The sequence below is a fragment of the Triticum urartu genome, chromosome 6A (assembly GCF_056163025.1).
Source record: "Triticum urartu cultivar PI428250 chromosome 6A, HENAU_Tu73, whole genome shotgun sequence".
NCBI classification, from domain to species: Eukaryota; Viridiplantae; Streptophyta; class Magnoliopsida; order Poales; family Poaceae; genus Triticum; species Triticum urartu.
The window spans coordinates 206,790,477-206,862,565 of NC_141878.1; positions in this window are offsets into that span (position 1 = coordinate 206,790,477).

The window sequence follows — 72,089 nt, forward strand, 5'->3', positions numbered from 1 at the left end:
TACGTTCCAAAACTCGATATGGTCCTACAAATCATGGTGCTAACTTCCCTTTAACTCCAAAACGCTTTGTTCCCCGAAGTGGAGATACTCGAAGGTAAGCTCTATCTCCAACTTCGTAAACTGTCTCCTTGCGTTTAGAATCCGCATAACTCTTCTGTCTGGACTGGGCTACCTTGAGCCTATCGCGAATCAACTTCACCTTATGTTCAGACTCTTTAATCAAGTCAGGACCAAACAACTGACGGTCTCCAACTTCGTCCCATGACAACGGTGTCCTGCACCTCCTTCCGTACAAGGCTTTGAAATGGGCCATCTTTAAACTGGTTTGGTAACTATTGTTGTAAGAGAACTCTGCATATGGCAAATTATCGTCCCAACTAGATCCATAATCTAGCGCACAAGCTCTCAGCATATCCTCCAGAATCTGGAATCTGGTTTACTCTCTCGGTCTGTCCATCTGTCTGTGGATGAAAAGCTGTACTGAACTCTAGCCTGGTACCCAAAGTTTCGTGCAACTGCTTCCAGAACTTTCAGGTAAACTGGGTTCCTCTATCTGATATGATACTCCTTGGAACTCCATGCAGACATATGATCCTCGTCATGTATATCTTTGCCAACTTAGCACTGGTGTAAGTGGTCTTTACTGGGATGAAATGAGCTACTTTCGTCAATCGATCGACTACAACCCAAATTGAGTCATAGCCTGAACGAGTCCTGGGCAATCCCATGATAAAGTCCATGCCTAGCTTATCCCACTTCCATTCGGGTATCGGTAATGGTTGTAACAATCCTGCTGGCTTCTGATGCTCTGCCTTTACTCTCTGGCATACATCACAAACTGCTACATACTCCGCAATATCCTTCTTCATTCCGGTCCACCAGAAAATATCCTTTAAATCCAAATACATCTTGGTGTTTCCTGGGTGAATCGAATATGGTGAGTCATGTGCCTCTTGCAGTATCAACTTCCTGATCTCTGGGTCACTGGGCACATAAACACGGTCTTCAAACCATAGGGTGTCATGTTCATCCTCACGAAATCCTTTAGCTTTTCCTTTGCTCAGTTTCTCCTTTATAGCGGCAATCTCTTTGTCAGCTTTCTGAGCTCCTCTCATTCTATCCATCAAAGTTGACTGAATCTCCAATGCTGCTACATAGCCTCTCGGAACTATTTCCAAACATAGTTCGCGAAGATTTTCTGCTAACTCCTTGGGTATTTCTCCCGTCATTAATGTATTGACATGGCTCTTGCGGCTTAATGTGTTAGCTACTAGATTAGCCTTTCCGGGGTGATAATGCAATTTCATGTCATAATCTTTGATAAGCTCCAACCATCTCCTTTGTCTGAGATTTAACTCCTTCTGTGTGAAAATGTACTTCAAACTCTTATGATCCGTGTACACCTCACAATGATTTCCTATGAGAAAATGTCTCCATGTGTTTCAATGCATGCACTACGGCTGCTAACTCCAAATCATGCGTAGCATAATTCAACTCATGAGGTTTCAGTTGTCTTGAGGCATATGAAACAACTCTCCCTTCCTGCATAAGCACTGCTCCAAGTCCTCGACGTGAAGCGTCGCAGTACACCTCATAATCTTTGGTCTGGTCTGGCAAAATCAACACTGGTGAGGTAACCAAACGTTTCTTAAACTCCTGGAAACTAGCCTCACACTCCTCTATCCATATGAACTTGGTATCCTTCTTCAACAACTCTGTCATAGGCTTCACAATCTTTGAGAAATTCTCAATAAATTCTCAATCTTCTCCAAGAAAACTCCGGATCTCTCCAACTGTTGTTGGGGCTTCCCACTTGGTCACGGTTTCAACTTTAGCGGGATCTATTACTATTCCTTCACCAGATATAACGTGTCCGAGGAATCCTACTTCCTTCAACCAAAACTCACATTTGCTAAACTTGGCATATAGTTGATGTTCTCTGAGTTTTCCAAGTACCAAACGCAAATGCTCCTTATGCTCCTCTTCAGTCTTCGAGTAAAGCAGGATATCATCAATGAACACTATGACGAACTTATCCAAAAACTCCATAAGCACTTTGTTCATCATGTTCATAAAATAGGCAGGTGCGTTAGTCAGTCCAAATGACATAACGGTGTACTCATACTGCCCATACCTGGTGGTAAAAGCTATCTTCGGAATATCCTATTCTCGAATCTTCAACTGGTGGTATCCTGATCGCAGATCGATCTTGGAAAATACCTTATCTCCCTGCAATCGATCAAACAGATCGTTGACCATTGGTAATGGGTACTTGTTCTTGATCGTTACTTCATTCAATCCTCGATAATCAACAACCATCCTTAACGACCCATCCTTCTTCTCCACTAGAAGTACTGGCGATCCCCAAGGTGAAGAACTTGGGCGAGTATATCCCTTATCCAGTAACTCCTTAATCTGCTTCTTAATTTCCACCAAATCATTTGCTGGCATCCTATATGGTCTCTTTGATATTGGCCCTGTGCCTGCCAATAGCTCAATCAAAAACTCAATATCTCTATCCGGTGGCATGCCTGGCAACTCTTCTGGGAATACATCAGGGAAATCCCTTACCACTGGTACTTCCTCCTGCACAACTCCTGTTAAGCAATTTACTTGAGTCCTCTTCGGCACATGTTGGGATACATACTTGATCCTTCTCCCTTCTGGGGTGGTAAGCAAAATTGACTTACTAGCGCATTCAATATTTCTTTCATACTTTGATAACCAATCCATGCCTAATATCACATCCAATCCTTGAGATTACAATACTATTAGGTCTGAGGGGAAAACGTAGTTACCAATCCTTAATGGTAACCGATCACACCATAAACTAGCCACATACTCTGCTCCGGGCGAGGTTACTAACATGGGTGACCTAAGGGCTTGGGTTGGTAGGTTATACTTATCCACAAATCCCCTTGAGATGTATGAATGCGATGCACCAGTATCAAAAAGAACTAGTGCAGTAAATGACTTAACCAAAAACTTACCTATTACTGCGTCGGGCTGAGCTTCAACCTCCTCCACGCTAACGTGGTTCACCTGTCCCCTGTTGAAAGGGTTCGGCTTCTTCCCAAAACTTCCATTGGTATTTCCATTTTGTCATTCAGGACATTCATTGGCATAATGTCCTGTCTTCGAACACTTAAAGCAAGTGACTTGGCTTAGGTCCTTCTTGGCTGGGGTTGAGGGGTTGGTGCGGTGTAACGCCCCAAGACCGGAGCTTCAGATGCCTTCCAGGGTTTCCGGGTTTCTTGGGGTGATTTGTTTGGTTTGTTGCGTTCATCACTGCATCATGTGCATTGCATCATGTCATCATGCCATTAATATTACAACCGTTTCAAAACTCTGTTAAATAAATCGTATGGATCTTCGATCCATTTAAATCGAGGGAAGGATGACTTCTCTTTATAACATATCCTCTCGATATTAGTGGAGCTATTATAAAATATTCCATTTATTTGGAATCACCCTTAAACACACTTGCATATTCCCCATGTATTTTCTAGTTCAAGTTTGACTTAAAAACCTTGCCAAAAATTCTCTTCCCACTTACCGAGGTTCCTCCAAAAATCCAAGAAAACTTGGGCACTTCTAATTCCTAGTCCTTGTTCAAACCTTTTGAATTAAATTCAAATGACTTTGAATGTAATTCTTGCAAACGTGTCCACTCCTATTATTCTTGGACCGAGCTCATTTTTGTGAGTCTGAGAAAATACCCTTTGCCCAAGTCCCTTCTCTAACCTTTTTCCTTTATTCCCTTTCTCTCTTTCCTTTTTTTTTTACTTTCTGTTACGAGAGAGAGATAGTAGAGGCCCCAGTCCAGACTAGCTGGGCCTCCCAACGCCCCACTCCCACCAAGCCCATCCATCTATGCGGCCCAAGGCCTCCCTAAGGCCCAGAAAGCTCCCCCCGTAACCCTAGCATCGACCGACCTCACCCTCTCTCTCCCCTGCTCGTTCCCACCGCCGCCAGAGGCACGCTTCGCACAAGGGCCTCGATCCCATCTCTCCCTCGCAGCCACTCCCTTCCCCCGATCCAATTCTCTCGCTCGCATGCACAGTCGCCCCGAGCCCGCACCCTCTCCCCTCGCACGCGAGCTCGACCTCGAGCAGCCGGCCACTCCGTTCCTTTGCTCCGCCTCCCCTGTGTTGTGCCAAGGACGTCGCTGGTAATGGCGTTGCTGCCGTCGTCGTCCCGCGCACAGTCCTCGAGCGCCGCGCCCTTCTTCCTTACCTCCCCGCGCCGGAGCAAGCCACCACCGCCTGCCTTCCCCATTCGCGCGCCCCTGCTCCCTTCTCCTCCTCGCTGTGGTTCCCCGATGCGTAGACACCACCGACTTCTCCTCTGCATGAGAAGCCCCAGCAGCCGCGCATGGCCGCGCCTCCCATGGAGCTCCTCCATGGGAACTCCTTCCTGCCTGATCGTTGCGTACCCTTGCACCTTGATCCCCTTCTGCCTGCCTCCTTGACCTCCAGGCCCCGTCGTGCCCTTCTCCTTGCGGAGACCACCACCGGCGCCCCAAGTGCCCAGCGCCTGCCTCTGCCAAGGCCTTCCTCCTCCCATGCCTGCAGCGACGCTGCCCTGCTGCAGCTGCTCTTCCTGCGCGCCGTCTTCCTCGCCGAGCCCCGTGTCGTGGCTCTTCTCCGGCATCTAGCGTCCCCAAACATGAGCACGACCACGGACGGCTACCTCCATATGGATTTCGTCAAGTTCAGCTTCCATAAGTGTACCCCTACGTGTTGGATTTGCCAAGTACATGGATTTGCCAAGTTCCCCTCCGAACATGTACGAATATGCCCGGTGATGCGACAAGTACCCCGACAACATGTACATCTACTCCGTCAAGACCGGACCGACAAGTACCCCAACGTCGTGTGTACCACTACCGTCGCCCCGTAGACATTGGAGTCATCAAGTACCTCACCGAACGAACGTGAATGACTACCGTCGCAAGAACGGGACCGGAAAGTCCGAAGACCCCAAGTACCCCAACACCGATGACATGAACATCTACGGAAACTTGTGCTTCAATAAACATGTACCACTACCATTGTCGAGATCGTGAGAACCTCTACCGTCGACCCTAGAGCATGCGAGATCGACTACTTCCACTACCGCCATCGCGAGAACGCCTACTTCCCTCCACGAACGAGAACCGTCCCCTTTGCACGCTCCGAAGGTATAACCCCAAGACGACGCCCGTGGATCGAATGCTTGTGTTGTATGAGATGCTAGTGCTTGCTCCGTGCTCGAATTGTCGGTGCACGTCGCCCCTCTTTTTGCCATGCCACCAACTCGTGGGACACCCGGAATCCGGGATCACTCCCCACCATCCTTGCATGTCATGTTCCACACACTTCGCCTTGGCATCGGTATCTCAATCGAGTTACCGGAACCGGAACGTTGCCGTGGCACCATTTTCGTTATCGTTGCCGTGGCACCCTTTTTTCCTTTCCACCACGGTGACAAATGCTTCATAATATGCTCTTGATAACCTTGCCATAAAACCTTGCCTAAATTTGTTCATGTCATCCGCATCATGATAACAACAATTAAAATGTTTAAAATTGTTGTTGCACCAGATTGATAAATGCATATGGGGATCTACCGGAATTCTTGTTTGTTGTTCCGGCCTCATTTAAACTTGCCTAATTAGGTAGTTTTATTATGCTTCTCCTCTTGCCATGTTTAACAACATTTAATATTGTTGAGTACCTAAACGAGAGAGAACTAAATAAGTCATGTGGTGTTTTCTTCAATATGCAACTCCGTTGCATATTGAGCTCCATTTAATTTGTAGGATTGCTTGTGCACTTTGCCATGCCATGCATATTAAACCGGACATGCATCATACTTGATTGTGTATCATACCATGTTCATGTGTTGGTTGTTTACTATGTTGTGTGCTTCTTTCCGATGTTTGCTTCTTCGGGTTGGTTCCGGTTACGTCGCGTTTGTGAGGACCCGTTCGTCTACGTCCGTTTGACTTCTTCATGGACTCGTTCTTCTTCCTTGCGGGATTTCAGGCAAGATGACCATACCCTCGAAATCACTTCTATCTTTGCTTTCTAGATGCTCGCTCTTTTGCTATGTCTATGCTGCGATACCTACCACTTACTTATCATGCCTCCTATATTGTTGGACCAAGCCTCTAACCCACCTTGTCCTAGCAAACCATTGATTGGCTATGTTACCGCTTTGCTCAGCCCCTCTTATAGCGTTGTTAGTTGAAGGTGAAGATTGAAGTTTGTTCCTTGTTGGAACATGGAGATGTTGTTCCTTGTTGGAACATGTTTACTTGTTGGGTTATCACAATATATCTTATTTAATTAATGCATCTATATACTTGGTAAAGGGTGGTAGGCTCGGCCTTATGCCTGGTGTTTTGTTCCACTCTTGCCGCCCTAGTTTCCGTCATATCGGTGTTATGTTCCCGGATTTTGCGTTCCTTACGCGGTTGGGCTATTTTGGGAACCCCTTGATAGTTCGCCTTAAGTAAAACTCTTCCAGCAATGCCCAACCTTGTTTTACCATTTGCCACCTAGCCTTTTCTTTTCCCTTGGGAGTCACGCTCCTGAGGGTCATCATTATTTTAACCCCCCCGGGCCAGTGCTCCTCTGAGTGTTGGTCCAAACCAGTGCCACCTCGGGGAAACTCGAGGGCTGGTTTTAGTTGTACAGACTGCTCATCTGAGTGTGCCCTGAGAACGAGATATGTGCAGCTCCTATCGGGATTTGTCGGCACATTCGGGCGGTGTTGCTGGACTTGTTTTACCATTGTCGAGGATGTCTTATAGAACCGGGATACCGAGTCTGATCGGAATGTCTCAGGAGGAGGTATATTCCTTCATTGACCGTGAGAGCTTGTCATGGGCTAAGTTGGGACACCCCTGCAGGGATTTGAACTTTCGAAGGCCATGCCCGCAGTTATGGGAAGATGGGAATTTGTTAATGTCCAGTTGTAGAAAACCCGAAGTTGACCTTAATTAAAAAAATACATCAACTGCGTGTGTAACCGTGATGGTCTCTTTCCGGCGGAGTCCGGGAAGTGAACACGGTGTTGGAGTTATGCTTGACTTAGGTTGTTCTAGGATCACTTCTTGATCATAGTTTCTCGACCGCGCTTTGCCTTCTCTTCTCGCTCTCTTTTGCGAATATGTTAGCCACCATATATGCTAGTCGCTTGCTGCAGCTCCACCTCATACCTTTACCTTACCCATAAGCTTAAATAGTCTTGATCGCGAGGGTGCGAGATTGCTGAGTCCCCGTGGCTCGCAGATACTTCCAAAATAAGCTTGCAGGAGCCGATGAGTCCGTGTAGATGACGCAACCAAGCTCAAGGAGGAGCTCGATGAAGATCTTGTCCTTTGTGTTGTTTCGTTCTAGTTGATTAGTAGTGGAGCCCAGTTGGGGTCGATCGGGGACCGTGTCGCATTTGGGGTTCTTCTTTTATTTTGGTTCCGTAGTCGGACCTTGATTGTATTTGGATGATGTGTTGCTTTATTCATGTAATTGTGTGAAGTGGCGATTGTAAGCCAACTATGTAACTCTTTCCTTATGTATTACATGGGTTGTGTGAAGATTACCTCACTTGCGACATTTCTTTCAATGCGGTTATGCCTCTAAGTCGTGCTTCGACACGTGGGAGATATAGCCGCATCGAGGGCGTTACATGCGGTTCTAGCCGTTGCTTCCTCCATTGCCATTACCATTCTTGGTGCCATTGTGATTGTGCGAGCTACCTCCTCCATGGGTATGCTGAAAATGTCCTCCTAGTCTAGGGGTAAAACGTGGCTTCTACTGAGCTCCTGAATTGTATTTTCCTTGTCCATACTTCCTCTTGCGATTCTCAATTTGCTGCTGCTTCCCTTCAATCATAAGAGCACGATCTACCAACTCCTGGTAGTTGTTGAAGGTGGCTACAATCAACTGCATGCTCAACTCATCATTCAGTCCTTCCAGAAACTTCTCCTACTTAGCTGCATCCGTAGCGACGTCATCTGGGGCATAACATGCTAACTTACTAAATTCCTCCACATACTAGCCAACTGTCCTTCCTCCTTGGTGTAAGTTGTGAAACTCATGCTTCTTCATGGCCATAGCTCCTGCTGAAACATGTGCAGTACGGAAAGCCTGCTGAAACTGGTCCCATGTGACAGTGTCAACTGGGAAAGTGGCTGTGAAATTCTCCCACCATGATGCCGCGGGTCCTTCTAACTTATGTGTGGCAAACTTCACCTTCTCCGCATCTGTGCATCCTGCTATGGTTAACTCCCTAGCTGTCTTGCGGAGCCAATCATCTGCTACTATCGGCTCGGTGCTACTAGAAAACACCAGCGGATTCAGCCTAAGAAAACGGGCTAAGTGGTCAACATGTGGTGGTGGTGGTGGTGGGTTGTTGTTGTTATTCCCTTGATTCTGATTCTGGACTAGCAACTGCATCAATGTGTTCTGCTGCTGGATCAACTGCATGAGCTCCGGTGGAAAGGCAAATCCGGGGTCACGTCTCGGAGGCATCTGAGGGTTTAGAAAAGATGAGATATAAGAGTAGAGGAGGTCTAAAGAGAAAACACTACCCATGTGCACATGAGGCAAAAGCAAACAATTCACTTCAATCAATCAAACAAGGGCATACAATCGATCTAACTATCGCAAAAGTGCTTGGACTACTATATTTACATGGTGGACTACTACTACTAATGAGGTGGTCTACTAGAAATATTCTACGTTTGTTGACTCCATGATATCTGCTCCAGCTTCATCAACATAGTCATCATCGCTACTATCCGCTTCCGAGTCGGTGCCGTCGATGATGATGTAGTCTTCCGGGCTAATATCCTTGGGTTCTTCGTCTTCATCTACTGGCGTAGGGTCTCCCATAAATATTCCAATCTTCTTGATCAGGTCGTCATTCTTCTCCACCAATACTTCAATTTCTTCTTCATAATCTTCATGTGTAGCCTTGAGTTCTTCTTCCAGTTCCTTGATTCTAGTCTTAGCCTTCTTCAGATCTATCATGTCGGCGCACATCTGGTTCTCCTATCGTCGATTGTGTTGGTTTAGCTCCTGGATAAAAGCTGCAATTGATCTATCCTTCCTAGTGCTAATCATCTCCCAGTGTTCATCTCGGCGCCCACAAATCTGGTAGATAGTATCCTTGAGATCCTTGCGGTAGACTTCTCCAATGCGTCCCATGGCGATGTGAGCTGCCATGCTCTTTCCTAGACTCCAAGTTGGTGCGTCAAAAGAAAACTCTATGGGCTCAGTGACTGGCATGAACGTCCTTCCTGGAACTTGAACTTCAATCATCCAGCGCTCTTCTTCAGGTAAAGTGGCATTGTAGGTTCCCGTGAAGCTTGGTACTCCTATGTTCAGGTATCTAGTGACTTCCTTCAAGTGACGCCCAACGGGTGTATCTTCATCCGGTTGTGTGAACTTGTTCCTTGCATCCGCCATCCTAAAGAGTAGAAAAAGATGAGAAGTCAGAAAAGAAGAGAGAGTGAATAGTGATCTAGGTCTCTAGCTTAGGGGTCGTGTCCTACAGTCAGCGTGTGCTCTGATACCATCTCTATAGCGACCAGACCTCAAACAGTCTGATCTCTGTGCTCAGGTGTCATCCCTGGATCAGTAATGCTGACACCACACAGTACTCGGAGGATTTATAGCAGAGTAGCAATCACACACTTATTACATCGAGTGTCTCAAAAGAGAACTTATTACAATAAATAAGGCTTAAGGCCATCTAATAACGATAACAATGGAAGGCTTGGAAGATAAGTGAGTCCATCAACTCCAATGGCATCACTGAGTATAGGACCACGACCTAAAAACTCCTTAATCGCCGTCTGAAAAGTCTGCAACATTAACGTTGCAGCCCGGGAACGGGTCAGCACATGGAATATGCTGGCAAGGTAACACATATAGAGTAATGGAATGAAACAGCTATACTATATGCATATTTGGCTGGTGGAAAGCTCTATGGTTACAGTTTTGTGTAAAGCCAATTTTTCCCTACTTCAAAGGAATAAATTTATTTAACTAACATGGTAGTTGTTAAACATTGAGAATGGTTGACAGCATTCTCAATCCCAATTAAGCATCATCATTAAACAAAACCCAACAAAATTAATTTAGAGTAACATGTTGAGATTCACATGAAAATCCAAGCACTAGATACTCAAGATGTCCATAACCGGGGACACGGCTAATCATGATTAGTTTGTTACACTCTGCAGAGGTTTGCGCACTTTTCCCCACAAGACTCGATCGCCTCCGTTTGGTTTCTCGCACTACATGGTGTTTGAGAAGACGGATGACCGAGACATAGTCTTTCAGAAGCGCTAGCACCTTACGATCGGGTAGACCGTACCACCTACATCCCCTACATCTGCTAGTCTACCACTTTAAGATTTCGCACAACTTAGTCAACTATGCTAGAGCCCATAATAGCTTGCGGCTGCACACGGAAGTTTCTAGTATGAATAGTCTCATGATCCCTTTGAGCCTGGGTGGCGGTCCAAAAGAAAACAGGCTAGTCCTGGAATACCCAGGTGCCTCAATCCACCCATATGTGTGTTTAAGTTGCCACCTTAGATAAACCATTAATTAACCAAACTCACATCTGTCATGGATATCACTCACCCAATCCACGTCTACTAGCATAGCATGGCATAATAAGCAAACGTAGAAGTAACTCCCAAAGATTTGATAATAAACAGGTATTAGGTACTACCTCATCTACTTCCCATCCCACAATTTAATTAGATTCTAATCATGCAATGTGTGAGGATTGATCTAATGCAATAAAACTGGGATCCGGGAAAGGTATGATCAAAGTGTTACTTGCCTTGCTGATGATCCGGGAAACCTAGCGATTCGAAGTAACAGGCGGCGCACTCCGGATACTCTATCGCAAACAAACAAACGAGCATACAATAAGTACTCATCTAATGCACAGGTAAAACTCAAATAAGAGATCTAAGCAGAAGGTTCAACTTAAGAACTCCGATTGGCGGAAAGAATCAAATCGAACGAAGCAACGAAAAACAAACGGCAAAAGAAAACAACTTCGTTCAAGCAGTCAGGATCTAGGGCAAATTTTATAGTAGCAAAATCTTGTTCAAGTGGGTTAAACAGATAGAGGGTTTAGAGACGAAACTCTAGGCGCTTGAATCGCCTGATTCCGATAAACGAGGGAAAAGTTAAACTAAAACGAAAATCGGATCAGGAATCGCGATCAGAAGAATCGCGGATTTAATCTGAGAAAAGAAACTGACGAACATTTTATCGAACATACGTTCGTTAACAGAAACTAGCTGGTGAACACGTTCGCTAAAACGAACGGATCAGTGAACGTTCACTAAATAAATAAACCAGAAAAAAATAAACCGAACAGCGAACGGCGGCGGGTATACCTCCGGCGAGGTACTCCGGCGGGCGGGGCGGGGCTCCGGCGGCGGTGGTGGCTATGGGGGCGGTGGGGCGACGCAGCAGCGGCAGCAGCGGCGGCATGCGGCGGCGGCGGGGCGGCTGCGGCTCGGCGGGCGGCTGGCTTCGGGCGGCGGGGTGAGGTGAGGGCGGCGGGGGGGGGGGGGGGGGGGTCCGGTATTTAAGAGAGGGGGGGCTGACTTGCGGAGGAGGTCGGGCGGCGGCGAGGCGGCTCCGGCGCGGACTCCTCCCGAGTCCGGCGGCTGCTCGAGCGGGAGGCGGCGGCAGCTGGGCCGGCCTGGCTCGGCTGGGCCCTTGGCGCAGTCGGGCGCGGGTTTTTTAAAAAAAATAATTCCGCTCGGAAGAAAAAGAAAAAGAAAAACTAAACGGACTCCAAAAAATTCCGAAGTAAATTTTCACGGGCTTCTAAAATCAAGCCTCACAAGGTGAACATCTATTTCGGACCTAAATGCAATTTTTGAAAAACGCATTTTTCCTAAATTCAAATAAAACACCGAAAACTCCGAAATAAAAACTTATTTGATTTTATTATTAAATCCTCAATATTTCTTTATTTTGGGAAGTCATTTTATTACCTCTCTCATATTTATGTATTAGAAATAATTGATGATAAAATAAATAAAATCAAATGATCCTATTCTCAAAATTTGAGGGAACTCAAATATGAAAATATCGAAATCCCCAACTCTCTCCGTGGGTCATTGAGTTGCGTAGAATTTCTAGGATCAACCAAAATGCAAAAGAAATATGATATGCATTGATGATCTAATGTATAACATTCCAAATTGAAAATTTGGGATGTAACAATAGCAACGAGAGGGGAGAGTGTTGTCTATGTACCCTCGTAGACCGGCAACGGAAGCGTTGACAGAACGTAGAGGAAGTAGTCGTACGTCTTCCCGATCTGATCGATCCAAGTACCGAACGTATGGCACCTCCGAGTTCTGCACACGTTCAACTCGGTGACGTCCCTCGAGCTCCGATCCAGCCGAGTGTTGAGGGAGAGTTTCGTCAGCACGAAGGCGTGATGATGGTGATGATGCTCTACCGACGCAGGGCTTCGCCTAAGCACCGCTACGATATGACCGAGGTGGAATATGGTGGAAGGGGCACCGCACACGGCTAAGGAACGATCACGAAGATCAACTTGTGTGTCATGGGGTGCCCCTCTACCCCCGTATATAAAGGAGGGAGGGGGAGGTGCGACCGGCCCCTAGGGGTGCGCCTGGAGGAGTCCTACTCCCACCGGGAGTAGGACTCCCCCCTCTTGCCTTGTTGAAGAAGGAAAGGGGAAGGGGGAAAGAGGAAAGGGGGGCGCCGCCCCCCCTTCCTTGTCCTATTCGGACTAGGGGGAGGGGGCACGTGGCCTGCCCTGGCCGGCCCTCGTCTTCTCCCTTAGGGCCCATGTAGGCCCATTAACCCCTGGGGGGGGGGTCCGGTAACCCCCGGTACTCTGGTAAAATCCTGGTTTCACCCGGAACATTTCCGATATCCAAATATAGGCTTCCAATATATCAATCTTTATGTCTCAACCATTTCGATACTCCTCTTCATGTCCATGATCACATCCGGGACTCCAAACAACCTTCGGTACATCAAAACACAAAAACCCTAATTACGATCGTCACCGAACTTTAAGCGTGCGGACCCTACGGGTTCGAGAACTATGTAGACATGACCGAGACATGTCTCCGGTGAATAACCAATAGAGGAACCTGGGTGCTCATGTTGGCTCCTACATATTCTACAAAGATCTTTATTGGTCAGACCGCATAACAACATACGTTGTTCCCTTTGTCATCGGTATGTTACTTGCGCGATATTCGATCGTCGGTATTCCACTACCTAGTTCAATCTCGTTACCGGCAAGTCTCTTTACTCGTTCCGTAATACATCATCCCGCAACTAACTTATTAGTTGCAATGCTTGCAAGGCTTGAGTGATGTGCATTACCGAGAGGGCCCAAAGATACCTCTCCGACAATCGGAGTGACAAATCCTAATCTTGAAATACGCCAACCCAACAAGTACCTTCGGAGACACCTGTAGAGCACCTTTATAATCACCCAATTACATTGTGACGTTTGGTAGCACATAAAGTGTTCCTCCGGTAAACGGGAGTTGCATAAACTCATAGTCATAGGAACATGTATAAGTTATGATGAAAGCAATAGCAAGAAACTAAACGATCAAGTGCTAATGCTAACGGAATGGGTCAAGTCAATCGCATCATTCTCCTAATGATGTGATCCCGTTAATAAAATGACAACTCATGTCTATGGCTAGGAAACATAACCATCTTTGATCAACGAGCTAGTCAAGTAGAGGCATACTAGTGACACTCTGTTTGTCTATGTATTCACACATGTATTATGTTTCCGGTTAATAGAATTCTAGCATGAATAATAAACATTTATCATCATATAAGGAAATAAATAATAACTTTATTATTGCCTCTAGGGCATATTTCCTTTCAGTCTCCCACGTGCATTAGAGTCAATAATCTAGATTTCACAGTAATGATTCTAACACCCATGGAGCCTTGGTGCTGATCATGTTTTGCTCGTGGAAGAAGTTTAGTCAGCGGGTCTGCAACATTCAGATCCATATGTATCTTGCAAATTTCTATGTCTCCCAATTGGAATAAATCCCGAATGGAATTGAAGCGTCTTTTGATGTGCTTGGTTCTCTTGTGAAATCTGGATTCCTTGGCCAAGGCAATTGCACCAGTATTGTCACAAAAGATTTTCATTGGACCCGATGCACTAGGTATGATACCTAGATCGGATATGAACTCCTTCATCCAGACTCCTTCATTTGCTGCTTCCGAAGCAGCTATGTACTCCGCTTGACATGTAGATCCTGCCACGACGCTTTGTTTAGAACTACACCAACTGACAGCTCCACCGTTCAATATAAATACGTATCCGGTTTGCAATTTAGAATCGTCCGGATCAGTGTCAAAGCTTGCATCTAAGTAACCATTTACGATAAGCTCTTTGTCACCTCCATATACGAGAAACATATCCTTAGTCCTTTTCAGGTACTTCAGGATGTTCTTGACCGCTGTCCAGTGATCCACTCCTGGATTACTTTGGTACCTCCCTGCTAGACTTATAGCAAGGCACACATCAGTTCTGGTACACAACATTGCATACATGATAGAGCCTATGGCTGAAGCATAGGGAACATATTTCATTTTCTCTCTATCTTCTGCGGTGGTCAGACATTGATTCTTACTCAACTTCACACCTTGTAACACAGGCAAGAACCCTTTCTTTGCTTGATCGATTTTGAACTTCTTCAAAACTTTGTCAAGGTATGTGCTTTGTGAAAGTCCAATTAAGTGTCTTGATCTATCTCTATAGATCTTAATGCCCAATATGTAAGCAGCTTCACCGAGGTATTTCATTGAAAAACTCTTATTCAAGTATCCCTTTATGCTATCCAGAAATTCTATATCATTTCCAATCAGTAATATGTCATCTACATATAATATTAGAAATGCTACAGAGCTCCCACTCACTTTCTTGTAAATACAAGCTTCTCCAAAAGTCTGTACAAAACCAAATGCTTTGATCACACTATCAAAGCGTTTATTCCAACTTCGAGAGGCTTGCACCAGTCCATAAATGGATCGCTGGAGCTTGCACACTTTGTTAGCTCCCTTTGGATCAACAAAACCTTCCGGTTGCATCATATACAACTCTTCTTCTAGAAATCCATTCAGGAATGCAGTTTTTACATCCATCTGCCAAATTTCATAATAATAAAATGCGGCAATTGCTAACATGATTCGGACAGACTTAAGCATCACTATGGGTGAGAAGGTCTCATCGTAGTCAATCCCTTGAACTTGTCGAAAATCTTCCGCAAAAGTCGAGCTTTGTAGATAGTAACATTACTATCAGCGTCAATCTCCTTCTCGAAGATCCATTTATTCTCAATTGCTTGCCGATCAATGGGCAAGTCAACCAAAGTCCACACTTTGTTCTCATGCATGGATCCCATCTCAGATTTCATGGCTTCTAGCCATTTTGCGGAATCTGGGCTCACCATCGCTTCTTCATAGTTCGTAGGTTCATCATGATCCAGTAGCATGACTTCTTGAGCAGGATTACCATACCACTCTGGTGCGGATCTTACTCTGGTTGATCTACGAGGTTCGGTAGTAACTTGATCTGAAGTTTCATGATCATTATCATTAGCTTCCTCACTAATTGGTATAGGTGTCACAGAAACCGGTTTCTGTGATGTACTACTTTCAAATAAGGGAGAAGGTATAGTTACGTCATCAAGTTCTACTTTACTCCCACTCACTTCTTTCGAGAGAAACTCCTTCTCTAGAAAGGATCCATTCTTAGCAACGAATGTCTTGCCTTCGGATCTGTGATAGAAGGTGTACCCAACACTCTCCTTTGGGTATCCTAAGAAGACACATTTCTTCGATTTGGGTTCGAGCTTATCAGGTTGAAGCTTTTTCACATAAGCATCGCAGCCCCAAACTTTTAGAAATGACAACTTTGGTTTCTTGCCAAACCATAGTTCATAAGGCGTCGTTTCAACGGATTTCGGTGGTGCCCTATTTAACGTGAATGTAGCCGTCTCTAAAGCATAACCCCAAAACGATAGCGGTAAATCAGTAAGAGACATCATAGATCGCACCATATCTAATAAAGTACGATTACGACATTTGGACACACAATTACGTTGTGGTGTTCCGGGTGGCGTGAGTTGCGAAACTATTCCGCATTGTTTCAAACATAGACCAAACTCGTAACTCAAATATTCTCCTCCACGATCAGATCGTAGAAACTTATTTTCTTGTTACGATGATTTTCAACTTCACTCTGAAATTCTTTGAACTTTTCAAATGTTTCAGACTTATGCTTCATTAAGTAGATATACCCATATCTGCTTAAATCATCTGTGAAAGTGAGAAAATAACGATATCCGCCACGAGCCTCAACATTCATCGGACCACATACATATGTATGTATGATTTCCAACAAATCTGTTGCTCTCTCCATAGTACCGGAGAGCGGAGTTTTAGTCATCTTGCCCATGAGGCACGGTTCGCAAGTACCAAGTGATTCATAATCAAGTGATTCCAAAAGTCCATCAGTATGGAGTTTCTTCATGCGCTTTACACCGATATGACCTAAATGGCAGTGCCACAAATAAGTTGCACTATCATTATCAACTCTGCATCTTTTGGCTTTAACATTATGAATATGTGTATCACTACTATCGAGATTCATCAAAAATAGACCACTCTTCAAGGGTGCATGACCATAAAAGATATTACTCATATAAATAGAACAACCATTATTCTCTGATTTAAATGAATAACCGTCTCGCATCAAGCAAGATCCAGATATAATGTTCATGCTCAACGCTGGCACCAAATAACAATTATTTAGGTCTAATACTAATCCCGAAGGTAGATGTAGAGGTAGCGTGCCGACTGCGATCACATCGACTTTGGAACCATTTCCCACACGCATCGTTACCTCGTCCTTTGCAAGTGTTCGCTTAATCCGTAGTCCCTGTTTTGAGTTGCAAATATTAGCAACAAAACCAGTATGAAATACCCAGGTGCTACTACGAGCTCTAGTAAGGTACACATCAATAACATGTATATCACATATACCTTTGTTCACCTTGTCATCCTTCTTATCCTCGAAATACTTGGGGCAGTTCCGCTTCGAGTGTCCAGTCTGCTTGCAGTAGAAGCACTCAGTTTCAGGCTTAGGTCCAGATTTGGGTTTCTTCTCCTGAGCAGCAACTTGCTTGCTGTTCTTCTTGAAGTTCCCATTCTTCTTCCCTTTGCCCTTTTTCTTGAAACTGGCGGTCTTGTTGACCATCAACACTTGCTGATCCTTTTTGATTTCTACCTCCGCAGCCTTTAGCATTGCGAAGAGCTCAAGAATCGTCTTATCCATCCCTTGCATGTTATAGTTCATCACGAAGCTCTTGTAGCTTGGTGGCATTGATTGAAGAACTCTGTCAGTGACACTATCAACAAGAAGATTAACTCCCAATTGAGTCAAGTGATTATGATACCCAGACATTTTGAGTATATGTTCACTGACAGAACTATTCTCCTCCATCTTGTAGCTATAGAACTTATTGGAGACTTCATATCTCTCAATCCGGGCATTTGCTTGAAATATTAACTTCAACTCCTGGAACATCTCATATGCTCCATGACGTTCAAAACGTCGTTGAAGTCCCGATTCTAAGCCGTAAAGCATGACACACTGAACTATCGAGTAGTCATCAGCTTTGCTCTGCCAGACGTTCATAACATCTGGTGTTGCTCTAGCAGCAGGCCTGGCACCCAGCATTGCTTCCAGGACGTAATTCTTCTGTGCAGCAATGAGGATAATCCTCAAGTTACGGACCCAGTCCGTGTAATTGCTACCATCATCTTTCAACTTTTTTTCTCAAGGAACGCATTAAAATTCAACGGAAAAACAGCACGGGCCATCTATCTACAATCAAACATAGACAAGCAAGATACTATCAGGTACTAAGTTCATGATAAATTTAAGTTCAATTAATCATATTACTTAAGAACTCCCACTTAGAAAGACATCCCTCTAATCTTCTAAGTGATCACGTGATCCAAATCAACTAAACCATAACCGATCATCACGTGAAATGGAGTAGCTTTCAATGGTGAACATCAATATGTTGATCATATCTACTATATGATTCACGCTCGACCTTTCGGTCTCAGTGTTTCGAGGCCATATCTGCATATGCTAGGCTCGTCAAGTTTAACCTGAGTATTCTGCATGTGCAAAACTGGCTTGCACCCGTTGTAGATGGACGTAGAGCTTATCACACCCGATCATCACGTGGTGTCTGGGCATGACGAACTTTGGCAACGGTGCATACTCAGGGAGAACACTTTTATCTTGAAATTTAGTGAGAGATCATCTTGTCGTTGTCGTCTCACCAATCTTATGCTCCCACGACTATCGCTACCCACTTAGTGATAAAGTAAAGCATTACAGCGCGATTGCATTGCATACAATAAAGCGACAACCATATGGCTCCTGCCAGTTGCTGATAACTCGGTTACAAAACATCATCATCTCATAGAATAAAATTTAGAATCATGTCTTGACCATATCACATCACAACATGCCCTGCAAAAATAAGTTAGACGTCCTCTACTTTGTTGTTGCAAGTTCTACGTGGTTGCTACGGGCTTAGCAAGAACCGTCCTTACCTACGCATCAAAACCACAATGATAGTTTGTCAAGTTGGTGCCGTTTTAAACTTCGCAAGGACCGGGCGTAGCCACACTTGATTCAACTAAAGTTGGAGAAACTGACACCCGCCAACCACCTGTGTGAAAAGCACGTCGGTAGAACCAGTCTCGCGTAAGCGTACGCGTAATGTCGGTCCGGGCTGCTTCATCCAACAATACCGCCGAACCAAAGTATGACATGCTGGTAAGCAGTATGACTTATGTCGCCCACAACTCAGTTGTGTTCTACTCATGCATAACATCAACGCATAAAACCTGGCTCGGATGCCACTCTTGGGTAACGTAGTAATTTCAAAAAAAATTCCTAGGCACACGCAAGATCATGGTGATGCATAGCAACAAGAGGGAAGAGTGCTGTCTACGTAGCCTTGTAGACCGGCAATGGAAGCGTTGACAGAACATAGAGGAAGTAGTCGTACGTCTTCTCGATCCGACCGATCCAAGTACCGAACGTATGGCACCTCCGAGTTCTGCACACGTTCAACTCGGTGACGTCCCTCGAGCTCCGATCCCGTCGAGTGTTGACAGAGAGTTTCGTCAGCACGATGGCGTGATGACGGTGATGATGTTCTACCGACGCAGGGCTTCGCCTAAGCACCGCTACGATATGACCGAGGTGGAATATGGTGGAAGGGGGCACCGCACACAGCTAAGGAACGATCACGAAGATCAACTTGTGTGTCATGGGGTGCCCCCTGCCCCCGTATATAAAGGAGGGAGGGGGGAGGTGCGGCCGGCCCCTAGGGGTGCGCCTGGAGGAGTCCTACTCCCACCGGGAGTAGGACTTCCCCTCTTGCCTTGTTGGAGAAGGAAATGGGAAGGGGAAAGAGGAAAGGGGGGCGCCGCCCCCCTTCCTTGTCCTATTCAGACTAGGGGGAGGGGGCGCGCGGCCTGCCCCGGCCGGCCCTCCTCTTCTCCCTTGGGGCCCATGTAGGCCCATTAACCCCCGGGGGGGTTCCGGTAACCCCCGGTACTCCGGTAAAATCCCGATTTCACCCGGAACGTTTCCGATATCCAAATATAGGCTTCCAATATATCAATATTTATGTCTCAACCATTTCGAGACTCCTCGTCATGTCCATGATCACATCCAGGATTCCGAACAACCTTCAGTACATGAAAACACAAAAACCCTAATTATGATCGTCACCGAACTTTAAGCGCGCGGACCCTACGGGTTCGAGAACTATGTAGACATGACTGAGACACGTCTCCGGTCAATAACCAATAGCGGAACCTAGATGCTCATATTGGCTCCTACATATTCTACGAAGATCTTTATCGGTCAACATACGTTGTTCCCTTTGTCATCGGTATGTTACTTGCCCGAGATTCGATCGTCGGTATTCCAATACCTAGTTCAATCTCGTTACTGGCAAGTCTCTTTACTTTTTCAATAATACATCATCCCGCAACTAACTTATTAGTTGTAATGCTTGGAAGGCTTGAGTGATGTGCATTAGCGAGAGGGCCCAGAGATACCACTCCGACAATCGGAGTGACAAATCCTAATCTCGAAATACGCCAACCCAACAAATACCTTCGGAGACACCTGTAGAGCACCTTTATAATCACCCAGTTACGTTGTGACGTTTGGTAGCACACAAAGTGTTCCTCCGGTAAACGGGAGTTGCATAATCTCATAGTCATAGGAACATGTATAAGTTATGAAGAAATCAATAGCAAGAAACTAAACGATCAAGTGCTAATGCTAAGGGAATGGGTCAAGTCAATCACATCATTCTCCTAATGATGTGATCCCGTTAATCAAAAGACAACTCATGTCTATGGCTAGGAAACATAACCATCTTTGATCAACGAGCTAGTCAAGTAGAGGCATACTAGTGACACTCTGTTTGTCTATGTATTCACACATGTATTATGTTTCCGGTTAATACAATTCTAGCATTAATAATAAACATTTATCATGATATAAGTAAATAAATAATAACTTTATTATTGCCTCTAGGGCATATTTCCTTTCAGATACAAGATTGAAGACTTCGTCCCGTGTCCGGATGGGACTTTCCTTGGCGTGGAAGGCAAGCTTGGCAATACGGATATGTAGATCTCCTCCCTTGTAATCGACTCTGTGTAACCCTAGCCCCCTCCGGTGTCTATATAAACCAGAGGGTTTAGTCCGTAGGACAACAACAATCATACCATAGGCTAGCTTCTAGGGTTTAGCCTCTACGATCTCATGGTAGATCAACTCTTGTAATACTCATATCATCAAGATCAATCAAGCAGGATGTAGGGTATTATCTCCATCGAGAGGGCCCGAACCTGGGTAAACATTGTGTCCCCTGCCTCCTGTTACCATCCGCCTTAGACGCACAGTTCGGGATCCCCTACCCAAGATCCGCTTGTTTTGACACCGACATTGGTGCTTTCATTGAGAGTTCCACTGTGCCGTCACCGTAAGGCTTGATGTCTCCTTCGATCATCGGTAACGATGCGGTCTAGGGTGAGGTTTTCCTCCCCGGACAGATCCTCATATTCGGCGGCTTCGCACTGCGGGCCTACTCGCTTGGCCATCTGGAGCAGATCGAGAGCTACGCCCCTGGCCATCAGGTCAGGTTCGGAAACCTAAACTACACCGCCGACATCCACGGAGACTTGATCTTCGATGGATTCGAGCCCATGTCAGGTGCGCCGCATGATCATGACGAGCATGATTTAGCTCTACCGTCGGATAGTGTTCGGGAGATCACACCCACAGCTACCCCGGCCTTCAATCTGGAGCAAATTGCGCCATCCGAGGATGGAGGGATAGACCCCGCCATCGAGGCCGCACTCTCAGTGGTGATGGAGCCAGATACTGACTTCACGCCTTACGAGAGCCGTGTTGCCGAACCACTAGATTCGTCTCCGGCCATGGACTCCGAGCCTCCTGCATCCGTGCCTATCGAATCCGATTGGGCGCCGATCATGGAGTTCACCTCTGCGGATATCTTTCAGCACCCCCCTTTCGGCGATGTGCTAAATTCATTAAGTTCTCTCTCCTTGTCAGGAGAACCTTGGCCGAACTATGTCCAGCTAGAATGGGATGCGGACGATGAAGAAATTCGCTGCCCACCCACCACCCACTTAGTAGCCACTGTCGACGATTTAACCGACATTCTCGACTTCGACTCCGAAGATATCGACGGTATGGACGATGATGCAGGAAACGAACAGGAACCAACGCCCACAGGGCGCTGGACCGCCACCTCGTCATATGATATTTACATGGTGGGCACCCCCAAAGAAGGCAATGGCGATGAGACAGCGGAGGATGACCCCTCCAAGAAGCAACCCAAGCGCCGACATCAGCGGCGCCGCTCTAAGTCCCGCCATAGCAAAAGTAGTGATACCGGCACAAGAAACAATAACACCCCGGATAGTGCCGAAGACAACAACAATCCCCTCCAGCACGATTTAGAGCGGGAGGGTGAACAAGCTAGCCCTCCAGAGCAGGCAGCAGATGGAGAATCGGAGGAGGACAATTACATGCCTCTCTCCGAAGATGAGGTGAGCCTCGGCGACGAAGAATTTATCGTTCCTGAGGATCCCGTTAAGCAGGAGCGCTTCAAGCGCCGACTTATGGCCACACCAAATAGCTTGAAGAAAAAGCAACAATAGCTTCAAGCTAATCAAGACTTGGTAGCAGACAGATGGACCGAAGTCCTTGCGGCCGAGGAATACGAACTCGAGCGCCCCTCCAAGAATTACCAAAAGCGCAGGTTGCTACCTCACCTCGAGGAGGAAGCATTGAAACCTACATCACCAGTGTACGATGCGGCTGACCGGCCACCTCGTGGCCGAGCCAGAGAGGCGTTTCAGCCTGAAGTTCAGCCTGCACCCCGCCGCCACTCAAACAAAAATACCAAGGCTCGGGGCAACACACAGGACCTGCGAGACGTATTGGAAAACAAGGCAGAACATGCAAGATCGATATACGGATCACGGGGGCGTGCACCACCACGCGACGATGATCGTCATGCCGGATACACACAAAGCAAATCCGGCCGAGCCGAACACAGCAGACAAGACTTGTATAAACCGCGTCGTGGTATAGACCGGCACAGAGGTGCCGCACACCCCTTATGCTTCACTGATGAAGTAATGGATCACGAATTCCCTGAAGGGTTTAAACCCGTAAACATTGAATAATAAAATGGTACCACAGACACCGCGGTATGGATAGAAGACTTCTTCCTCCACATTCACATGGCCCGCGGGGATGACCTACATGCCATCAAATATCTCCCACTAAAACTCAAAGGGCCGGGTCGGCATTGGCTCAATAGCTTGCCGGTAAACTCCATCGGAAGTTGGGAGAACCTGGCAGAGGCATTCCTGGACAATTTCCAGGGCACTTATGTGCGACTGCCGGACACTGACGATTTAAGTCATATAAGTCAGCAGCCAGGGGAATCGGCCAGAAAATTTTGGACCAGGTTCCTAACCAAGAAGAACCAAATTGTCGACTGTCCGGATGCAGATGCCTTAGTGGCATTTAAGCATAATATCCGTGACGAATGGCTGGCCCGGCACCTCGGCCAAGAGAAGCCAAAATCTGTGGCAGCCCTCACGACACTTATGACCCGCTTTTGTGCAGGCGAAGACAGCTGGTTGGCTCGTAGTACCAATACAGCAAGCAAACCTGGCATATCAGAAGCTAGGGATAGCAACGGCAAACCACGACGCAACAAACACAAGCGCCGCAAATATGGTGAAAACGCTGAAAATACGGCAGTTAATGCCGGGTTCAGGGGCTCAACGTCCAGTCAGCGGAAAGGGCCACCCAAAAATAAAAATACGGGTCCATCTAGTCTGGACCGCATACTCGATCGCCAATGCCAAATTCATGGCACCCTAGAAATGCCAGCCACCCATACTAACAGAGAATGTTGGGTTTTCAAACAAGCCGGCAAGGCAGGCGCCAAAGAAGAAGAGGGGTCTCAAAGAGACGATAGCGACGAAGAGCCCAGATCACCGAACACAGGAGGACAAAAGTCCCCCCCCCCATATTCAATCGGTGAATGTGGTAAATACCACCCAAATTGCCAACTCGTACTAGATATACACCCTTAGGGATGGTGACTCAACGGAACCAGCCGTCCCACAATACAAACTAGGACCGGTCACCTTCAACCGCACGGATCATCCGGTTAATGTCAATCAGGGCAATCCGGCCGCAGTAATCCTCGACCCAATAGTAGACGGGTTCCACCTCACTCGATTCCTTATGGACGGAGGTAGCAGTTTAAATCTGCTTTACCAGGACACAGTGCGCAAGATGGGCATCGATCATTCAGCGACCAAACCCACTAAAGCCACTTTTGGAGGCATCATACCACGTATGGAGGTTAGCTGTACAGGCTCCATTGCCCTTAAGGTAATCCTCGGATCACCAGACAATTACCGTATCGAAGAGTTAATCTTCAAAATCGCCCCTTTCTGCAGTGACAATCAAGCACTGCTCGGGCAAACCGCGTTTTCTCGATTCACGACGGTGCCACATTATGCCTACCGTAAGCCCAAGATGCCCGGTCTGCATGGCGTCATCACGGTTCAGGGCAAGGCCGAACCTTCCTTCGGCACCAATAAATACACCACTGCCTTAGCAGCAGAAACAACGAGCAGCACCTTGCAGCCAAACCTCGAGTCAACGTCCAGGCTCCCAGACACTGTCAAGCGGCTCCCAACTACTTCACGGAAGGATACTCCGGCTCGCCCAGAGTTCAACTAAACACTCCGGCGAAGGCCATGACAGGTGGAGCTCAGCGGTTCAACCGCCCTCCGGCATGTAAACATTTCTTATATTTCCTTCGCAGGTTCACCTTTGCACTGACCAGGACGGACTACACGGAGGCAACTTGCACGCATTAACAAATCCTTAGACATTCCTCGCAGTGACCGTCCGGCTCTATTACGGATCCGCACTCAACCTCTTCCCCCTGGTCACAACAGGTTCTTCTATCACAACCTTTTTTTTCGTTCACATTACTTGTACCCATACACATAGACGTATAATTCAAATACAACATGTGGATTTATATGACTTTTACCTGCTGATTATTTCTTATCGAAATCATTTTTTCAAGTGGCATCCGTACACAGCGATATGCCTTAAATGTGCCAGGGGCTTCGTTTCGCCCTAACATGGCAATAAAAGTCCGAACACCTTCATGCAATTTCGGCACCCCGAACCTATAGCATTATATGCATCAGCTCCGAATCATGTCTTGGGTCAATAGTTGGGTTTGCCCAGCTCCCATGTTTTGGTACCTTACGTTCCGCTATATCGGCTAAGGTAGCACTGGGAGAACTACTGTTATTGTGTCCCAGTTCTTCCGGATGAGCACCTCAGTAGAGAAAGCCAAAAAATGACTGTCATGATACGGCAAGAGCTGGTCAGCTGTTCGAGCGGTTACCAAATCTTTAAGGATTTCTCCCGCATAATGCCATAACCAGTGCAGCGTGCGATGGATCGGTTTTCTCCGATCAGGCGCTTATAGAGCCCCTAGTACGGTCTTCCGAACACAAGGGGTTGCGCCGACCATACTAAAGCTCCTATGGCTAAGTGAGAGTGATAAAGTCCTATAGTCTAATTGCCTGGTTCGTTGTGCTGAGCACCTCCTTTGAAGGACCCAAAACTGGGATAAAGAGTGCCCATGTTTATCCCAAACACCCCCTACTTCTTACGTGGGGGCAGAAGCCGACGACTGGCCAACTCTCAGGTTTAACATAAAAACGGCTGCACAGGAGGGTAAACTTTTATATAACAGGAGACATATAAACGACCTTGTTCAAACATTACAAAGGTCAACATGATTGGCATTCATGGAAACATAACGTCCTTGGTGCATAGCTCCGCTGCAAGGTAGGATCCTTTCAGGACACTCTTATAATATAATTTGGGCCTGCGGTGCTCCTTCCCCTCTGGCGGTCCTCCGGTCACCAGCTTTTCAGCATCAATCTTCCCCCAGTGCACCTTTGTGTGGGCGAAGGCCATTCGCGCTCCTTCTATACAGACCGAACGCTTGATGATGTAAAGTCGAGGGCAAGTGCTTACAAGCCGCCTCACGAGCCCGAAGTAGCTGCTTGGAATCGGCTCGGCAGGCCACAACCGGATAACCATATCTTTCATGGCTAGTTCCACCGCCTTATGCAGTTCGATCAGCTGCTTCAGTTGATCGGCAAAAGGCACCGGATAATTCAGCGCCAAATACTGTGACCAGAATATCTTATCCGTGGTGTTCCTTTCTTCGGCTCGGTAGAATTGGGCGACATCTGATATGCTGCAAGGTAGCTCGGCAAATACACCTGAGAAATCCGGATTCAAAATCAGAAACATAGTTTTCCCTTCAAATACTTGTATTACATGGGAAAATCCTTACCCGCCGCGATCTTTCTCGCCTCTTGGATCCCCTACAGGGCGCTTTGGGTTTCCCCCCGGGCATCGCTCGCGGCTTGACGTGCCTTGGTGAGTTCAGACTCTTTCTCCGTTAAACTCTGCTCCAAGGTCACGCATTTACTTACGGCCTCTTGCAGCTCCTGCTCAGCTTTAATAACTCTGGCCTCGTGTTTCTCACGAAGAGTCCACTCTGTGGCCGCCTTTTTCTCGGCCTCGGCAACGGCCCTTTTGAGGGCCTCGACTTCGGTCATAACCCCTAGCACAAATTATGTGGCTTATTTAATACTGAACATTTATTTCACAATAAATGCACGCAAACGCTTGTGCATACCTTGTTTATCCCTCAACTGCATTTTCAATTGGCCAAGTTCTTCTATGGCCTGCTCCACACTTTGATTTAGCCAGAGATCTCCGCAGTACGAGAGGCAGCAGCCGCTACAGGTACCTGCTTGAAACAGAAGAGAAATCAATGTCATTCAATGAGTCTTCTTGCGATCATCAATTCGATCCCCTGTCCGGTTCTTTCTTTCACCGAACAATGTATCAGGGGCTACTATATATACTATGACACTCTTCGACAACTCATAAAACATACCTCAAAGCCTCTTATAAGGCTGATACAGGCTTCGTTCAGTCCACTCTTAGTTGACTGAATCTTCTCAATCACTGCACCCATAAGGGCACGGTGTTCATCAATGATGGAGGCGTCTCGCAACGCCACCAACAAAGCATCCGACACTTCTAGATGGACAGAGGTCGCCGGCGGAACAAGCACACCCCCTCTAGTCTAAGGAGGATGCCTTCTTGATTCTGGAGCCGTGTAGGCCTTTGGAGTCACATCTGGAGGGGAGCCGAACTCAATATCGCCCCCTCCGTCAGATCCCATAGGAATCTTTTCCCCCACGTGTCCGGCCCCGGCAGTTTGAGCTCCAGGTGCCGCCTTCACAGTTTCTTACTTTCCTACTTGGCTGGGGTCCGTCTGGGACGAAGCCTCGGTGTTATCCACCTGTTCGGAGGAAGGGGCCTTTGAGGGCGTCCCGCTCTCCATAGCATTTGAGCTCAGCAGGTCCTCTGATGAGGATTGTTTGGTACGGGACCTCACCAGACTACAAAAAAATATGGCTTAGATTAAAATACTAAGCCACGATGAGTACGGACGCTTAAACGTACTCGGATTTTATACACTTATGAGTTCACCAGGGGCTACGCCCTAGGATCCCTTGCCGGGCCGCTATCGGCGGCGGCAGCGGACTCCTCTGGAAGAGGAGCCTTTCCCCTTTTGGGCAGTTCGTCCTCCAAGGGTGTGGAGGCCATCCTTTTTCTTCTTCCCCTCGCAGGGGATTCATCTTCCTCCTCTTCGTCCTCTTCGGAGGCGGGATGGGCATTAGAGCCTTCGGGTATTGTGTCCGAAGTGCCGCGGCGACGAAGGCCGCTCCGGGTATTTTTTTGCCTCCTCCACGGCCGTCTTCTCTGGCACCTTGTAAGGCGCCGGAACCAGCATCTTCATTAGAAGTGGGATGACCGGGTCTTCGGGCAGCGGGGACGGACAAAGGATCTGCTCCACCTTCTTCGTCCAGCCCTCGGAGAGTTGAATGACATGCGTTAAGCGCTTCCTTTGGGTCATGTGGATAGAAAAGTTTGATGAACTCACCGAACTTGCATGGCGGGACAGTTGGTACCCGCGGTCCTCGGCAGAGTCCGGCCATGATTTGCTGGACTTGAAAAGCACCTTCCAAATGTCCTTGTGCGAGGAGCCGAAGAACCCTCGCAAGGTTTGGTGCCTGGCCGGATCGAATTCTCATACATTGCAAGTCCGGTATTGACAAGGCAGTATCCGGCGGACTAACATCACCTAGACTACGTTGACAAGTTCAATGTTCTTATCTCCCATACCTTTAACGCACGCCTGGAGCACCGAAAGTTCATCGGACGAGGACCAGACCAGGCCATTCTTAACCCAGGATGTAAGCCGCAGAGGGGCACCGGATCGAAACTCGGGAGAGGCGGCCCATTCCTTGCTGCACGGCTCAGTGATGTAAAACCACTACTGTTGCCACTCCTTGATAGAATCGTTAAAGGTTCCCGTCGGCCATATGACGTTGGGCATCTTGCTCACCCTAGCGGCCCCGCACTCGGCGTGCTCACCGCCCACCACCTTGGGCTTCACATTGAAAATCTTCAGCCATAAACCAAAGTGCGGTGAAATACGGAGAAAAGCCTCGCACACAACAATGAACGTCGAGATGTTGAGGAAGGAATTGGGGGACAGATCATGAAGGTTGATCCCATAATAATACATGAGGCCACGGACGAATGGGTGGAGAGGAAACCCTTGCCCGCGGACAAAGTGAGGGAGGAATACAACCCTCTCATGGGGTTCCAGAGTGGGGACTATCTATCCCGCCGACAGGAGACGGTGGCTGATTTTCTTGGCCAGATACCCGGCCTCCCGAAGCTTTTTGATATCCTTCTCTCGGACGGTAGAGGCCATCCATTTGCCTCCTGCTCCAGATCCGGACATCTTTGGAAGACCCTTTGAGGGCAGAGAAGGTGAACGCTTGGGCGCTGGAGCCTGAGCAGAAGGGAATGAATTGGGAAGAAGGCGTGGGTGAAAAGAGTGAATCCTTGTCCCTTTATAAGGGCGGAAGAGGCGATGCGCCTCCCCACTCACCTGGTAAAACCTCTTATTCCCCAAGCGTCATAATTGATGGCATGGTTGGGTTACCCACATCCATATTGATAAGAATCCCGTGATAGGGGGACACGATCTCTGCTTCGAAAAGACGTGTCAAGAAAACCGCCTCACGATATGTGCAGGGCTGGTTGAGAAAAACAGTTCGAATAATGACTGGGCCATGACGTGGTGTCATGTTGCTAAACATGTCAGCAGATTAGATTTGTGGAAATATTATTCTCTCTGCGGTGGTATGTGGGACTTGTTTTGCAGAGCCGGACACTATCCTTGTGCTCAAAATCTTCTATGAAGTATTCGGAGGAAGAACCTGCCTTGCAATGCCGAAGACAAATCTGCACGCCGGACTCATCGTCGTTGAAGCTTGGTTCAGGGGCTACTGAGGGAGTCCTGGATTAGGGGGTCTCTGGAAAGCCGGACTATATCCTTTGGCTGGACTGTTGGACTATGAAGATACAAGATTGAAGACTTCGTCCCGTGTCCGGATGGGACTTTCCTTGGCGTGGAAGGCAAGCTTGGCAATACGGATATGTAGATCTCCTCCCTTGTAACCGAATCTGTGTAACCCTAGCCCCCTCCAGTGTCCATATAAACCGGAGGGTTTAGTCCGTAGGACAACAACAATCACACCATAGGCTAGCTTCTAGAGTTTAGCATCTACGATCTCATGGTAGATCAACTCTTGTAATACTCATATCATCAAGATCAATCAAGCAGGACGTAGGGAATTACCTCCATCAAGAGGGCCCGAACCTGGGTAAACATCGTGTCCCTGCCTCCTATTACCATCTGCCTTAGACGCATAGTTCGGGACCCCTACCCTAGATCCGCCAGTTTTGACACCAACATAAAGTCTACAATAACGAATTTGACTAGGTCACCGGCGAGGAACTTCTTAAATTCCTCGCACTAAACGTCGACATGGCATATGTGGTAGACCAAGCATAAGTTATGCACGCAAACCTGGATCACGGCGGGCTTCATCTTCTCTTCCTTCTTTAGATTCTTCTCTTTGCCCAAGGCTGTGGTGTACTCAACATCTAGCCCAGCGACCCACTCATCACTTGAGTTTGCGAACATGCATCTGAATTGAGCAAGGCATCCTTTCACTATCGCGGAAGAACGGGTGTAGATGACATCGAACTCATCGTCGGTGATGGTTCTAACCTTGTACTCACCACCGATCATGGAGATTTGGGATGCCATAGATTTGGGAGGAGGGTTAGGATTAGTGGAACTGCCATAATGTGAAAGTACAGGACGACTAGGAGCGAACTGTCGTAATGTTAAAGGACGTTCGGGGACGAGTAGGAGCGAATTGCTAGCGGTTTTTCGATTGTAAAAATGTTGAGTGGGGCGTGCGAACGACAGGGTAGTGTCTTGCCTGGTGGATAAATGGATTCATGGACAGTACTATGGGGGGCCAATTAGATTTCATGTGTACTCGACGCCCAATTAAATGGCTTTTGATGTTATGTCAAGCGTCGGGAAAATTACAGGTGATACGAAGCTTTCAATTCTCCCATGAGACGGGCTTCTGAGAGCCCTTGGATCTGAGATCGAACGGTTGCATGGCGTGATTCTAGACCTATGGGTGAATATCCTATCCTAGAGGATTATTCTACAAATTTTTAGCAACTTAGCATGCGACTGTTCGATCTCAGATCCAAGGGCTGCCAGCAGCCCGTATCATGGTTGCGCCTACCACGACCGTCGCCTCGCTCACACGGTCGCGCCCTTGGAGATTTAACACGGTGCGTTAGGCTATTCGATGTTGGCATGTCATACATAGTCATCACTTAGTCAATCATACAACAAGGTTAGCTATAAGGTTGGCTATAAGAGTATTTTTTACTTCTCTCTATCTCTTTCTTCATAGTATTTATTAAATTTGCCAAGGAGTGACCTAGATGAGGTGCTAAGGGCATTAAATGGCTTAGCAACTCAAGTCCCCAATGCATAGGTGCTTAGTTTTTTGTAGCTAAGTTTGCTTCATTTAATTCACTCAAAATTGTCTTTTCACCTAAGTACACGCGCTTAGCACCGTTTCTTCCTAGGGTCACCAAACTAGTATGTCTCTTCTTAATTAACTTACTACATCAGACTTTGTGCCTATGTGGCAGGTTTAGCACCTGTACGAGCAAGTACAATAGTGGGCTATAAGCCCGCTTACATGGCATTTTTGCATATGTGGAGGAAAGAGGCAAGGAAAAAGTGGAGGAGTGGGCTCTCATGCAAGAGCCAACCTCTACATGGTGGACCATTGGGAGAGGCACCTGTGTACCATGGAGGTGGTCAGGAATCGGGAGACTCAGGACGGTCGTAGCGCCGCAGTTAAAATGCTAATGGCAAGTCAAATCACGGGGGCCACCTGTCCAGCAGTAACTCGCTGTCAAATCACACAACCCTATGTTTTCAGCAGCCTACTCCCTCATCTTCTCGTGTCTCTGTCGAACCGACTAGGCGGAACTGCCCCACCTACCACGTAGGAAAAGCCCCGTCCTTGACTTTTAAATAGTACAGTATACTAATTTTGTATCCATGGATTGCGCCATGGAGCAAAGCCTCAAGAAAATGGCGGTACACATGTATGGAGTATAACACCCGTCGCGTTCTTATCGCACCCCAGACGGTCGGTCGGTCTGGCACGCCGCTCTCTGAATGGGACATGCGTCATATTGCATTTGCACACACATGTGGAACCGCAATTGAGAACCAACCATAGGCACACTCCCCGGCCCCGCAAGTCGGGTGAGTTAACAGAAGAGAGAGACAAGAGATAGTACTAGAGAAGTGTTGTAGAGACGTTGGTGCCTGGATGATCCTTGCATGACATGGAAGATCAGTTCATCCATGCATGTGACCAGACTCGAGTAGACACAGCTGGATTGGCTATCGTCTACATACTATGCAGGCTGTGTTGTACAGGGCTGTAGTTCTGATGAGAAATCTAAAAAAGGTTTCTTGACATCTCGCAATATTAGGTGTCATGTGCTTTGGATCACTGCGAGGGTTAAACAGCGACAACTGAGTTCCTCCAAGGTGCTGGTCATTGGGGGCACGTGCACGAAGACTACTCGGCTGCCATCTAGGTCAAGCCGGCTATGTTAATTTGGACATCTATCGATGGATCCCTTTTCTACGAGTTCATCTTTAATTTGATCTTTGATCCTCGTGTAGTTTGTCCATCGTGATTCATGTTGTCTCCTTGGGGCAGTGAGGTTATGGTTTCTTGTCATGTGGCATTTTCTCGTGTTATATGTTATAATCTGGTGCTTCCGATCAAAATGACGACAACTGCACCTCCGGGGCATGTGCATGAAGACTTCTCCACAGTCATTAATGAGGTCAAGCCGGCTCTGGTAGACAAAAGAAAAGTACTCCACCATATAGGCAGGAGCCTTTGCGCTTGCTTCCTAGTGTTGCTGTCTTCACACCGTCTCGTCCTCTCTAGATCTAAACACGACAGCAGTGGCCACACACTCTCTCTCTCTTTCTCTCTCTGCTCACCGCTGCTCATAGATCCAGTCGGATCCTCTCTGCCGAGGAAGGTGAGAAGGTGCAACATTCACGCGGTCGTCCTCGGCGATGGCTCTTACCCATTGCAGGTGCGTCCCGATCACATGCCTTTTCATTCTCTCCCAAGCAGCGCTGGCTAGGGAGGGCCTCCGAGCCCTTCTTCCTCGCTGCCGTAGTGTGGGCAGATCCGGCCTCCCGCCACCCACCTAGCGACATCCCGGCGACCCTCAGGTATAACTTCCTTCAAAACCGTCCTTGCTGTACTTCCCGAGCTCCTCACATCGCTGCATTTGTATCTTTTACTATTTCTCAGGCCCCCTCATAGATAGGATCGATCGGCTGTTCGAAAGCCACCTAAGTTTTTACTATTAAGAGGTAAAACTAGTTCATTCACTCGAATCTAGTACTACGTGGTTCAAACGAGGAAGAAAGGGGGTGGGGTGGGGGAAGATTTGTTACCTAAATCTAGGACTTGGTCGAAAGAGGAAATAATGGGGGCGAAAAGTAGCAGATACTGACTATCCAACTGGTCTCTTGGTCTAATAGGGAAAAAAGGGAAACACAGTACAAACTCAACATAAACCCGTCTATTGGTTGAAAAAGGAAAGAAAGTGGGGACTGGGGAACAAGACAACATAGTATGTCTGGCACTAGATTTGCTAGCCTCACACAGTATAAGGTGGCTATACCGAACAAAAATGGGACTAACCCACATATCATGTTCTGGTGTTTGTTACCCCGAGCCACACTTATGTAATGCCACTAGTAAAATGTAGCAGTCGCATTGTTGAAAGTAAGGACACGTTAAACCAATGTTGTTTTCAATGTAATGCCTCCAGTAATATGAATCAATGGCACTTTTTTTCATGTCCTACTAAATTTCCCATTAAGATAAGTCGCTTCCTTTCGTTAGAAATGCAACAATCATGGTCGGCCTACTCTCCCATGCCCAAATACCAACTCTGTAGTAGCTGTCAATGTAATGTTTCTGGTAAAATGAAGCAATGGCACCATTAAAGTAATGTCGTATTTAACGGTTGTCATACTTAATCCTAATGCCCACACTAATATCTAGCAATGTTGCTCCCTTAGAAATTGCTATTGTCCTGGTAGGATTGCCATCCAGATAAGGAACATGCTTATTTTCATTTGATCTATGTTTCATCACTTGTTAGTAACCCTCCTTTCCACCTTTTTGTGCAAACATAGATATACATTTGACGCTTGATCTTAGTTGAACTGCACAAATGATATCCAAATTATAGTTGAATACAGGAGCTTCACAACCAACCTTGATGTTGCTCAATTTTATTGCAACTAATGAGGAAGAAGCTCTGTGGGTTTCGTTTTCTGATGGAAATGGAACCAGGGCTGGAGCCCTTTTCTTAAAAAAATGAAGAAGCTGCTAGCTCATGGGACATTGCTTCATTTTAGGTGAACTGCACCAAAAAGGTCCCATGAATTGAATCATCCATGTTGGTGACTGGTGTCATCCCTTCTATGATGACATTGACTGCAGATATGGTTCCCATCACGAGGTATGTTCCTTTTTGGTCTAACCATTTGCCAAAGATCCTGCATGTTGAGTCTGCTCTTGTGCTACTGTTTTGGCACTACCATGATAAAGCAGTAATGTTATTATTTTGCACCTTAATCTAGTGGCACTATTAATTTGAGGCAATGTTTTGGCACTGCTAGTGCCACTTATTTTTTTATATATCAAAAGAGGGGGTTTCCTCCGATTTCATCAAAGAAACCTAACCATAGAGAACCATTATCCGACAACATCTCAGTGTAAATGGGCAGTTATGCAACTACTACTAGAACAGATTGAGTACTAGCAGGAGACAAGTTCGCCACATAAGCTAGGCATGTAGGGGGACATAGGACCAGCTCGACCAAGTTTGGATTACAACCCAAATGCCACCACAGAAACATCAAGGGGGAAGATACGGACTGAAAGAGCCAGCTTCAGCATCCCAGTCTATGAACCCCCGACCTCCATCCTTGTGACACACAGCACACCTCGTCTGCCACCTGCTCGACCCTACCGCCACTGATAAAATGAAGTATTAATATAGTTAAAATAGAGCGAGTGTCCTCTGTATCATTTAATTTCCAATGTAGATAAAGAAAGTGCTTCTCTTTGTTAGTATATGTTTCATCAACTAGTCCCATTGCTAATGTTTAAGCATTTCTGCAAACTGGGGTGCTTAATTTTAGTTGATCTGCACAAAAATAGAGATTGGAATGTCTCAAGGCCCCTCCTTGTACTACCATTGTACACTGATGTTCATCACTGGTAGAAGGTGTATCGAGGAGACTTGGGTCGATTTCCAGTACGAGGCCTACTGTATGAGGAGTCGCAGGGCCAATCTCGCCCTCACAGCATGGCATACTATGATACTATCACAATATTTTCTTCTATTTATTAGTGTATGTTTCATCAACTAGTGCCACTATAATGTAATCACGCTTTTTCATTATGTGTGCAAACGGGGTTATTCAGCTGCATTTTGGTGAAACTGCACAAATGTACGGATGGAACCGGCATATATGAAGAGTGCGAGGTGTGCCAAGTAAAAATTACCGACACCAACCATGCTCCATGCACGCATTTGCATCCACCACCACCAGTGGGATGTGTGGCGCTCTCTGTGGACGGATCTTTCTTGGAAGCAAATCCTCTAACCAAATACTAGTAGCTTATATTGGCAGTTTTCTAGGGAGTACTCTTTTCTGAAAGAAGCACCAATCTATTTTTCTTTATTTGCAGTTTCACAAATTTGACCCAAAGGTCCAGAGCTATTATAGGGTGATTGGCGTAGTACTCAGAGACTGATTGTAAGCATGATTTTCATTAGCTGTCACACTGATTGTAAGCATGAGCAGATGGAAGATTAGGATAGTGTGAAGCTTACCTTAAACCCTACCGCTGCCATTGAAATGAGGCGAGCATCGAGGGAACCGTGGAGAATGGTGGGGAAGAGACATTGCGCCATCTGGACTCCTCTTGCGGTGGGAGAATGAATACTTGTGTGGCTTCGGCTGGCTCTGCACCCTCACGAACGGCACACCGTACTCGATTGATTCATTATCCTCTGGATGCTCAACCTTTGACCTGTACGCCCACCACCTCCGCCCAACTTTCGCCTCGGGAGAATCTGTCTGCTCCATTGCCCAGAGGAGATACTCTATGAACTCAAAGGACTATGACGTGACTACCGCCGAGGAGTACATCGCGCCCTCATCGCCGCCGTCTCGCTCTTTCGCATACATTGCCACATGGCCCTCACCATCCCCGAAATATCCCACTCATTGTCAAACCATGTAAGGATCTCCTTCAACCTGGCTAACTTTGCCTGGTCGCCGCCAGCGATCTGCCTGATTTGCTGCTGCATCCTCTCCATAGATGTCATTCAGAGAGGTCTGGTGCTAGCTTTGGAAGATGGGAGGAGAGACGGTGGTCTTTCAATAGAGAAGATGGAGAGGCGAGACGGTGGTTTTGCAATGGAGAAGATGGAGAGGAGAGGGGTGGTTTTGCAATGGAGAAGAGGGAGAGGCGAGACGGTGGTTTTGGAATGAAGATGATGGAGAAGACAGGAGGTGGTTTTGCAATGAAGAAGAGGGAGAGGAGCATGCGGCATCGATTTAGGATTGGACGAGAGGGCCGGCGCACTATGACTGGATCAAAATCAAAATCAATCTACCCTTCAATTAAGAAAGCAACTCCACATTAACTAGTCTCCCTTTTATTCTGGGTCATAATTGACCTTGATTTTCACAAATAAAATATATGTTATATGTTGCAAAAATAATATAATTTGAAAGTACATTCAGATACGAACCAAACAACACAATTTTTGGTGACATACATTCACATTTTGCTTGTCAAATAGAGTATGTGGTCAAACTTTGATGCAAAATACGCAAAACAAAAAAATACTTCCAAGATCAGCGCCGCTCCTCTCCTCTTAAACCACCGCCGCTCCTCTCCTGTTCCAGTCTAAATCCAGCACCGCTCCTCTCCCATTCTAATCCAAAACCAGCACCGCTCCTCTCCCATTCTAATCCAAAACCAGCGCCGCGATTCTCCTCTTCCATTCAAAAAGCACTGTCGGTGAGTGAAGGTATTGTGGAGAAGTAGATCGATGGAGGAGTACAACCGATACGTGAGGATCGCAGACGGCAAAATTGTGTATTTCAAGAAAGTGCAAATGGCTTGTAATTTTTTAGGAAAAAAATAAATGGGCTGCATGGATGCTACATTATTTGTTCACCCAGCCTAGTAAATGGACTGTAATTCTAAAAAAAAGAGATCAAATTTACTGTAAATTCTGAAAAAATGGGTTGAATATGTGCCACATTTTTGGAGGCTGAAATGTGGGCCAATAGGTCGAAGCCAACTCAAGTCGTTGTCAACTTAGTCAAAAATGATTCTGACATCGTTAGCCATTGGATTTACATCCAACGACCGGCATCCATCTTCAATCTCTCGTCTTCTTCCTCCAGCGCCGCCGGGACCACCTGCTCCCGCCTCCTACTGCTAGTAGCTCTGTTTAGCACACTTCGCTGTGAAGCGCTACCCCACCGCCGGCCAGGCCATCCCTCCACCTATCCACACCTCCTGTTCTTCACTACCGACTGCCGAACCACACCGCACTAGAACCAGTTAACCGTCGTACACCTTCCCATCTGCGAATCCACTCCCGCGTCTTCCCATCTACGGCTCATTGCTGTCCGGGGCCTGGCCATCGTCCACCACCTTGGATGCGCTCGGCGCGGCATGGTCAACACACACAAAAATGAATACTCCCCCAGCTAGCTGGGAACCACCATAGTGGGAGGCTGACTTGTGGGCCTACTAAGTTGACGGGGAAGGAAGGCTTTGTCAACTTAGTCAATATGAACGATTCCAGCTCCAGTGACCATACGATGTCCATCCAATGGCCGTAGTGCTTCTTCAACCTCTGGTATTCTTGCTCTAGCCGCCCAAACCAGCATGGTTGTGCCGCCTGCTCCTGCCTCCTGTGGCCGGCTGTCCTGCCACGGAGGCCTCACCGCCCCCTACTACTCCCACCGCTAGCCAGGCCTTGCGGCGACGGCAGCCTCACACCGCAGCCGAACCAGTGAACCCTCGTACTCCTCTCCGTGTGGGCATCCACTGCCACGTCTTCCCCCGCTCTCCATCGTCCCCTTCCTAGGCCTCGCTGTCGTCCACCGCCTTGGTGCTCTCGGCGCGGCGTGGTCAATGCGGTCAACGAATGACTTCCATGGGAAGAGTACTGTATGTGGAGAGGCTGACAGCTGGATCCACGGCCGTAGCAAGGAAGTGACTCCTTATTACATGGAAAATAATGATTCCTCCACCTGACAGCAGGGACCCATCGGATGGGCCACCGTATTTCGTGAAAAAAACGTTCCCCCCTGACTGTTGGGACCCACCAGCTACATCTTCGCATGCAAGGAAGTGCCTGACAGTCGGGACCCACCTGGTCGACGCATACGTAGCGTTGTCATTTTGGTCGCGAACGTGTACGTACGTACGATCGGTCTGTCTGCAGGCTACAGCGATGAACCATGGCCGTGTAAGGAAGGGCACATGTCGTAGTATAGGCGCACATGTGTCATAGTAGAGGCGCGCACGTAGCATGTCATGCAGTCCCGTTAATATCGTGTACACGTACATACAGCCAGGGTGCAAGAAAGTAAATGCGCCCAAGTACGTACATAAGGGCGGGGTCTCAAACGCCTACTCGCGCATACCTATGGCCAGGGCTCATGTACATGGCTGGGTTGGAACGGGGAAACTGCGTCATCATGTTCATCGGGAGCCAACCGGCTTGGACGAAACAACGGATCGAAACGAGGCCAGGCATACCGCAGAATGGAGGAAACGACCTTGTGTTCGATCGGCCACGGTCGAAATGGGATCCTGTTCATCGGGAGGGGTCTGGCGTACCACAAAACGGAGAAAACGGACTTCTCTTGGACCTCCTACGGTCCAAATGGGGTCATGTTGATCGGGAGGGGTGTGGCGTACCGCAAAATGAAGGAAACAGACTTGTGTTGGAGCACTACGGTCGAAACAGGGTTCATGTTCATCGGGAGGGGTGTGGCGTACCGCAAAACGGGACTCCACGGGATACTGTTCATCCCCGCCGTCGACTGCCTCCACGGGCTACTGTTCATCCACCATCGACCTCCTCCAGCCTCCACCTGTGACTGTTCATCCACGGGCTCCTGTTCATCCAGCCTCCACCGCTCCTCCACTGGCTACTATTCAACCAGCCCTCTCCGTGGGGTCTTGTTCAACCACCCCTCCATGGGCTACTGTTCATCCAGCCCTCCACCGGCTACTGTTCAACCAGCCCTCCACGGGGTCCTGTTCGTCCAGCTCTCCACGGGGTCGTGTTCATCCACCCCCAACGGCTCGATCGGGGTCCTGTTCATCTAGCGGCAACGACCTCTACTACCACGGGGTCTTGTTCATCCACCCCCTCCGGGAACTGTTCTTCCACCCCCTAACAACGCTCACCATTCTTCAAGAGGAAACATCGATCGACTTCAGTTAGCAGAAGTATTGAAGGAATCACTCGAGTTCAGTTAATAACAAGGGATCGATCGGGGTTAACTAATGTAGCTAGTGCAATCGCTCGGGTTAAATTAGAGCCCAATGCCTCGCTCAGGTTCAGTTAGAGCGCAACGCCTCGCACACACGCGTACGTGTACGAGAGAAACGCACAAACCTCCATGCATCGCTCGGCCTTGACCACCCACCGTAATCAGGAACTCCCCGGTATTTTCTTCGCCCTCGCTTCTACCACATTTTTTCCATCATGGACAGCCCAATGAATTTCATGCAGCTGCGTCTCTGGCCCGCCCAGGATGAAAAGCCCATTTTTTGTCATGATTTTTTGTCATAGAAGTAGGAGCCCACCAGATCTATGATGATACCGGTTTTGTCACAATTATCGTCATAGAAGTGTCATAAACCTGACAGAAAAAAATTCGTTCGGCTGAAAATGTCACGGATGTGTCTTTTTTTTGTAGTGTTGGTAGACCAGTTCCAATTGTTGTGACAGTTGTACATCTGGTTGGAGCAGCTAGGTATTTAAACCTAAGGACACACAGCCCCGAACACACAGTCCTCACCATATTCTCCTTGAGCTAAGGTCACACAGACCTCGCCCAATCGCTCGTGGTAAGTGTTCCGGTGACTTCCAAACCTTCGCATACTCGGTCACTCAACGATCCACAATTTCCTCTTGGATGCTCTAGACCATGATGCCCAACCGTCTGGAGGATGCACAGTCCTTAAAGGTAACACGCGTCGGTTCCACACAGGAACAATCTCTTCAGTGATGCTCAATCACTTTGGATTTGTAGGTGTTTGGGTTTGGGTTTTTCCTCACTTGATGATTTTCGCTCAAAGTCCTCGGAGGATAGGATGCTCTCAATGACAAGTGTTTGTTTCTCTCGGAGCAGGCGACCAGCTAGTGGTTGTAGGGGGAGGCTATTTATAGCCTAGGGAGTAGCCCGACATGATAAGACATAAATGCCCTTCAATGATATGACCGTTAGGTAGGTAGATATTTTAGGACAGCTGGCTCGTAGCACAGCAACGGTCAGATATTTGAGCTCTCAAATTCCTCAGGGCTACCATGTTCCTCACTTGTAGGAAATCCACACTGACGAATTCATAACTCCTCAATCAGAACAAATTTCTCAGAGACCAGAAGATCTTCGTCTCTGTCACTGAAGAAATTGACTGAACTGTATGAGATTTCCAATGGATTCACTCGAAACGATTGGATAGGTGTAGGATTTTGAGATGAGCATCACTTGGAAACTTTTCCTTAGTTTTACCTCGACCCCCTTTAACAGTACAGTATTTCCTATGACTCAAGAAAGAGAAAATGAAACTTTAAAAACAAAATTCTTCACGTTTCAGAATCCTTGCATGAATATCAAGTCCGCAAAGTCACACCAATTTCCACACTTTCAAAGTCTTCAAGAGAACCAAAGTCTTCAGCTGAAGACATTTATTTTTTGGGTCGACTTTCACCGTAAATATCAAACTCCTCATGGACTTATGGACCTGTGTACACTCACAAACACATTAGTCCCTTAACCTACAAGTCTTCCATACACCAATATCACTAAGGGGCACTAGATGCACTTACAAAACTCCTAGCTTATTAAGCATGGCATGAGTAACTAAAATCTCGAATTGTCATTGCAAACATGTTTCATTCATAATAGGCTGAATCAGGAACGATGAAATAATCATATTTACAAAAACAAGATAGGTCAAGTTCATACTAGCTTTTCCTCATCTCAATCATTTCATCATATATCGTCATTATTGCCTTTCACTTGCACAACTGAACGGTGTGAATAATAATAATAGTGCATGTGCATTGGACTAAGCTGGAATCTGCAAACATTTATTCAAAGGAGAAGACAAGGTAATATCACTACAAAAAAAGACACATCCGTGCAATTTTGGGCAGAACGAAAAAAATTATGTCATACTTATGACACTTCTATGACGATAATTGTGACAAAACCCGGTATCATCATAGATGTGGTCGGGTCCTACTTCTATGACAAAAAATCATGACAGGAAATGGGCTTTTCGTCCTGGGCGGGGCGGAGACGCAGCTGCATGACATTCTTTGGGCCATCCATGACGGAAAAAACCATGGTAGAAGCGAGGGCGAGGAAAATATCGGGGTGTTACCGGTTACGGTGGGTGGTCGAGGTTGCGCGATGCGCATTTCTGTCGTACATGCACGCGCGTGGGTGTGAGGCGTTGGGCTCTAACTGAACCCCAGCGAGGCATTGGGCTCTAACTGAACCCGAGCGATTGCATTGCAGGCTACGCGTTATTGAACCCGAGCGATCGATCGATGGCTGTTAACTGAACTCGATCGAGCAATTCCTTCACTACTGCTGCTAACTGAAGCCGATCGGTGCTGCCTCTGGATGAACAGTGAGCGTTGCTAGGGGGGTTTGGATGAACAGTTCACGGTGGGGGTGGATGAACAAGACCCCATGGTGTTGCCTCTAGATGAACAGGACCCCGATCGATCGAGCCGGTTGGGGCTGGATGAACAGGACCCCGTGGAGGGCTGGATGAACAGGACCACCCCGTGGAGGGCAGGATGAACAGTAGACGGTGGAGGGCTGGATGAACAGTAGCCCGTGGAGGGGTGGTTGAACGGGAGCCCGTGGAGAGGGCTGGTTGAATAGTAGCCGGTGGAGTAGCGCGCGGTGGAGGCTGGATGAACAGGAGCCCGTGGATGAATAGTCACGGGTGGAGGCTGGAGGAGGTCGACGGTGGATGAACAGTAGCCCATGAAGGCTGGAGGGGGTCGACGGTGGAGATGAACAGTATCCCGTGGAGTCCCGTTTTGCGGTACGCCACACCCCTCTCGATGAACAGGACCCCCATTTCGACTATAGCGCTCCAACACAAGTCTGTTTCGTCCATTTTGTGGTATGCCACACCCCTCCCGATCAACAGGACCCCCGTTTCGATCGTAGGAGGTCTGTTTCCTCCGTTTTGCGGTATGCCAGACCCCTCCCGATGAACAGGGTCCCGTTTCAAACGTGGCCGGTCGAACACAAGGCCGTTTCCTCCATTCTGCGGTACGCCAGGCCTCGTTTCCATCGGCTGTTCCATCCAAGCCGGTTGGCTCCCACGCGTTCTGTTGCCTCCCGATGAAAACAACGCATTCCGTTGCCTCCCCATGAACACGACTACGACGCGGTTTCTCCGTTCCGACCCAGCCATGTACACAAGCCCTGGCCGTACGTACGCGCGAGTAGGCGTTCGAGACCCTGCCTGTATGTACGTACGTGGCCGTATTTACTTTCTTGCACCCTGGCCGTTGTACGTACGTGTACATGCTATGTGCGCGCCTCTACTACGACACGTGTGCACCTCTACATCGACCAGTATGTACGTATATGTTCGCGACTAGAATGATAACGCTACGTACGCTTCGACCAGGTGGGTCTCGACTGTCAAGCACTTCCTTGCGAAGATGTGGCTGGTGGGTCCCAGCAGTCAGGGGGGCAAATCGGTTTTTTTTGCCCGGACGCACTTCCTTGCATGCGAAGATGTAGCTGGTGGGTCCCAGCAGTCAGGGGGAAACATTTTTTTCGTGAAATACGGTGGCCCGTCCGGTGGGTCCCCGCTGTCGGGTGCAGGAATAATTATTTTGTGCGTAATAAGGAGGCACTTCCTTGCTGCGGCCATTGACCCAGCTGTCAGCCTCTCCACGTACAGTACTCTTCCGATGGAAGTCGTTCCTTGACCACGTTGACCACGCCGCGCCGAGAGCACCAGGGCAGTGGATGACGGCGAGGCCTAGGAAGGGGACGACGCGGAGCTGGGGAAGACGCGGCAGTGGAAGCCCGTGCGGAGAGGAGTACGAGGGTTCACTGGTTCGGCTGCGGTGTGAGGCTGCCGTCGCCGCAGGGCCTGGCCAGCGGTGGGAACAGTAGGGGGCGGTGAGGCCTCCGCGGCAGCACAGCTGGCCATGGGAGGCAGGAGCATGCGGCACAACCGGCGCTACTTTGGGTGGCTGGAGCAAGAAGACCAGAGGTTGAAGAAGCACTACGGCCATTGGATGGACATCGTATGGTCACTTGAGCTAGAATCGTTCATATCGACTAAGTTGACAAAGCACTCCGTCCCCGTCAACTTAGTAGGCGCACAAGTCAGCCACCCACCAAGGTGGGTCCCAACTAGCAGGGGGAGTATTCATTTTTTTGTGCATAATAAGGCGGCACTCCGGTGGGTCCGAGCTGACAGCGGGGGGGGCATTTTTTTGCGAAAAACGGTGGACCGTCCGGTGGGTCCCAGCAGTCAGGGGGGAAACATTTTTTTTGCGAAATACGGTGGCCCGTCTGGTGGGTCCCTGCTGTCAGGTGGAGGAATAACTATTTTGCGCGTAATAAGGAGGCACTTCCTTGGGGCTGCCGTGGACCCAGCTGTCAGCCTCTCCACGTACATCACTCTTCCGATGGAAGTCGTTCCTTGACCACGTTGACCACGCCATGCCGAGAGCACCAGGGCGGTGGACGACCGCGAGGCCTAGGAAGGGGACGACGTGGAGCCGGGGAAGACGCGGCAGTGGATCCCCATGCGTAGAGGATTATGAGGGTTCACTGGTTCGCTGCAGTGTGAGACTACCTTCGCCGCAGAATAACAGGGGGTGTGGGTGAGTAGAGGGATGGCCTGGCCAGCGGTGGGAGTAGTATGGGGCGGTGAGACCTCTGCCGCATCACAGCCGGCCACGGGAGGTAGGAGCACGATGCACGACCGGCGCTGTTTTGAACGGCTGGAGCAAGAAGTCCAGAGGTTGAAGAAGCACTACGGCCGTTGGATGGACATCGTACGGTCACTGGGCTAGAATCGTGCATATTGACTAAGTTGACAAAGCCCTTCGTCCCTGTCAACTTAGTAGGCCCAGAAGTCAGACTCCCACTATACTGGGTCCTAGCTAGCAAGGGGAGTATTCATTTTTTCTGCGTAATAAGGACGCACTTCCTTGCGTGCGAAGATATAGCTGGTGGGTCCGAGCTGTTAGCGGCGGTAACGTTTTTTTCACAAAATACAGAGGCCCTTTCAGTGGGTCCCAGATGTCAGGTGGAGGAATCATTATTTTGCGCGTAATAAGGAGGCATTTCCTTGCGTGCGGCCGTGGACCCAGCTGTCAGCCTCTCCACGTACAGTCCACTTCAGATGCATGTCGGTCGTTGACCACGTTGACTAGGCCGCGCCGAGAGCACCAAGGCAATGGACGACAGCGAGGCCTAGGAAGGGAATGACACGGAGGTAGGGAAGACTCTGCAGTTGTTTCCCACACGAAGGGGAGTACGACTGTACAAGGGTTTACTGGTTCGTCTGCCGGCGCAGGAGAATAACAGCAGGTGTGGGTGAGTAGAGGGATGGCTAGGCCAGCGATGGGAGTATAGTGGGGCGGTGAGGCCTGCACGGCAGCACAGCCGGCCGCGAGGAGGAGGGAGCAGGCAGTCCCGCCGGCGCTTGTTTGAGCGGATGGAGCAGGAAGAGCAGAGATTGAAGAATCACGACGGCCATTGGATGGACATCCAACAGTCACTGCTTGTGCATCAACCTTTTTTTAGGAAAGCCTCAAATCTGTGGAAAACAGCAAACAGCCCATCTGCCATTATTTCTAATAATTTACAGCCCATTTGCTAATTCTTAAGGGTTTTTTTGGAGCCCATATTCTTTTTGTTAGCATTATAGCCCATATTGTGGCCACGGTTAAACAATTATAGGAAATTTTGCATATTTCAGTGCGGTCTGAACTATTTTTAATCCCGAAATTTCGAGTCACATTAAACTGATTTTAAAAATAAATGTATATCAATAAAAAATTCCAACAAATTGTCCATGCACAAAAATTAATGCGATTTAAAATCTCGAAATGAAAAAAAGAAATTTGAAACTAATTGCCAGTTTGATGTGCTCTAAAAATGTACAACCCATTTCTCATTACTGATAGGCCATTTTCTCGTCCAACCGAATGAAGCTCTGCTCGTCTTGAAAGATTTGCAGCCCAACAAGCCTGATAAAGCGACTTACTTGGCAAATCACAAAAAAACTGGGCTAGCCATTTTCAGAAAGAAAAAAACTACTGGGATGGTCTGTGGTAAACATAAAAGAGAAGGCTGTCTAGACAAGCCAGAGTGCCCCGCACAGCCCAGTTGACACCCTGCTTCTATCTCAAAAACAAATTAGATAAATGCCACTCCAATTATGGCGATTCATAAACATGCCACTGCAATTTCCAAACTTTGAAAAATACCACTGCAATTTTTGCAAACTTTGGAAAACACCACTACAATTTGCAAACTTTGAAAAACGCCACTCTAGACTTCGAAAAATGCCACTGGAAATGGCATGAAATGGAATTTTTCAAAGTTTGGAAATTGCAGTGGCATTTCTCAGAAACACCAGATTTGGAGTGGCATTTATCAAATTAACCCAAAATAAAAATAACTGGGCGAGCTGCTGGGTCCCTGGTGTCAGCCGCTCGTTGTGCAATTCTCTCATTTATTGACTACGTAGACAATGGCATGGGACCCAGATGTCAGAAATCCATTAGGAGGAGCCATTTTTTATTGGCTTGAAATAAGGAGGCACTTGCTTGCGTACTGCCATGACCTTGGCGGGTCCCTGCTGTCATCCTCTCCACGTACAATCATCTCTTGATTGTGTACGCGTCAACTTGGTAGGCCCACAAGTCAGCCTCTAAATCTGTGGAGGACAAATACAACCCATTTAAAAAAATAACAGCCCATTCCATACGTTCAAACGGAAAGTTCAACATTCAGAGCAAAGTAACAGGTCTGATCCACATATAGAGTACTGAACTTCCACATTGACAACCATCATAGCCAAGTTAACTATCTACTCCCACTAATACTCTAGTAGCGTACAAGTACTAACTTACTCTTAGCTAACTAGACGATGCCGGCCGCCATCTGCGGTACACGCTAAACGCTGGCACTGGCATCCTCCGCCTCGCCTCAGACTTGCCAGAGGTGCGATAGGGTGCGTTGCTCACGCGCGTTGGCCCTTTCCATGCCAGCGTGATCCACCAAAGCTTCGGCTTCTAAGCGGGAAACCCACTTGACGAGCTGGTAGTAAAAATCGGCGTCGTGAATGCGTGCGTGCCTGATAGCCTCCAGGGCTTTTTACCGGGCGCCGGCCTCCACATAGTCGGCCCAGTTGCGGGCACTCTGCTCGTGACTCAGAGCGTCGGTGCGCTGCTGCTCCATGTCATGCTGGCGGCGCAAATCGACGATATGCTGCTCCTCCACAAGCGGTCGCGCTCCAACAACTCCTGCTCCTCTGCCAGGCGGTCGCGCTCCAACAAGTCCTCGATCTCCGCATTGCCATCTAAAGACCAATAGAATGCCTCCTCCCTCCATCCGCACTCTGCTCGTGACTCAGAGCGTCGGTGCGCTGCTGCTCCATGTCATGCTGGCGGCGCAAATCGACGATATGCTGCTCCTCCACAAGCGGTCGCGCTCCAACAACTCCTGCTCCTCTGCCAGGCGGTCGCGCTCCAACAAGTCCTCGATCTCCGCATTGCCATCTAAAGACCAATAGAATGCCTCCTCCCTCCATCTGCCTTCTGGTGAAAAACCGAACACTAGTTCCGGCGGTGACCGCCTCTGGCCTCATCTATCACGGACGGGCGAGGGTATGGCGGACGTGGCGAGAGCAAGGATAAGTGGCGAGCGACGTCGGGCCGGTGGGGGCTTATGAGGATAGGGCGAGTTGGGTCACAGTGCCACCATAGAAGGCCGAGAAATAGTACTTATAGGCGGAAGGTAGCGCGACGGTCATCGGAATTCAATGCATAATTAAGCAGGCATGGCTTAGCGTGCCAGCTTGCCATGGAAAACTAGAGAAACTGAAATTTGGACTGTGTCGTCCCGTCCGTGCTGGGTCGCACGGCGGCATGACGGTCAAACAAGTGCACTCGAATCATCTCCCTCCTTGTCAATAATGATTCCACGGATTTAAAAGGCCCGCAACAGTTAAAGCGCGTCTTTTTCGCATCAGTTAGCTGCCTTAATTATGGCTGGCTGCATGCAGGCACTCAATATCGCTCACAGCCAGTACGCGGAGCAGCATGCAACAAGTCGCAACCGAGGGCATTAGTTGATGAACTTTAGCTGGGAGATAAGGCATTTGCGAACGTTTTCGCTGGCAGTTTCTTCAGATTCGCATGTCATTTTCTTCAGAGCAGCTTGTCAGTTTCTTCAGAGGTAGGCATTTTTATTCAAAAAACTGCCACTTCAGATCTTGTGTCGCAACTAAAACTGCCAGGAGCGCATTAGTAGGTTAGCTAGTGATCGATCAGTAACTTGTAAACACTGAGCGAACAGATATAAGGAACTGTTAATGCATCTCACTGATTCACATATCATATACGAATATGTAGCTCCAAAAGCAAAGATTAGCCACAACTAAAACCAACTAGTACGATTCCCATACATAAGATCAACATGTTAATGCATCTCAATGATTCACAGATCATATACAAATATGTAGCTCCAAAAGCAAAGCTCTAGAAAAAACATATGTTCTTCCTACTAACATGGATGCTTCTCTTGGCCAACATTCAGTACAGACTGAAAGACAAATTTGTTTGTGAAGTCTACAATTCCTCTTGCAAACGTAAGTGGTTTCACCAACAGCAATATGATTTGGTCTTCTCTCGATCACACGGCGAGACTATTTTTGGAATACAAACTTTAACATAGGCAAAATGATGCCCATTCTATAATCAGACCAAAGCAATGAAGCACCTAGTGTTGGCCAATAAATAGTACAGTACTACATTTCTGCAGTCCATGAAGTGACTATCCAATCTGTCTGTGTCTATTTTCAAATGGCACTGCATGCAGTGACTATACTATTCTCTTGTGCAGTTCAACCCAAATTGCGGTCACTTTGTGTGTTTGCCAAATAGCAACGGGAAGACATCTCTGTCTGCACAAATATCAAGCAGCTAGTAAACATATACCCCACCTTGTATTTTCGGTTTAAACATGTCTCTTCCACTGAGCATCTATCATGTTTTGCACTGGACAATTTGATACAGTCATGTTTTGCCCTGGACAATTTCATCCTGAATTGATTTGCTTGTTCAAAGCAGAAATATAATGTCTATTCTTCATCAGACCAAGGATATCCATGTTCGCAGTGATGGAAGAGGTGAAATCGATACAACCGAAATTGAGCATCCAATCATTGAATCATGTCCTGCACCTCCAATGTAGGTCCACCCTGCCAATAAATTCACATGCAAACCACTAGTATTACTATCTAATGACAGTATAAAAAGAGTAGCAAGATAGTAGCAAACCATGTACCTTCTTAATGAACAGCTCATAGTGCCACCAATTGGATATAAAGGTTTGGAAGAAAACATGCTCCTAATGTTGAACCAGTTGGACTTTTTGTGCAGTTCCACTAAAATCAAGCATCCCTGTTTGCATAGATATTGAAAGTGTGATTACTATAAAAGTAGCACTAGTTGAAGCATAGACTCACAAATATAAGCATTCCAATTTCTTAATGGGAAAAGGTAGCAAGACTGTTTCTAACCACCTATTTGAAGGAATAAATAAGGCAACAACGGCTGATGTCAGAAAGGCATATATAGTTCTTTGTGAAAGAATGATCGATTCCTGACCTTTCCTCTTCTTTTAAGCATATTTTGTGCAGTTCAACTAAAATAAAATGCCATCACCGCCTTGACAATTCGGTGACACTGTACAAAAGGAAATGACTTAACATTACATCATGGTTTCAGGTATGTAGTCGACAGGCATTAGAGACAAACTTACAGACCTCCTCCGATAACATAATGAACATTAATTTTAACAAAGGTGTGACTAGCTTTACCAGGATAATTTGAGTGAACTCTACACCCTCTGTTCCTTAATATAAGACGTTTTTGTGGTTCAGTTTAAAGTACCCAAACATCTAGTATTTAGAAAAACAGGTAGTAGTTTTCTTGAGCACATATCTGGGAAAGCTTGCCACACTTTATTTATGTCCATATGCTAATGCAACACCATTCGAAATTTCGAATACTACAAATATACACTAATCTAGTGGCTAGTGCAAGAGTATAGTAGTTATTTTATTACAGGGTATAGTACAATGGTTTTACTGAACAGATTTCAATAAACTCTGGCACTCGAAGATTTCTATAAGAATTAACAATACAAAATGTAAAGGTAACACGTTTTAGCATTGGTATACTAGCTGTGCATGAGCATTAAACCAAATACATAAGTCTGAAGGCAACTAGCATTATTAACTAATGATAGTATAAAAAAATTGCAAACCATGTACCTCCAAGGTAAATATCAATTTGAACTCGGGGGGACCTTAAAAATTTCTATCCCAATCTTGATAATCGATCAAACATAAAAACTTGATCGAACGAATCAAGAGAACAGCCGGAGGAGGAGGTTCCCACTCTTGACCTTTCCTCTTGTCTTCATAATTTTTTGTGCAGTTTAACCAAAATAAAACGACATCAGCGCCTTGGCATTTTGGTGACACTGTACAAAAAAATTAACTTATCTCATAAAAGTGAGGTATGTAATCTATAAGCATTAACAGTGCAAAAATCTGAAGGTAGTAACAAGTTTCATCGTTGGTATACTAGGTGTGCAATAGCATTAGAATGCCTTAGCTGAAAAATATTTAATACATCCACAATCAACAACTAACCCTCAAATAATCTAGTGACATTAAATGGCATTGCTTAAATTTATCGGTGGCATTAGAATGAGTGTGGCATTAGTTAAATGTGGCATCACTTTAGTAGTAGCATTGCTTGACTTGACTACTGATGTTATACTAATAGCAAAAAAGTGACAATAAGAGCATGGGAGGCCCATTCAGACAGTGGGTGCACCAGTACGATGTACCTCCATGGACGCATAGAGTGCCGAGGGAGGTATGGTTGCCTAGAGCAAAAAGTATCCAGGCGGCATATGTGGATTACGTCCCATTTTTGTTATGTTGAGCCACCTTTTTCCTATGTGAGGACAACAAACTGATCGACCTGGTCATTCTCTATTGTGTTGTCATGCCTACTCTCTTGGACAGTACAGTCTCCCTTCCTTTCCTTAAACAACCCAGACCTGGATTAGTTTGCATGAAGTAGGGTTTCCTTTAATAGTGCAAATTAAGGTTTTCGTCTGCGTGACCAGCAGAGTAGAGGATAGCAAATTGGGAAGATGGTGGAGTGGAAAAATATCCACATGCAGCGACATGGCAGATGGGGCAATAGAACAAGGGTATGGTTCTAAAAGAGGTAGCATACCTGAGGGTCGGCGAGAAGTGGCTTCGCTCATGGTCATTGTCCTCCGCACGCACTATGACAGCGAGCTTGGGGACGGAGGCCATCCCGCGTGGGCGCTAGGTCTGAGAGGACGGCCTGGTCATCAGTGTGTGACCTCACTCGCCGACGACGAGTGCGTCAACGCTGCACATCCTTTTCTTCCCCGACGGATCTATGACCACCTGTGAGGAGGGAGAGAGAGGCCGTCTTTTTTAGATATGGACAGAGGGTGATAGTATGAGAAGCAAGTGGGCAGCCTTTAGCAACAAAGCTCTGAAGATCCAGCCTATATATATATATTTTATACTACTAGTACTAGAGGTGGTGTAGTGGTAGAGTAGTTTATATTTTCTCTGCAAACAGTACTAGTTAGTCATGCTTCAAAACTGAATAGCACACCATTAGAAAAATAAAGTCAAGAAATAATACGACACTTCGGGCCAACGCGGCCAGATCGCATTTTGCACGAGAAATTACACACCATGTTTCGTTGACATGTGGTCCTGTTCCAACATGTCAGTGAGACGATGGCGAGTCCTTTTGTACAATTTCAAAAAGGACGTTAGGCCGGGGTGCCTCTTCGTGTACCGTGGCAAACTGGCAACCATCCATCGACTCTTCGCCTTTCCCTCTCGATTTTGAACTGTTGTCGCACGCTCTTCCTCCCTCCTCCATTTGCCTTCACCATTCCTTCTGCCATTGTTCGATCGTCTTCTCCATGGAGGGAACAAGCCAGAAACGACCCCATTATTCTTTCCCCGATCTGAAAGATGACATGGTGGGGGAACTCATTGATCGGCGCAACGTCATCACCTCGGCTAGCATGGCAGGTTCGTTCAAGAACATTCTTGACTCAACTAATAACATCATTACAAGGAACCCAAGGGTCCAGGAGCGGTTTGATCTCCCTTATCTTCTTCACTATAAGCATGTTCGCATGGGTGCGGATGACGGAGGCCTCGCCTTGTGCAAGTTGATGCCTCTCTATAACGATACGTGTGATGTCAAGATGCCATCGCTTTAGGGTAAGGCCTGGGCTGGCACAAATGGAGATTGGGTTGTTTATATTGGGTACAATTGCGAGTGGGAGCTTGTGAATGTGTACACTAGTCAGCGGATTCAACTTCCAAAAATCTCAGAGTGCCCTAAGGTTGAGCACACAGATGATCTACGTACGTTCAAATACGATCATGGTGAATGTCGTCTACGGAAGATAGAAATTTGTCGAGTTCCCAACCACTATTGGAATTACAAGAACTATCAAGTTGTTGCTATCTTCGACAATCTTGTTGCCTTCCTTACTGATTCCACGGTTCGTCCATGGATATTGCTCAAAAATCAGTGTCTGTACATGGATGAGTACTGTGATGCAATTGAATACGAGGATGTTGTGTTTGCTGCCACAAGTCGTGGCACTGTTTCTGCATGGGATCCTCGTAGTTTCGGTATGTTTGCCTTCCACCATAATTATAATTGTTTCATCCACATGCATGCAGGTTAGCAAGTTTCCCTTTACTAATTAACATTGTTCTTGTGTTTCCAAGGTCCTGTGAGCATTCACCACCTATAGTTGAAAAAATTTAGAACCAAGGGGGATATGACGATGGTGATGATCACGAGCATAAGGACGAGCACAACTTATATACTCAGTGGCGCCTAGCAACTAATTCCAATGGATCACCTCTTCTTGTCTGTATATAGTGCACTGTGATTATTACTACTGAGGTAGAAGGTGTTCTCTCCCATGGTCGCCCTCTCGGACCTATTCCAACACCCGTTGCATGGTATTCGGGGTGGATACTAGTGTGCTAGCGCCAACACCTTCTCCTTGGTACAGTATTGATAGTCTTGGAGAAAACTCGCCCTTCCATGGACAAAACTATCCAATGATGGTGAAAGGTGATCCAGCTGCTGTTGACTCAACGTTACTACCATTTATGAGAAGCACCTGTATCTATACCTCGGACATTGCGGTGGTTCCCTACCCTCGTCCTGATATATGCCGCTTCAGCCTGGATGATCACTCCTGCGTTGCTCTTGATATTGAGAATAGCTGGCCCTTCCCAGAGCACCTATGGTTCAAAGCAAGCGTTTCCAACACCGAGGATTGGTTGAGTTGAATTTCATTTCATTTCTTGTTATTTGTTGTGTGATGAAAACTTTAGTATTTACTAGAATGTTTCGTCGGATGTAATCTATAATCCAACATGTATCATCGTTGTCGTTGTGTGTTGATGACTTGTTGTATGTAATGAATGGTACATTTGCAAATGTGTGTCATAGACTCAATTTATGAATGGTTTTCGAGTAACTTCTTGGAGTGTGAGTACCATAGTAGTATAGCCAGCAGCCGGTTAGTATATGAAGTTGCCACATCACATAGAGCCAACCTAATATTGGAGTACCAAATCTGAGATGCCACATGTACCAGATGAATGACTCCAAGTTCGACCAGCATGATGCTAGGTGCGAGCCGAGGAACACTGTTGGAGAGACCCCCTCATAATTTTCCTACAATCGTCGTTTGATTCATAAGATAGAATGCTATAGGATTTTCCCCCTATGTAATCATGTTTTAATTGGCAATCTAGCATCCACTCCAACTTTTGTTTCACTTCCTTTGATCCTACGAAGAGAGTACTTGCTCTAAATGATGTGCCGCTGCAAGAGCTGCCTATATTAATTAACCATGCTCTAAAAAGGTGGACTAGCTTTGGCTATAGTAGTATTGTACTAGGTTAGTAGGTGACATTGCGCTTGGCTCTTCTCCTCTTCCGGAAGTTGAACAATAATGATGGTACTACTTCTGGCAATCTGACACCAAATGAATTGTTGCACGTCCACCGCTTGTAAGCAAAAGTTTCTCCTCGTGCTGCGAGCCACCGCGCACGCGTTGGTGAGGGAGAAGGCGTAGTAAGCAAGCTTCTCATCGTTCTGTGAGTTGACGGGACACATCAAAGTTATGTATTTATTAGTGCTCTCTTCAAAAAGGGACGACCATGTCCATGGCTACCGTCCCGTGCTCTATCATTGAGTACATGCACTATTCACGTGCCATCGAGGAGAAAAAATATTGCGTAGTACTAGGTGCCATCGAACTGCACGACTCACTTACGCACTGCATATCTCCATTTTCTTGCATGACACGCCACCTTGATGCTAGATGTCCCGCGTGTCATGGAGGCATATAGTATGATTTTGGAAAATGGATGCATATAGATGTCCCGCGTGCTAGCAACACGATGAACAAAGCTCATGTCTTAAACGAAAGAGTGGAAGAACATAGATTCCCGACGACCGAGAAGGAGCTACAAACCTTGGGGTGGAGCGTCTGCACTCATAATATTTTATATTACAGCGATATAAAATCAACCAAATCTCTCCACATTACTATACCATTCTATAGTACTATGAGAATAACTTTGAACGGAAGCCATTGATTCACTCTATCTAGTGGTCATAGTTCGAAAATCCAAACAAACCAAGCATTGGATCAACTGTTTTTTCGAGATCAACTCTTTTAGCACTTAGATTGTTGCCTCCTTCCCACCTAGCCCACCTATATATCCGCTCACGTGTGATGACCACAGGAGCTATCCACTCAGATTGTATGTTAAAAAATAAAGGTCGATAACTAATGCGGTACCTCGGGCCAACGCGGCCAGATCGCATTTTGTATGAGAAATTAAACACCATGTTTCGTTGACATGTACTCCCGTTCCAACATGTCAGTGAGACAACGGCTAGTCCTTTTGTACAATTTCCGAAAGGACGTGTAGGCTGGGGCGCCTCTTCGTGTACCATGGCAAACTGGCAACCGTCCACTGACTCTTCACCTTTCCCTCTCGATTTGGAACTGCTGTCGCATGCTCTTCCTCCCTCCTCCATTTGCCTTCACCCTTCCTTCTACCATTGTTCGATTGTCTTCTCCATGGAGGGAACAAGCCGGAAACGACCCTGTTATTCTTGCCCCGGTCTGAAAGATGACATGGTGGGGAAACTCATTGATCGGTGCGACGTCATCACCTTGACTAGCATGGCAGGTTCGTTCAAGAACATTCTCGACTCAACTAATAGCATCATTACAAGGAACCCAAGGGTCCAGGAGCAGTTTGATCTCCCCTATCTTCCTCGCCGTGACCCTGCTGACTGGCGCGGGGACGAGGAAAGCCTCGCCTTTTGCAAGTTTATGCCGCATGATAATGATACGTATGATGTTAAGATGCCATCGCTTGAGGGCAAGGCTTGGGCAGGTGCAAATGGAGATTGGGTTGTTTATATTGGGTACAATTGCGAGTGGGAACTTGTGAATGTGTACACTCGTCAGTGGATTCCACTTCCAAAAATCTCCGAGTGCCCTGAGGTTGAGCACACAGATGATCTACATCCGTTCAAGTATGATCATGGTGACTGTCATCTACAGAAGATAGCAATTTCTCGAGTTCCCAACCGCTCTTGGAATTACAAGAACTATCAAGTTATTGCTATCTTCGACAAGTTTGTTGCCGTCTTTCGTGGTTCGACTGGATGGATATTGCTCAAAAATCAGTTTCTATCACGGATGTGTACTGTGATGCAATTGAATACGAGGGTCTTGTGTTTGCTGCCACCACTCGTGGCACTGTTTTTGCATGGGATCCTCGTAGTTTCGGTACGTTTGTCTTCCACCGTAATTATAATTGTTTCATCCACATGCATGCGAGTTAGCAAGTTTCCCTTCTCTACTAATTAACCTTCTTCTTGTGTTTCCAAGGTCCTGTGGACATTCCACCACCTATACTTGAAAAATTTTATAACCAAGGGGGAGATGAGGACGAGGAGGCCGATATACTCAGTTGCGCCTGGCAACTTCCGATGGATCACTCCTTCTCGTCTGTATACAGCCCACTGCTGATGTTACTACTAAGGAAGCAGGTGTTGTCTCCCATGGTCGCCCTCTCCGGACCTATTCCAACACCCGTTGTATGGTATTCGGGATGGATACTACTGTGCTAGCGCCAACACCTTCTCCCTGGTACAATATTGATAGTCTTGGAGCAAACTCGCTCTTCCTTGGAAAAAACTATCCAATGATGGTGAAAAGCGATCCAACTACTGTTGACACAATGTTACTACCATTTATGAGAAGCAACTGTATCTATACATCAAACATTGCGGTGGTTCCCTACCCTCATTGTGATATAGTAGGTCGCTTCAGCCTGGATGATCAGTCCTGCATTGGTCTCGAGATTGACAGTAGCTAGCCATTCCCAGAGAATCACTTGTGGTTCAAAGCAAGCGTTTCCAATGCCGAGGGTTGGTTGAGTTGAAGTTCACTTCATTGCTTGTTATTTGTTGTGTGATGAAAACTTTAGTATTTATAATGTATCCTCATTGTCGTTGTGGGTTGATGACCTGTTGTATGTAATAAAATGATATGCATGTGATAAACTTACTAAATTTATGAATGGCTTTCGAGTCGCTTCTCTGAGTGGGTGCTGCGACGAGGCAAAAAAATATTTTCCGAATACATAATTGTACCTAGCACAGACTCCAGGAAATTTGGCCACAATGTGAGGTGGCCCATATGTTAATGTGTTCAATGTACGTAACCAGCACCTCGAATCCTCGATACTACTACTATAAGTAGTAGGAGTAGTAGGGTGGCATGGGCCAGAACAAGCATTCACGTCGAGGAGTACGGCACACGCCACCAGCACGACTTCCATCTAACACCATATTTGTTGGAATCCGTGCTACAACAATATCTTCAACCTCGTCGTTTCTCTAACTCAGCCATCGCGTGGCGGGCGAGGTGGGGGTTTGCTGATAGTCGGTTTCCTCAACTGCGGTCCCACTTGTAAGGCCAACTCCAACACACGACCCCAAACAGACCTCCGTTTTGCCCGGATTCTGTCCGTTTGGGTAGGGCAATGGGGTCATGTCCGGGCCATTTCTCGGATGCGGTGGCCGTGCGCCGAACGCGCGGACGCATCCCCGCCGCGTACATTTTTCTTTGCAAACACATATGTTTTTTTCATCATTGATTTTTGGGTACATGGAAATACATCACCAAAATTTTGACTAGAAAAATAAGAACAACAAGAATACATTTTAGAAGATATCCAACTTCCATAACTGCTCCTGTAAGTTGGATTAGTGCCTTCTCGATGCATTCATTGTTGATATGCAGAGGCTCGATCCTGCGTGCTTCTTTCTTCTTCGAGTGTAAAGAAGTAGACGTGTCTAGCCTCTATTCTATCAACAAGTGCACTAGTCTCATCTCTAGCCTCTATGCTAGCAAAAAGTGCTAGAACATCTACTAAATTGCGCTCTATCAATATATCGTTGTACTCTTCTTCCCAATACTAAAACTTGCATCCATTCTACAATATAATATTGTAAGTTAGCACAACTAGTCTAATCCGAGAGCACAACCAAAGATTTGGTCGAGTTCTTCCTCCTTTTGCCAACATGTGGGACATCCAGCATCCAGGTCGTGTCATGCAAGAAAATAGAGTGGTAGTTGAAGCCACGTGATGTGCATCATGGGTTAAACTGTAAATAGAATCTTACAACTATTGAATAACTCCAAAAGCGGCCACCGAAGATCTTTATTGGATTTTTTTATCACCAACACGTCGAGGTGAAAGATGTGCAGGTTCAGTGGGTCCTCTTGCATTTTCACTGACATGTGGGACCGCATATGAGCAAACAGACGATGGGCTCTGCGCGTATGCTGGCTGGCTAAGAAGAGAGATAGAGGAGGGCTGAGCACAGACTCCAGGAAATTTGTTCTACGTAACCAGCACCTCAATATAGTGGGGTGGCATGGGCCATAACTAGCATTCATGTCTAGCAGTACGGCACATGCCACCCACACGAGTCCCATCCGACACCAATTTTCTTGGAGTCCATGCTATAGCCATCTCTTCTCCCTCATGTTTTCTCAGCCATCACGCGGTGGGTGGGTGGGGGTTTGCCGATAGTCGGTTTGCTCAACTGCAGTCCCACTTGTAAGTTAAAATGCAACACAGCACGCATTCCCCCTTGGGCGGCGTGCCGGACCAACCGTGTGGGGGTGCGATGCGAACACGGCAGGCTTTTCCTTTTGAACTTGTAACTTGTAAAATTTGGTTCTGCTCCATGGCGCGACCGATAGATAGAAATAACAATTTTCCCTAGAGTAATGAGAAGTTTGGTTTTGGCGCGGTTCATGCATGGACTAGTAGGAAAATTATGAAGTTGATGCGAAAGGTAAGATAATTACTAGTAGTACCATATACTACTACGTGGATTTTACGGAAAGATAAAGATACATACGGATCCATCAACGACATCCTCATGCCCTAGTGCACCGGGTCACCAACCAACGTGTGAGGAGCAGTGGCATTGGCGGCAAGCTCAACGTGCTTCTGAACAATGCCGTCCAAGGTTGCCCTGCGGTCCAAGAAGGCCAGTGTCCTATCGTCCTCCTCTTGCATGTAGTAGTCCTTGTGGACGATTTGCGCGTAGATGTGGGTGGTTATGTCGATGGTGTCTTGCTGCGCCAGGCGCTGCGCAGCGAGCGCGACCTCGAGGTGGACATTCTCCGGCGCGACAGCGGGCAATCGAAGAGGTTGTCATCATAGAGGCTATTGAGGGTGGCAGGCATCGCAGAGCCTGGGTGCGTGGGATGGAGGCATACGTCAAGGTCGTCTGCGATCTTCTTGACAACGGTGAACTTGTCGAGGAAGCCGACGAGGACCTCATCGAACAAGGAGACGAAGCTGTCGTCCAAGCGGCCCTCGCCCAGGCGGCCTCAAGCACTACCTGGAGACGTTCCTCGGTGCCGGGCCGCAGGCCGGCGTCATGGACCATCTGGCACAGCCGGCTGATGCCCGCGCTCATCGCCTCCATGGGTCTAGCTTCTAGTCAACTGATCTTGCGATTAGAGTGATCACTCTTGCCCTTGGGTGTGTAGGTGCATAGGATTTCGTAGATTGGACTGGTGGGAGCCTTGATATGAGAAGTGCATACTGTGTTGAATTCACATGCGTGTTGGCCATCTACTCCTCGCCCCTCTACTGCACCTGCCTTTGGCTGTATGATAGGTTGGCCAGCCACCCTTTGGTTCCACGTGTCATACACCCAAAGGAAGGTGCAGTAAGTCAATGAAGTTGTGTCCCCCTTCGTGCCCGTGCATGCTTTCAGTGACTTGAGACTACCAAACATCACCTGCAGTGGTTAGTTCATTGCATGTAATCCTATTAAGTAGCAAAAAGACATTAAGTTATCTCACCGATAGGAATAAAACAATACACCATGTATTTATTTACAAAGGGAGTAGTACATTTGTCGTGACATGCATTACTAGATATTGCTAATCAAATACTAAATCCAGATGGACGTGGTAGTACTACTAAATCCAGACGGCGGTGCTAGTACTACCAATGTAGTAGCACTGTACTACATGTTGGACAAATTATTACGTGATGCTCCTCACAGTGAATTGACAAGACCCTACGCTAGAGATGACACCTGAGTATAGGCGCCGTGTTCGGCATTGATACGTCACCACCGTATCTATAATTTTTTATTGTTCCATGCTATTATATTATCTGTTTTGGATGTTTATGGGATTTATTATACACTTTTATATTATTTTTGGGACTAACCTATTAACCCAGAGCCTAGTGCCAGTTTCTGTTTTTTCATTGTTTTAGAGTATCGCAGAAAAGGAAAATCAAACGGAGTCCAATTGACCTGAAACTTCATGGAACTTATTTTTGGACCAGAAGAAGCCCACGGAGTATCGGGCTGCCCACGAGGGTGGGGGCACGGCCACCCCCCCTTGGTGCGCCCCCCTGCCTCGTGGACAGCCCGGAGGTCCACAGACGTACTTCTTCCTCCCATATATACCCATATACCCTAAAAACTTCGGGGAGCACAATAGATCGGGAGTTCCGCCGCTAGAAGCCTCCGTAGCCACCGAAAACCAATCTAGACCCGTTCCAGCACCCTGCCGGACAGGGCAATCCCTCTCCGGTGGCCATCTTCATCATCCCGGTGCTCTCCATGACGAGGAGGGAGTAGTTGTCCCTCGGGGCTAAGGGTATGTACCAGTAGCTATGTGTTTGATTTCTCTCTCGTGTTCTTGAGGTGTTACGATCTTGATGTATCGCGAGCTTTGCTATTATAGTTGGATCTTATGATGTTTTCCCCCTTCTACTCTCGTGTAATGGATTGAGTTTTCCCTTTGAAGTTATCTTATCGGGTTGAGTCCTTAAGGATTTGAGAACACTTGATGTATGTCTTGCGTGGGATACCCGTGGTGACAATGGGGTATTCTATTGATCCACTTGATGTATGTTTTGGTGATCAACTTGCGGGTTCCGTGACCTTGGGAATCAATGCATAGGGGTTGGCACATGTTTTCGTCTTGACTCTCCGGTAGAAACTTTGGGGCACTCTTTGAGGTTCTATGTGTTGGTTGAATAGATGAATCTGAGATTGTGTGATGCATATCGTATAATCATACCCACAAATACTTGAGGTGACATTGGAGTATCAAGGTGACATTAGGGTTTTGTTTGATTTGTGTCTTAAGGTGTTATTTTAGTACGAACTCTAGGGCTGTTTGTGACACTTATAGGAATAGCCCAATGGATTGATTGGAAAGAATAACTTTGAGGTGGTTTCATACCCTACCATAATCTCTTTGTTTGTTCTCCGCTATTAGTGACTTTGGAGTGACTCTTTGTTGCATGTTGAGGGATAGTTATATGATCCAATTATGTTATTATTGTTGAGAGGACTTGCACTAGTGAAAGTATGAACGCTAGGCCTTTTTTCAGCGCATTGCAATACCGTTTACACTCACTTTTATCATTAGTTACCTTGCTGTTTTTATATTTTCAGATTACAAATACCTTTATCTACCATCCATATTGCACTTGTATCACCATCTCTTCGCCGAACTAGTGCACCTATACAATTTACCATTGTATTGGGTGTGTTGGGGACACAAGAGACTCTTTTATTTGGTTGCAGGGTTGCTTGAGAGAGACCATCTTCATCCTACGCCTCCTACGGATTGATAAACCTTAGGTCATCCACTTGAGGGAAATTTGCTACTGTCCTACAAACCTCTTCACTTGGAGGCCCAACAACGTCTACAAGAAGAAGGTTGTGTAGTAGACATCAAGATCTTTTCTGGCGCCATTGCCGAGGAGGTTAGCGCTTGAAGTTATATCTTTAGATCTTGCAATCGAATCTTTTTGTTTCTTGTTTTATCACTAGTTTAGTTTATAAAAGAAAACTACAAAAAAATGGAATTGAGTTTGCCTCATACGCTTCAACTTTTTAATATCTTTCGTGATAATGACGGAAAGGAAAATTGTGCCAAAGTGTTAGAAGAAGAATGCATTAAAATGTTTGGCAGTAAATATTTGAATGATGAGCATGATTGCAATGTTGTTAGTATGAATTCCTTGAATATCCATGATGCTAATGATGTGCAAAGCCACAAGCTTGGGGAAGCTATGTTTGATGAAGATGATATTTTTTGTCCCCCAAGTTTTGATGAGCAAATTTATTATGATGAAAGAATGCCTCCTATTTATGATGATTATATTGATGAATGTGGATTTGAAGAGGTCATGACTTTATTCTATGATGAATCCACTATTCCGGAAGAGGTTCCAATTGATTATGAGAACAAAGTTGCTATCTATGATGATTATCCGGAAGAGGTCATGACTTGAAGAAATATATGAACTCTCATGCTTCACTTATATTATTTTGAGATTCTTTAGAACAGCATGGTAGTTTGCTTTGGTTATGAATTAGTCCTAATATGATGGGCATCCAAGAGGGATATAATAAAAACTATCATATAAAGTGCATTGAATACTATGAGAAGTTTGATACTTGATAATTGTTTTGAGATATGGAGATGGTGATATTAGAGTCATGCTAGTTGAGTAGTTGTGAATTTAAGAAATACTTGTGTTAAAGTTTGTGATTCCCGTAGCATGCACGTATGGTGAACCGTTATGTGACAAAGTCGGAGCATGATTTGTTTATTGATTGTCCTCCATATGAGTGGCGGTCGGGGACGAGCGATGGTCTTTTCCTACCAATCTATCCCCTTAGGAGCATGCGCGTAGTACTTTGTTTCGATAACTAATAGATTTTTGCAATAAGTATGTGAGTTCTTTATGACTAATGTTGAGTCCATGGATTATACGCACTCTCACCCTTCCACCATTGCTAGCCTCTCTAATACCGCACACCTTTCGTCGGTATCATAAACCCACCATATACCTTCCTCAAAACAGCCACCATACCTACCTATCATGGCATCTCCATAGCCATTCCGAGATATATTGCCATGCAGCTTTCCACCATTCCGTTTACTATGACACGCTCCATCATTGTCATATTGCTTTGCATGATCATGTAGTTGACATTTTAGTTGTGGCAAAGCCACCATTCATAATTCTTTCATACATGTCACTCATGAGTCATTGCACATCTCGATACAGCGCCAGAGGCATTCATATAGAGTCATACTTTGTTCTAGTATCGACTTGTAATCATTGAGTTGTAAATAAACAGAAGTGTGATGATCATCATTAATAGAGCATTGTCCCCCCCCCAAAAAAGAAAGGCCAAAAAAAGGAGAAAGGACAAATAAAAAAAAGAAAGGCCAAATACAAAATACAAAAAATAAAAAAAAATAAAAGGGACAATGCTAGTATCCTTTTATCCACACGTGTGCTTCAAAGTAGCACCATGATCTTCATGATAGAGAGTCTTGTTTTGTCACTTTCATATACTAGTGGGAAATTTTCATTATAGAACTTGGCTTGTATATTCCAACAATGGGCCTCCTCAAGTGCCCTAGGTCTTCCTGAGCAAGCAAGTTGGATGCACACCCACTTAGTTTCTTTTGTTGAGCTTTCACACATTTATAGCTCTAGTGCATCCGTCGCATGGCAATCCCTACTCACTCACATCGATATCCATTGATGGGCATCTCCATAGCCCGTTGATACGCCTAGTCAATGTGAGAGTATCTTCTCCTTTTTGTCTTCTCCACAACCACCATTCTATTCCACCTATAGTGCTATGTCCATGGCTCACGCTCATGTATTGCGTGAAGATTGAAAAAGTTTGAGAACATCAAAAGTATGAAACAATTGCTTGGCTTGTCATCGGGGTTGTGCATGATTTAAATATGTTGTGTGGTGAAGATGGAGCATAGCCAGACAATATGATTTTGTAGGGATAGCTTTCTTTGGCCATGTTATTTTGAGAAGACATAATTGCTTAGTTAGTATGCTTGAAGTATTATTATTTTTATGTCAATATTAAACTTTTGTCTTGAATCTTATGGATCTGAATATTCTTGCCACAATAAAGAGAACTACATGGATAAATATGTTAGGTAGCATTCCACATCAAAAATTCTGTTTTTATCATTTACCTACTCGAGGGCGAGCAGGAATTAAGCTTGGGGATGCTGATACGTCTCCAACGTATCTATAATTTTTGATCGTTCCATGCTATTATATTATCTGTTTTGGATGTTTACGGGCTTTATTATACACCTTTATATTATTTTTGGGACAAACCTATTAACCCAGAGCCCAGTGCCATTTTTTGTTTTTTCCTTGTTTTAGAGTATCGCAGAAAAGGAAAATCAAACAGAGTCCAATTAACCTGAAACTTCGCGGAACTTATTTTTGGACCAGAAGAAGCCCACGGAGTATCGGAGTTGGACCAGGAGAGTCCCGGGCTGCCCACGAGGGTGGGGGGGCGCGGCCACCCCCTGGGCGCGCCCCCTTGCCTCATGGACAGCCCGGAGGTCCACCGACGTACTTCTTCCTCACGTATATACCCATATACCCTAAAAACTTCGGGGAGCACAATAGATCGGGAGTTCCGCCGCCAGAAGCCTCCGTAGCCACCGAAAACCAATCTAGACCCGTTCCGGCACCTTGCCGGAGGGGGCATTCCCTCTCCGGTGTCCATATTCATCATCCCGGTACTCTCCATGACGAGGAGGGAGTAGTTGTCCCTCGGGGCTAAGGGTATGTACCAGTAGCTATGTGTTTGATTTCTCTCTCGTGTTCTTGAGGTGTTACGATCTTGATGTATCGCGAGCTTTGCTATTATAGTTGGATCTTATGATGTTTTCCCCCCTCTACTCTCGTGTAATGGATTGAGTTTTCCCTTTGAAGTTATCTTATCGGGTTGAGTCCTTAAGGATTTGAGAACACTTAATGTATGTCTTGCGTGGGATACCCGTGGTGACAATGGGGTATTCTATTGATCCACTTAATGTATGGTTTGGTGATCAACTTGCGAGTTCGGTGACCTTGGGAATCTATGCATAGGGGTTGGCACACGTTTTCGTCTTAACTCTCCGGTAGAAACTTTGGGGCACTCTTTGAGGTTCTATGTGTTGGTTGAATAGATGAATCTGAGATTGTGTGATGCATATCGTATAATCATACCCACGGATACTTGAGGTGACATTGGAGTATCAAGGTGACATTAGGGTTTTGGTTGATTTGTTTCTTAAGGTGTTATTTTAGTACGAACTCTAGGGCTGTTTGTGACACTTATAGGAATAGCCCAACGGATTGATTGGAAAGAATAACTTTGAGGTGGTTTCATACCATACCTTAATCTCTTTGTTTGTTCTCCGCTATTAGTGACTTTGGAGTGACTCTTTGTTGCATGTTGAGGGATAGTTATATGATCCAATTATGTTATTATTGTTGAGAGGACTTGCACTAGTGAAAGTATGAACCCTAGGCCTTGTTTCAGCGCATTGCAATACCGTTTACGCTCACTTTTATCATTAGTTACCTTGCTGTTTTATATTTTCAGATTACAAATACCTTCATCTACCATCCATATTGCACTTCTATCACCATCTCTTCGCCAAACTAGTGCACCTGTACAATTTACCATTGTATTGGGTGTGTTGGGGACATAAGAGACTCTTTGTTATTTGGTTGCAGGGTTGCTTGAGAGAGACCATCTTCATCCTACGCCTCCTACGGATTGATAAACCTTAGGTCATCCACTTGAGAGAAATTTGCTACTGTCCTACAAACCTCTGCACTTTGAGGCCCAACAACGTCTACATGAAGAAGGTTGTGTAGTAGACATTAGGCATACCATAGTCAGCCTCACCGTCTGCAGTCATTATCATCATGGCTGTGGACCTAGCCTGCTTACAACTAGCCGTGTCCGACATAATTTCCCGTGCGTAGATGCTCGTGCTGTCGGGACCCCGATCCTAAGTCACACCGATCTAGCATGTAACACATCATACCATTTTGCGGCCTGACGCACGGTATCCCCACGGGTGCCACCTTACCTGGCCCGGGACCGTTTGCGCCTTTTGGCTCACGTATATGATAGTGTCACTAGCATCCATATGACAGAGAACTCGGGCCGACATGACTAGTCGTGAACCCAAAGTGGCACTAACTTACAGGGACATGCATACATGAATCAACCTCGAGCATGTCGGTCAACAGCGTATGAATCCGGGCTGTAGCAGCTGGGCTAACAGGACTCCGGGAACCCGGGCTATAGAAGGCTAACAAGACTCTGGATCTCTCCGCGTGACATTTCCCCAAAGGGACAGACACAGGAACGAAGTGAATCACATGCCGTCTAGTCTAAGTGTTCCGAAGCAGTAGTGCTGGGCTAACAGGACTCCGGTAAACCGGGCTGTAGCAGACTACCAAGGCTCAATGGAAGCACTAGACTACATTTCCCCATAAGCGAGGCTACCAAGGATAAACAACTAGATTGTCGGATCCCACACATAGCAATACACGTGAAACGTACGCATAACATGCAAGTATGTGTGGTACAACTTGGCATCACAACATAACTCAAACTCATATAGATAAAGGCCCAGAAGAGCCACATAGCATTCAATACAAACAGGGGTCTCATGACCCATCATTCAGAGCATACAAGCAACGGAAGCAATACATGTCTGAGTACAGACAACTACAAAAGAAAAAGGCTGAGAAGCCTGACTATCTACAAGACCCTCCCAAGGGTACAAGATCGTAGCTGGGATACAAGCTACTCGTCAAAGTCACTAGTGTAACCAACTGCAAAACATAAATAAGCAAACGTGAGTATGAAGGTACTCAGCAAGTCTTGCATCAGAACTATCTACATATGCAACATTGTCAACAAAGAGGGTGGTGGAGTTTTAACAACAGCAAGCCAACTTTGACTCAGTGGCTAACCTATACTACGAGTATCAGAAACTTCTTTGAGGTGAGAAGACGCACATGAGTCGACATATTCACCATATCAAAACACCACTATGGATCTGTTCCCGTCTCCCTACGAGAAGGCCATCCATAGCACTCACGCTTATCTTGCGTATTTTAGAGTATCCACTTCAAGTTGTCTATGTACTACATAAGTCCTCCAAGTTTCCATATCCGAGGAAAATGGCTATTCGAATAGATAATTTTAACCCTGCAGGGGTGTACTTCTTCACACACGCTCTCACCACTTATCCCCATGTACACGTCATGTACCTTGGCAACCTTCAAGCGGAAGCCGGGCAAGGGTGTCGGCCACGACCTAACTAACCACACAAGTCTCTCGTCCAGGTTTATCGCCTATTCGAGTTCCATCTGCAAGGAGTTCCGGCCAAAGTCTCCAGTACGGCCCCAAACGATGTGTGCAGGGTTCCCAAGCCCACCATTCGGGTGCCACTTGGTACACCGTGCCATGGTGCCTAGTCTGTCCCAAGCCCGTCCCGTCGGACACCACCTGGTAGACAACTAGCACTACCTACAAACGCCAGAAACTAGTAGCAACTCCTGGACAGAGATCAAGTAGATTAATAAGCCGAGAGGGGCCGGATAACCGGAACCCAATGTGTGGTAGTAACTGGACTTGGATAACATACACAGAACTAAGGGCTTAGGGATGGTTCCAATGAGACAACCCACCATGTACTCCTACATGGCCTCTCATCGCTACCTTTACCAAAATGTGTTCACACACTTAGCCTCTATCGATAGGACATGTTCACCACTCCGATTCATTCCCGATGAATCAGACCTGACACAACTCTAAGCATAGCTGGCATAAAGAGTAGGCACACCAAGGCTCAAGCAACTCCTACTCATGATAGTGGGTTTCAACTATTTATTATGGCAATGACAGGTCATGCAGAGGAATGGGTTCAACTACCGCAATAGAAAAGTAGTAGTTGAATCGTCGTTGTCCTAATGCAGTATAAGGAGCGGCAGCAAGAGATTGGGATTTTATCGAAATGCTCAAGGGGGATTGCTTGCCTGATAGATCAACGAAGGGGCACTGCTCCTCTGACAGGTACTCGGGAACACCTTCCGGAGTGGAACCTATCGAGAAGAAACGGTGCCTGCAATCAATACACAAACAAATGCAACAATATGATGCATGAACATGACATGTGCAAATGCTAGTGTTTGGGTCAATGCAAGATGCTACCAAGTTGGTTCAAGCCCATTTGTATCAAAGATTCAAATGCAATTCAAAATGAAGCATTTAAAATGCCCATATTATGTTTTCACTTATACAGCATGTATAAGTTCGTTTTTCATGCATGGAACTGGCATAAATGGATTTTTTGCATTTTTCTGATAATTTTTTATATATAAATTATTTCATTCTGAGCTACGGTTGAATTTCTATGAATTTTAGAAGTTTATATCATTTTTTGGATTTTCCTAATTTATTTTAATACCAGAAAATGAATAACTGCGTCAGCACTACGTCAGCATGACGTAAGCGAGTCAACGGGGCTGACCAGGTCAAACCTGACCAGTGGGTCCCACTTGTCAGTGACCCAGTCAACTAACTAAGTTAGTTAGTCCTAACTAACTGGGCAGGGCCCACTAGTCAGTGACTGAAGTAACTAACCTAACTAGTTAATTAGTGCTAACTGGAGTAATTAGCCGGGCGGGGCCCGCAAGTCAGTGAGAGAGAGGGGGAGGTCAAACCGGGCAGTGAGGTCAACCCACGCCGGTCAACGGTCAGCGGTCGCCGACGAGTCCAGACGCGGCGGTGCGCTGCGGGATTTGCCTACAGGGCACCATTTGGCGCGCGGAGCACAGCTACGGGATGCGGACGCTCGTCCGCATCCAACCGTGGTGGTGGTGCGGCCAGGGAGTGGCCGGAGTGGCACCGGCGATGACGAGTGCGGCGACCGAAGTTTGGCCAGGTGCGCACGGGGTGTTGTGGGGCACGGCAGGAGCTGCGAGCGGGTCCGCTCGACTCACCGGAGTGCACTAAGTGCAACGGCGAGCTCGGCTGTGAGCTGCGGCAGCGGTGGCCACGATGGCGAGGGGCTCCGGCGGCGATGGCTTCGGCTAGGGTGGAAACAATGACTACGTCGCGAGAACGAGGGGGAGAAGAGAGGGGAAACGGGGAGATTCTCACGGCAATCACGCGAAGCAGCACGGTGGGCTTGGGGGAGGCCTGGTGACGGCGAATCGACGATGGTGGACGGTGGAGCCCGAGGTGGAAGACGATGGCGATGGCGGCGTTCCAGGGCATCCGGCGCCGTGCGTCTCCACGAGGAGGCGTAACCCACAGCGGCGGAGCGCGTGGACACGCCGGAGGGGCGAGGGGACGGCGGAGAGCACGTAGGCGGTGAGCTGCAGCGACGGTAGTGCTTCGGCTGTCACGGGAGAGGGTGACAGACGAGAGGATGAGGGCGAGGGAGGGTGAGAGGGGCCTGGGGGGGTGTGGCGACGCTGCAAGGGTCGCGGAGCAAGTAGGGAGGCAGGAGGTGGCCAGGCGCGTGGCCGCGTGCGGCGAGCGCGTGCTCGGTGTCTTCCTAGCACGATGGAGACGACGACTGGCAGAGCCAGCTGGCTGGGCCGCACAGTGCCAGGCCTCGGGTAAGTGGCCTAGGTAAGTTTTCCCATTTTTTGTTTTCTTTTCTATTTCTGACATTTGTTTTTGACTCAAAATAAATATTAGCACAAATCTAAAAATGTTGGGATTCCTTGTGACCACTAGTTATAATATACCAGAGGCCCTCACCAATTTCCAACATTTTTGGAGCCTTTAAAATATTTATATTATTTAAACAGCTTTAATTCAAATACATATGGGTTCATTCAAAAATCAAAAATGTTTAGAAAAAATGTGCATCACCTCTGGTTGTTGTTTCCAACATTTTCCAAAGACCATGAACATTTTTGAAGAGCATTTTGGGTTCATTGAAATTCCATTTTAAATTTGAATCTATTTGAATTTGCTTTTGTGCTAGGGTTTGAAACATTCCCCATTTCAATTTCATTTGAAACTTAAACATGATGCACAAAGCAAGCCTAGATCATACCAGAACTAGGGATGTGACAACTCGCCCCCACTCGAAAGAATCTCGTCCCGAGATTCAGGAGTTGGCGGAAAGAAAGCGGGGTACTCAAGTAGAAGACGATCTTCTCGCTCCCAAGTAGCTTCTCTCTCGGAATGATGAGACCACTGAACCTTGAGAAACTTGATGTTATGACGTCGAGTGACACGCTCTACTTGATCCAGAATGCGAATGGGGTACTCTCGATAAGTGAGGTTATCTTGGAGATCAAGCGTTTCGTGGTCCGCTCCGCGGATGGGATCCGAGAAGCAACGCTTGAGTTGAGAGACGTGGAAGACATCATGAGCTCGAGAAAGATGTGGGGGTAGTTCCAACGAGTAGGCAACCTCTCCTCGTTTAGCGAGAATGCGAAAAGGACCAATGTAACGAGGAGCCAACTTGCCCTTGATACCGAAACAATGGGTACCCTTCAAAGGAGTAACCCGAAGGTAAGCCTTGTCGCCAACTTCATAAGCCACATCCTTATGATGACGGTCATACTGGCTCTTTTGACGAGATTGGGCTGTTTTCAAATTCTCATGAATGATGTGAACTTGCTCTTCTGCCTCCTGGATCATATCCGGTCCAAAGAATTGTCTTTCACCGGTTTCTGACCAGTTCAAAGGTGTTCGACATCTTCGTCCATAGAGAATCTCAAAAGGAGATTTCTTAAGACTAGATCGATAGCTATTGTTATAAGCAAGCTCGGCGAAAGGAAGACACTTCTCCCAATCCATACCGAATGAGATAACACAAGCTCCAAGCATGTCTTCGAGAATTTGGTTGACCCTTTCCACCTGACCACTTGACTGAGGGTGGAAAGCGGTACTGAAAGAAAGATGGGTTCCCATGGCATTCTGGAAACTTTCCCAGAAATGAGAGGTGAAAAGACTGCCACGGTCTGAATTGATCTCTAGTGGAACACCATGGAGTGACACTATTCGGGAGATATATAAGTCGGCGAGATGACTAGCAATGATACTCTCTCGAACAGGTAGGAAGTGAGCCACTTTGGAAAGACGATCAATGACTACGAAGATAGCATTATTTCCTTTCTTGGTCCTGGGAAAGCCGGTGATGAAGTGCATACCAACTTTGTCCCATTTCCACTCGGGAATAACTAAAGGTTGAAGGGTGCCAGCAGGTGTTTGATGCTCTGCCTTAACGCGATGACAAACGTCACCGTTGGAAATATACTGAGTGATTTCTCTCTTCATCCTAGTCCACCAGAACCTCTGGCATAGGTCCTGATACATCTTTGTACTACCGGGATGAATCGTGAGAGGAGATTCATCGGCCTCCTTAAGGATCAGTTGCTGCATCTGTTGACATTTGGGAACCACCAAACGGTTTCCAAAGAAAACAACACCTCGTTCATCCATAGAGAAACAACCAGCAACTCCCTTGGAAATATTTTTCTTGATCCGGGATATTCCCGTATCATGCTTCTGAGCCTCTATGATCTGATCCGTAAGGGTAGGTTTCACCACCAAGGTAGAAAGGGAACCATGAGGAGCTATGTGAAGGTTAAGCTTATAGAATACCTCATGGAGGGGTGGTTGACATTGTTTCAACATGAGGTTGTTGCAATAGGATTTATGACTTAAAGCATCAGCCATGACATTGGCTTTGCCTGGGGTGTAGGTGATTCCTACGTCGCAATCCGAGATCAACTCCAACCAACGTCTCTGTCTGAGATTCAGATCCGGTTGGGTGAAGATATACTTGAGACTATGATGGTCAGTGCAGATTTCGCAATGGTTACCAAGAAGGTAATGTCACCAAGTCTTAAGTGCATAGACTACGGCTGCAAGCTCTAGATCATGTGTAGGATAATTTTCCTCATGTGGATGCAAGTGTCGAGATGCATAGGCAATCACATGACGATCTTGCATAAGAATGCAACCTAGTCCTTGACGCGAAGCGTCGCAATAGATAACAAAGTCTTTAGTGAAATAAGGTGGCACGAGTATGGGCGTAGAAGTCAGGCGTCTTTTCAGTTCCTGAAAACTGTGCTCACACTGCGGGGTCCACTCAAACCTTTTATCTTTCTTGAGAAGTTCTGTGAGGGGTTTGGCCACTTTGGAGAAGTTTTCAACAAAGCTGCGACAATAACTGGCTAGACCAAGGAAACTCCTAACTTGTTTGACCGTTTCGGTTGGAGTCCAATCGAGAACGGCTTTAACTCCCTTGGGATTGACAGCAATGCCCTTACCAGAGATCACGTGGCCTAGATAGGTCACTTCTGGCAACCAAAATTCACACTTGGAGAACTTGGCATAAAGGCGGTGCTCTCTGAGTTTTTCTAACACAAGTCTAAGATGTTGGGCATGCTCTTCCTCGTTCTTCGAGTAAATATGAATATCATCGAGGTAAACCACGACGAACTTATCTAAGTACTCCATAAAGATCAAGTTCATCAAGCGGAGAAAGTAGCTGGAGCATTGGTTAGGCCGAAAGACATCACGGTGCGTATTGACCATAGCGAGTGACAAAGGTCATTTTGTGGATGTCCCCATTTCTGATTTTGATTTGGTGGTAGCCTAACCTCAAATCCATCTTAGAAAAGACTGAGGATCCAGTGAGCTGATCATACAGGTCGTTGATCCTGGGGAGCGGATACTTGTTCTTTATCGTAACCAAATTAACGGGATGATAATCTAAAACCATCTGATATGTACCATCCTTCTTCTTGTCGAAGAGGACAGGACAAGCCCAAGGAGAAGAACTGGGATGGATGAAACCCTTTTGCAAGGACTCATCAAGCTGTTTCTTAAGCTCGTCTAACTCCAAAGGTGCCATCTTGTATGGTCTCCTAGAGATTGGAACAGTTCCAGGGATAAGTTCTATGACAAACTCTACATCTCTGTCAGGTGGGACACCTGGCAGTTCTTCTGGAAAGACATCCGGGAGTCACGGACTACCGGAATATCTTCAAGGTCTGGAAGAGGGCTGGCATTAAGAGAATAGAGTTGACACTTTGCAACTCTAGTGGAGACGGTGACTATTTTTCCAGATGGATGTGTAAGTTGAACAGATCTAGTGTAACAATCGATCTTGGCATGATGAGTTGTCATTCAGTCCATGCCCAAGATGATGTTAATATCTGAAGACTTGGGATATATCAAAGAAGCAAGAAATACTAATCTGTCAACAAGGATTTCATTACCATGACTTACCTTGGAGGTTTGCCATTTGGAACTAGGAGTCTGGATTATTACTGGAGTTGGCATATCACAAAATGACATGTCGTGCAACCAAGCATAACCTTCGGATATGAAGGAGTGAGACGCTCCAGTATCGAATAGAACTGAAGCTGGGTGACAATTGACAAGAAGCGTACCCAGTACAACGTCGGGATCATCTTGAGCTTCTGTAGCTGAGACGTGGTGCACACATGCTCGTTCAGTGGTGGCTGGCTTGGTACTGATCATCTTGC